Raw genomic sequence first — 71,837 nt, 5'->3', positions numbered from 1 at the left:
TGAGCTCTCAGTCATCCTCCCAGTCCTGACCACCTTTCATCTCTCTCTGCCTTGCTCGTCTCCCTGAGATCCCCAGGCAGAGCCCTCAGCCCTGCTGCGCTGTGCAGAGGAGCTGCTCCTGGGCAGAGCTGTCTCTCTGCAGCGCTGCCGCTTGCCAGGAGCTCCCTCTGTCCCAGGAGCCCAACGCAGCTCAGCAGCACAGGAGCAGCCCAAGGCGCTTTAATGACCCCTCTGGTGGCTTTGGTGCAGAGTCCATGGACCTCAGGCCCTGGAAGAAGATGATGAAACCTCTCAAGAAGTCAAACTCAGATCTAAGCTTCAAAGTTTCTTGTAATATTGATGGGTCCCACTGAGGGACACAACTGAGAAAGCATCCCCAGGGTCAGTTACAGAAGAAAACTGGAGGCAGTGATAACAGATCAGGAAGAGCAAAGTAAAGATGGCTCTGACGCTGAGTAAACCTGGATGTGTTTCATTAATCAAAGGGCCAAGCCCTGACTTCGTACCATGGGAAGTCAGATCCTGTCCCTCCCACATTGCCCCGGGCCCTTCCTGGACAGTGTGATGTGGGGCTGTGCAAGGCCAAGGGCAGTACTATGGTCCCACAGCTCCCAGGTTCCTGGCTGGGGACAAGGAGGCCATGAGGCCCCTGTGCTGGAAGGACAAGGTGTCTCCTCACAGGCATCAGAGGTGCAGACAACAGCCATAGCCAAGGGGAGAAGGAGCTCATGTCTGGTAGGGGCTTTCAGCCTCTTTACATCCCTTGATCATCTCCACCACAGCGTGTCCTGTGCTGTGGCATCCCCTGCACCTCTTTCCCTGCAGGCTGCAGACATCCCCCCTGCTGCCCCACCTTGCTCTTGTCTGAGCATCTTCCTTCCTTTGCTGAGATCTCTGCATCCTCCCCAGCTGTCCCTTGAAGCACAAAGCCTTGGGCTGATGCAGACTCCCTCTGCTGACCTGCTGCACCACAGCACTGCCCTTCCAGTCACATTCCTTTCTGCTCATGTCCAGCCTGGACCTCCCCAGCTGCACTTTGTGCCATTATTTCTTTCTCATGCTCTTTCCCACTATGCAGAAAACCTCCACCACCTCTGAAACCACCCTTCAAGCACTCTCAGGCGACTCCTGCACTGCTGCAGCCTCCCCAGCGCTGCTGGGCCAAAGCAGCCCAGGTCCCTCAGGATCCCACACCATGTGCATACGGTGCTGAACCTGCCTTGGCAGAGCCCTGCACTCTCCAGTTCCTCCCTGCTTCTCCAAACTGGGAAGCCCCACACTGGCACACCCCCGTGTGTGTGGGGTCACAGCAGTGCTGAACCGAATGGGATGAGAACTCCAGGTGTCTGGGTCCCCACGCTCCTCCTCATGCAGCCCCGTGTGCAGCTGCCTTGTTCATGGTGAGCGTGCACCACGGGCTGGTGTGGGGACCTTGGAGTGCCCAGGCCCTTCTCCTCAGGGTCACTGCTCAGCGTGTCAGATCCTGCCATGTCCTGATGGATGGGGTTATTGTCCCACCCTGACACAGAACTGGTCAGTTCTCCTTTTAAAACTTAGGAGATTCCTTATGGTGGAACACCCAATTTCCTAAAGGTCTGGACCCTCCCTGGACTGAAGCTCCATTTGTTCAGCTGTTAATATTTGTACGCAGATGGTTTATACTGATGAGTGTGTCTTTCCCAAAATAACAGTGTGAGGAGTTACAGAACACTACAAATACAACCTCCTAGAGAAATATGGGGTCTTGGGAGTCTGCTACTCATAATGTTATGTTTGGATTCCAAGGAGAATGTGTCCTTTATGTCAGAGAGCAGCAGGAATATGTGGAGCTCTGCCTGTGGACAGACAATGTGAGCTGAGAGCTGAGGAGTCAGCATGAGAGGGCAGAACAACATGGGAAATGTTGTGGTCACTGAACATCAGCTACAGACTCACTGATGAGGAAGAAGAATTAGATGAGGCCTCCTTCAGACAAATGCAAGAAGCCTCATGTTTCCAGGACCCTGTACCCGTGGAAGGCCAGAGATATCCCAGTATCTGCAAGGTACCAGCCATCCAGGAGGGGCTGGAGCTCATTGACAACATCTTCCTGACACGGGTGACTGAGGAGTCAGTGAGGTGAGGTGCCCTGTGGGACTTCACACTTACAAACCAGAAAGAGTTGGTCAGGATGGAACAGTCAGGGATGGGAAAGTGGAGCTGAGGCTCCTGGGAGGTGATCACAAGGCAAAGAGCAGGATTTCAGGAGAGCAAGCTTTGGCCTGCTGAGGGACCTGCTTGGGTCCTATGGGATATGACCTTGGTGTCTGCAGTGCTTTTCTCTCACATCTCCTCCCTCCTCTCTCCCACCTGCTCTTGTGCAGTGTTTTTTACCCTTTCTCAAATACAATATCCCAGAGGTGCTGCCACCATCACTGAGTGGCTCAGATTTGGCAGGAGTGTGTCCATCTTGGAGCCAGCTGAAATCGGCTCTGTCTGACGTTGGTCAAACTCCTGTTGTCTTCTCAGAGAGGTGACAACTGTAACACAGCCACACTCACCCCCAGTTCCAAGACTTTGCCATGTAAATCCAGTTAGATGTTACAAACTACTTGATCATGGAGAAGAAATGGAAAAGATCTTCTGTCAGCAACCTTAGGATGTCTCCAGTCAATGAGCATGTTCCTATGGGGAACTGTAATTGCCCTGACATTACCTGGCCAGGCAAAGCTGCAGGTGCGAGCAGTCCAAACGATCTTGGGCCAACTTCTTAACATATCTGCCTGGTGGGCCAATGAGGGTGATGCTCACCTGGATCTGGTACTGATGAAGAATGAAGAGCTGGTGAGGGATGTGAACATGAGTGTCCACCTTGGCTGTTGCAACCAGGAAACAGTGGGGTCCCAGACCCCGGAGGGGAGGGAGGAAGGCCAGCAGCAGAGCACAGCCTGGTGGGCTCCAGAGGAGAAGACTTTGACATACTGGGGGATGGTGGGCAAAGTAGGAAGTAGGTCTGGAAGTAGGAAGTAGGTCTGAAGGGTGAAGGAGCTCAGGAAATCTGATCAGCCTTACAGGGCAGCCTGCTCCAAGCAAAGAATTCTCTCTCCAAGCACCCATGAACAGAAGCATTTATCTCATTGAGGGTGCTTGTCTGAACTGATGGAGCTCCAGGGCAAAAAGGTAGCACAGATGAGGTGGGAGCAGGGGAAGCTGCAAAAGAAGACATTTATAACATGGATGTAGGGATGATGGCAAAGATAGCCTGGGCTTGATCCTTGAATGCGATTCTGAGGGCAGGAAGACGAGCTGACATTGCTTCATTTGCAGTAAAAGAACAGACAGCCTGTCTAGATCATGGGTCTGCTGCTGAACTTCGTAAGAGTAGAATCAGACAGGACTGAGGTTCTTCATGGCTTCTTTGCCTCCATCTTTCCCAGCAAGGTTTCCTGGGACTTTAATCCTAAAGGAGAACACCCAGCAGTAGATGGGGCTCAAGTCAGGGGTGACCTGAGCAGACTCAGACACCATTACAGAACAGGGATGAGTCATTTGACCAGGTCCTTGAACATAAGTATCTCTGTGCTGTGGTCCCTGAGATTCCCAGGAACACCTTCTGGTCCAGAGGAGTGTGACTCCTCTTGCGGTGTCCTGGCCTGTCTCCTCACTTACATGGTGATTTAGGCTTTTCCATTATATTCAGTCTTTATCAGGACACGCTCCAGAACAATACGAAAACGAAACTGCTGAGATGAACTGCTCTGGAAAGGAAGGGAAGGGTGAGCAGGGAAGGAAACAGAAGAAATACTGATTTCTTGCTGTTTATTATGGAAATGCTTTCTGTTTGGCTATTCCTGAAATCTCTCTAATCATCCACACCAGACTTGAAGCTTTTAGGAAAATGCTGCACAGAGCCTTGGCTTGTTAGAGCATTTTCGATGTTAATGAGCCCTCTGCTGCCATGATCCTGAACTGCAGGTACTGAAACCACGAACAAACCTCTGATGAAGTGAAAGGCAGAAGCAAACCCCAAGTTTCTGATGGTGTTTAGGACCCCATGAAGGGCCATCACTGACACAGCTGTGAAGGAAACAACCAGTGCAGGTCCCTGTCCCTGCAGGCTGGTGAAGGAAAGACTTGGAGACACTGGTTACAGGTGGTGAGGGCCATGGGGAGGTGGCTCTGATGCCATGTCAGCCCTTGGTGCTTGTTCATCTCCAGAATGGCTGAGACCTGATCCCTGGGACCTGGTAGATCTTTCTCAAATATTTATCAAGGTTTTTCCTGTGGACAGTCTGTTTTGTGTTTTGGGAGCTGGTTTTATGTGAACTGCTGTTGCTTTAACTGCAAGGCTGTGGTTTTCTGTGGAGCTGCAAATGCCTGTGAGTTCCTCATAACTCATCCAGCTTCTTTCATACACCTGGCAATGGTCACCAATCACCTCAATGTCCCAGTCCCAAACTTGCTTGAATCCTCTATTTGGATCCATACCCATCACTCCAAGAGGTCCATGCATCCACCAGGCTCATGGATGATTCCTGAGGTCCATCCAAGTGTGGGCAGTGTGAGAGAGGAGCAGAACAGGGTCAGCTCATGGGCCATGGCTGAGCACAAACACCCCAGCAGCAGCCATTCCCCATCTCCCAGGCACAGTCATGCCCACAGCATGCAAATGGCACTGTCATACATGATTAGCCCAAGAGAGGCCTTTCTTCCTTCCATATTCCCAGGAAAATCTTCCTCCTATTCCTCCTCCACCTGCAGACATCAACTGCTTTCCATTTCTGGGCTCAGACATGGCTGGAAGGGTTCACTGAAGCCATCAGCCATCTCACTGCTTCTCCCTGACATGCCCTGACCCTCTCCCACACCTACACATGGACAATCACGGCTGCTCAGGGCCTCCCGCTCTTCAGAAGAGGCCTTGAGCTTCTTGGTTCTTCATGGTGCTTATTATAATCTTCTTTGCTCTCTCCAGAGTTCATGATGAGCTTTCTTGTCCATAACAGCCCCCTATGGCCATGTCTTACTTAATGGTTGTGTTTTTATGATCATTTGTGCAGAAAGGGCAGTCACAGGACAGCACCCATTATGTCAAAACTGATGCCGAGTGAAATGCCGTAAAGACCTGGTGAGTTACCCCTGTGTCTAGATAAGTTACGCAAACATTTGAAGGACTTCTCATGCCTTTTAACCTGATTATCCTCAGAAGGCCACCAGCTTTGCATCTCAGGAAATGGGATGCCAGAGTTCAAGGGCAGGATGGTTTGGGCTCTGTCCTGGGATCTGGAAACTGAAACGTGCTCCCATCTCCCAACCCCCTGCCATCCTCAGTGAGGGTGTGAGACATTCTGCCAGCGAGGGCTGAACTCACAGTCATGACCAGTATCTTATGTCCAACTGCAGCCAATGGTGTCCTGCCAGCTCAGGAGTGGCGCTTCCATTACTGGAGGTATTTAGAATTGGAGATGTGGCACTGAGGGATATGGTTTAGTGGTGATCTTGGCACTGTTTGATTTACAGTTGGACTCCATGTTCTTAAGGGTCTTTTCCAGCCTCAATGATTCTATGATTCTATGATTATGGTTGGAACCATTTCAATTCCATCACCTCCAGCTTCCCTCAGAGGCTGCTGTTGTGTGGCACAACTGCCCTGGCTCTCCAGGCAGGTTGAGCACTGGTTTGGTATCTGCATTGGCAGTTTTCCCCTTCCCGGGATAAAAGGCTGTTGTGAAGAGACAGGCTGAGCTTTGGAGCCCAGGAAAAATGGAGATGCTCTGAAGGATGTTTTTGAACAGTGGTACTGTCACTAGTAACAGAAACAGGGAACTCCTTATTCTCACTGATGATGATGATAAACTGAAGCTCTTTAATTTCATTCCTAGCAGTCATTCTTGCTTTTCTAAAAAGCTACTACACCTCAGTAGTTGTGTCTTGAAAGACGTTCTTAGAATAATGTTTTTTCTCCTTTTTTTTTTTTTTTTTAATAATTTAAAAAATACACCTCCTGGACAGAATTATCCCAAAATCATCCGTGTTTGAGGTTGAGGTGGCATAGGAGAATATTGCCTTTTTGAGAGCAAGGTGGCCAAGGAACAGATCCCAGGTCAGTGCAAAGGCACAAAGGAAGCCAGAATCTTTATGTGGTGTGCACTGACACACACTGTCACCTGCATTTCCAGTCTCTGCAGTCCCAGCTGTGCAGCAGAGTCTGGAGTTCTGAGCTCCCTTCATCTGCCCTGTGTGACACGTGGAAAATGGAACTAACCCAGTCAAATGGCTGGTTTTGATTGTCTTCACAGCCTGAAGCACCACATGGCTCAGGAGACAAGCCAGGATACCCAATGAGGACTCACATGCTCTGCATTTACAGTTTAGGTGTTCACTGGAATCTCAGCAGACACGTCACGCTGATATCTGGGTTGAAGGAGTTGATCAAGAGCCTCTTCTCCATTTCTCTAATGATGGCTTTGCTGCCTGGCAGATGTGCAGACTCTGTACACGGATGCTGACACCTCTTGAACAACCTGCTCTGAATGGGTTAACAACATGGGCTGTTCTTCCTGGAAGGGCATTAGGACAGCAAACAAGAAGACCCTGGGCAAATGAAAAGGGATGCAAAAGTTGTGGTGAGGACTGTTCGGGGACACTTGTAAAACATCCTGGCACCTTATGTGAATTATTTATGTGGTCAGGGAGAACCTGAGCATGAAGGGTTATGAAGCACAGCGTCATTCAGGCTCAAAGGGACCTCAGCAGGTGTCTTGACCAACCTCCTGCTCAAAGCAGGGTCAGACCAGATTACTCAGGGCTTTATCCAAACACATCCTGGTCACGTTCTGAGACAGACTGAGTGTGCACTCGTGGGAAACAGCTTCCAGTGCTTGACTGTCCTCATGACTGGAAAGTTTCTCCCTTTCTACAGCACCTTTCTAAGCCCAACCATCCAGATTGTTTTTACCCATCTATTTACACACTGACACAGATCATAGTATCCCACCTTGGACACAAGAATGTTGTGGGGGATGATGCTGAATGCCTTGCTGACTTCCAGGTAACAGACCATCAATGCTCTCCCCACGTCCACAACCCTGTCCTTTCCTCACAGAAAGCGAAGAGGATGTACAGGCACAACGTGCCCGGGGTAAACCCTGTCACCTTCTCTTCCAGAAATGGGGTCCCAGTGGACATGTTCTGGGGCACAGCCCTTAGTTCCCCTGCTCACCCATTGGCCATTTTGAAAAGTGCACACACTGTGTGAGAGCTGCCAGTGGTCAGGGAGTCTCCCCAGTCTCCATGAGCTTTCCAAGATGGTGGAGAGTGGCCTCCCTGTGACATCGTCCTGCTGTCTCAGCTCCTGGGATGCTGCCCCTCCTGTCCCATAGACTGTCCCATAGTTCTGGTGACCCTGACTTGATCCCCATCCTCTGCTGGTTGTTCTACAGATTCCTGTCTCAAGTCACAGAGGCCTGGGACACATTGCTGGTGAAGATGGAAGACAAGAGGACACAGGGATTCTCACCTCTTTCCCTTATTAAATTCATCAATGGCCACACACTGTTTTTGTTTCTCCTTCAACTGTCCCTGCAGCAGTAACAGCTCATTATGGGCCATTGAATTGCTTTACGGGTCTGGACTGAGTTCTGATCTGGGCTGTTCTGTGCTTGGAGGCTGCTGTCCTTGCAGACCAGATGAACTCACTTCTGCCACCCTGCCTGGCAGTTCATTCCATCCATGTCACAGCTCTGTCTGCAGCACTGACAGCTCCAGCTCCCCAGTCAGGTCCCTGGCTGAGGCCATTGCCTCACATCTGGGCTGAACCACCCCAGCTGTGGCACCAGCCCAGCTCTGACCTGCCACAAGAAACCTGGTACCAAGTGTCCAAGAGCCCATGTGTGCAAAGGCTTTGCTTCAGAGCACAGACATGACATGGACAAAGACTGGTGACTGTCTCTCTAGACCTAGGAGTATAAAACCAGAATAAAATGCCTGAATTCATTCAACTGAAGATATTCCTCTCTCAGTTTGCAGGACGTAGATCCTTTGCTGTAACATTCCCAGTGTCCTGTCTAATGATGGGGTAAGAAAATATGATTTTCATACCGATTCATTTTCTAATAGGAAAAATACAATGCTGGCAACAAGTGTCTCTACAGAGGAGGGAGAATCAGCATCACTGATTACTTCAGGTTGTTTCAAAGGATGTGCCCCTGGAGCCCCAGGGGCACCTGGATGAAGCCCAGAGGGGACAGAGAAAGGGACATCATGGGCTGCTCCCATGCTGCTGAGCTGGGCTGGGCTCCTGGGACAGAGGGAGCTCCTGGCAAGCGGCAGCGCTGCAGAGAGACAGCTCTGCCCAGGAGCAGCTCCTCTGCACAGCGCAGCAGGGCTGAGGGCTCTGCCTGCAGCACCAAAGGCACCAGAGCCAGGCACAGAGAAGGGAAAGGCAATGTAGGTTGTTGGTTGCTGAGCACTCACTGAGAAACAAATCTTCACAGGTCTAACACGGTAAGTCTCTGCCTGTAGGACAATACAGCTGCATTTCCTGGAGGGAGACCCTGAAGATGATATATCCCACAATTTACAGCATCTGTCAGGTCTCTCTCACAGTATCTCTGTTGTAGAGAAGAACACACTCCAGAGCAGGGCTTCCCTGTGGCACCATCAATGGGAAAGGGCATCATGGCACCTTCTGCTGAGAGTGACTGCAGGGGGAGCTCCCAGGGGTGCCCAGGCTGTCCTGCAGAGCAGGATCCCTGCAGCCCAGGGCTGTGCCGGGGCAGGGACTTTGCCGCCTGCCAGGGTCAGCGCTCAGCCTGCCCGGGGAGATCCCAACAACACTGAGGGGAGAAGCTGTCGCATGAAGGAGCAAACCCTATAGGGCAGGAAATGTGCTTCTGCTGTGGAGAGGGTGCTGTGTGGGTCAGGGCTGCTCACAGCTCCAGATCACTCCCAGCATTTTTCCAAGGGGATGTCTCAAGGACAAGATCAGTGCAAGGATTACCAGAGAGATAAGGAGCTTTCCTGAGCCTGTATTTTCAGTTTCCTCTCTCAAGGGGTGGGGGGTACAGGAAAGGATAATATTAAAATGAGCTCTCATGCTTAAACAAGTCACTGAGACTCCTGAGCTACAACTCTGAGTGATCAGTACATCTGCCAGAAGGCTCATAACATCCCTTCACCACCCCTCTGCCTGTGCACAGCACCTGCATCACCTTGGCTGGACCCCTCAGCCTTGTCTGACCTGTCCTGTTTTCCAACCTGCAAACAGGAAGATGCCCCCAGGCAGTGCCCTGTGAACAGTCAGGATCTGTAGGGCCAGGGGGAGGGCACAGAGGGTGGGATGGGGTCTGTGAGCACTGACAGGGAAGAGACATGGACAGGGAAACACCTCCCAGGGGGAGAATCTCCAGGCAGCAGGGAAATGATCAGAAATGAGAGGAAACTGAACCCAGAATTGTTATGAGAGGGATAACAGAGAAGAGTCCCTGTGATCCCCTGCAGTGCAGATCCCTCCTGTGAGCAGCCCCCTGGCCTCCTGTCCCACCCAGCAAAGCCTCTGCCCTCAGGGCCGGGGGCTCCAAGGCATGAAGCAGCTCCTGTGCAGCCAGAGCTCCAGTTCCTCTGCAGAGCACAGGGGCTGAGAGCAGCTGCCCGGCAATGTTGGTGTCTGGGAGGTGGCTGCACCGCTGGGGAAGGGTGACGCTGTCTGAGTGCCTGGCTGCCTCTGCCCTGGCCTCTCTCACACCCACCCTCACCATCTCTGTTCCTTATCATTGGGAAAGTAAGTCTTCATGGCCCTTCTGTGTTAGCAGAACCAGGACAGGCCCCACTGCAGAGCTGGGCTGATTTATCGAGAACCCATGGGCAGAGGCCCTGCTCTTGGTTGCACGTTTGGCTAGCACTAAGCAGGGCTCCAGCCACAGTGCTGGAGAAAGTTGTCCTAGAAAAAGAGTGTCTGTGTGTGACAGGGGAGTGTCTGTGGGAGTTGGTTTGACGTTTGTCAGAGAACTCTTCCCTGGCTTCTCACTGTGCTTTTTTCTCATGACAGTGTGGCATACTCAGGAAAAGCAAATGTCCAACATCAGCTGCATCACCCAGTTCCTCCTCCTGGCATTCACAGACACACGGGAGCTGCAGCTCTTGCACTTCTGGCTCTTCCTGGGCATCCAAGGGGTTTCTCAGCATCAGAGCTGAAGAGGACTAAAAGGAGACCTCATGGTGGCTACAACTTCCTCACGAGGGGAGAAGAAAGGGAAGGTACTGATCTCTTCTCTCTGGTGACCAATGACAGAACCCAAGGGAATGGCAGAAGATGTGCCAGGGGAGGTTTAGGTTGGACATGAGGAAAAGGTTCTTCACCCAGAGGTGCTGGACACTGAACAGGCTCCCAGGGAGGTGTCACGGCCCCAACCTGACAGTGTTCAAGAAGAGACTGGACAACGTCCTCAGACACACGGGGTGACCTGTCGGGTGTCCTGCGCACGGACAGGAGTTGGATTCAATGATACTTGTGCGTCCCTTCCAACTCAGGACATTCTACAATTCTATGAAATACTAGGTCAAAAGTCCATGTTTCCATTGTACAGATGAGTTGTAACCATACACATCATGTGCATGTCCACTGTGTGCATGTGGTGAGATGAACCCAAGGGAGCACAAATAAACCTTGGGGTGCCATGAAGGTCAGTGGGACAGAGATGATGTTCAGGGGTCTCTTCCAACCTGCGTTACTGTAGGATTCCATGAATGTTTTCCTTGGAGAGCTCTATCAAGAGAGATATAAAATGCCCCAGAGTAAATACAGCAGCTCCTCTGAGGAATGTTTCTCCACTCAAACCCTTGATAGGAAATCTATTGGATACATTTGATGAAAGCAGCTCAGTTTGATCTGCTCACACACTGGACCACAAGGAGGGTGATGGCTGGGTACAATGCCATGTGGTCAGTTGTGTCTCAGGAACTCATGGTCCAGTAGGAAGCCAATGACTGTGGAGGGCACTGTGAGGTCACTTCTGCCTCTGCAGGGGATAGGCCAACAGCAGGAACATGGCTGGGAAAGGACTGTGAGGTCACACATACGAGACGACCAATCGGACCCAATCAGCACGGCTTTGTGAAAGGCAGGTCCTGCTTGACCAGCCTGATCTCCTTCTATGACAAGGTGACCGGCTGAGCAGATGAGGGAAAGTCTGTGGTGGGGAGTGAATCCGCCACACAGGCTGTGGGTGTTGTGTCCTTAGACTGCAGTAAAGCCTTTGACACCGTATCCCACAGCATCTCCTGGAGAAGATGCAGCTCATGGCCTGGATGGTGTAGCTGTGATGGGTAAAGAACTGGCTGGAGGGCTGGGCCCAAAGAGTTGTGGTGAATGGAGCCAAACCGAGTTGGTGGCCAGTCAGGAGTCGTATCCCCAGGACTCAGTATCGGGGACAGTTCTGTTTAATCTCTTTATCAATTATCTGAATGAGGTGATCAAGGGCAATCTCAGTAAGTTTGTAGATGACACCAAGCTGGGCTGGAATGTTAGTCTGTGGAGGTTGGGAAGGCCATACAGAGGGATCCTGGCTGACTGAGGCCAGTTGTCTGAGTTTCTATGAGGCCAAGTGCTGGGTCAGGCAGATGGGTCATAACAACCTCCTGGAACAGTACAGGCTTGGAGAAGAGCGGCTGGAAAGCTGCTGTCAGAAAAAGACGTGGGGGTGTTGATTGACAGAGCCACTTCTGAAGAGCAGGAGGCCTGAGCAGCGGTGATTGGACATGTGTAGGTGTGGGAGAGGGTCAGGGCTGACCCTGCTCTGCTCTGTTCCTCTCTCACACTGCCCACGCTTGGATGGACCTCAGATATCATCCATGAACCTTGTGGTTGCATGAACCTCCTGGAGTGATGGGTATGGATCCAAATAGAGGATTCAAGCAAGTGTGGGACTGGGACATCAAGGAGATTGGTGACCATTGCCAGGTGTATGAAAGAAGCTGGATGAGTTGTGAGGAACTCACAGGCATTTGCAGCTCCACAGAAAACCAGAGCCTTGCTGTTAAAGCAACAGCACTCGACATAAAACCCACCCCCAAAGCATGAAACACTCACACTGACCACAGGAGAACCCTTGTAAAACATTTGAGAAAAATTTACCAGGTCCCAGGGGTCAGGGCTCAGCCATTCTGGTGATGAACAAGCATCAAGGGCTGACATGGCATCAGAGCCACCTCCACATGGCCCTCACCACCTGTAATCAGTGTCTCCAAGTCTTTCCTTCACCAGCCTCCAGGGACAGGGACCTACACTGGTTGTTTCCTTCACAGCTGTGTCAGTGATGGCCCTTCATGGGGTCCTAAACACCCTCAGAAACTTGGGGTTTGCTTCTGCCTTTCACTTCATCAGAGGTTTGTTCATTCTTTCAGTAGCTGCAGTTCAGGATCGTGGCAGCAGAGGGCTCATTAACATTGAAAATACTCTTACAAGGCAAGGCTCTGTGCATCATTTTCCTATAGGCTTCAAGTCTTGTGTGGATGATTAGGGAGATTTCAGTAACAGCCAAGCAGAGAGCATTTCCACAAGAAACAACAATAAAGCCAAATTTCTTCTATTTCCTTCCCTGCTCTCCCTTCCCTCCCTTTCCAGAACAGGTGGCATCGACAGCTTCCTGTTCATATTGATGTGGAACGTCTCAGGATAAGACTGAATGTATTGGAAACATGGGTGCCTAAATCACCATGTGAGTGAGGAGATAGGCCAGGACACCTCAAGAGGAATCACACAACTCTGGACCAATACATGGAAGTTCTTGGGAATCTCAGGTGCCACAGCACAGCGATACTTGTGTTCAGGGAGCTGGTCAAGTGACCCATCTCCTGTTCTGTAATGGTGTCTGAGTTTGCTCAGGTCATCCCTGACTTGAGCCCCATCCACTGCTGGGTGTTCTCCAGACTCCTGCCTTCAGGAACAAAGTGCCAGGAGACCTTGCTGGTGAAGGTGGAGGTAAAGAAGCCATGAAGAACCTCAGTCCTGTCTGATTCTACTCTTAAGAAGTGCAGCAGCAGGCCCACAATCACCCTCTCTATTTAACTGCAAATGAAGCTATATAAGGTCATCTTCCTGCCCTCAGCCTCCCTGCAGGTATCAAATCCAGGGCAGCTTTGGCATCATCCCCACATCCATGGACAAGGTTTCTAAATTCCTCCTTTGCAGCTTCCCCTGCTTCCACCTCCTGTGTGCTGCCTTTTTGCTCTGGAGCTCCAACAGTTCAAATGGGCAGCCTCACGAGATAAATGCTTCTTTTCATGGGAACTCAGATCATTCTTGTGCTTGGAGCAGGCTGTCCTGTAAGGCTGATCAGATTTCCTGAGCTCCTTCACACTTCAGATCTACTTCTATGTACCCACCTCTATCGGCCGCTGTCCCCCGGTATGTGAAAGTCTGGAGCCCACCAGCGTGAGCTCTGCTGCTGTCCTTCCTCCCTCCCCTCTGGTGCCTGGGACCCCACTGTTTCCTGGTCGCAACAGCCAAGGTGGACACTGATGTTCACATCTCTCACCAGCTCTTCTTTGTTTCCCACTTCTAGATCCAGGTGCGAATCACCTTTGTTGCTCACCAAGCAGACATGTTAAGAAGTTGTCACAAGATCCTCTGGACTGTTGGCACCTGCCACTTTGCCAGACCAGTGAATGTCAGGGCAATTACAGTTCCCCATAGGAAACTGCTCATTGACTGGTGACTTCTTCAGGTTGCTGACAGAAGATCTTTTCCATGATCCAGCAGTTTGTAAAACCCAACGCGCTGTCACCCTGTACTGGGTTTACATGGCAAAGTCTTGGAACTGGGGGTGGGTGTGGTTGTGCTACACTTGTCACCTCTCTGAGAAGACAACAGGTGTTCGACTGACATCAGACAGCTGATTTCAGCTGGCTCCAAATGGACCCACTCCTTGCCAAATCTGAGCCACTCAGTGATGCTGGCAGCACCTCTGGGATATTGTATTTGAGAAAGGGTAAAAAACACTGCACAAGAGCAGGTGGGAGAGAGGAGGGAGGAGATGTGAGAGAAAAGCACTGCAGACACCAAGGTCATATCCCATTGGACCCAAGCAGGTCCCTCAGCAGGCCAAAGCTTGCTCTCCTGAAATCCTGCTCTTTGCCTTGTTATCATCTCCTAGGAGCCTCAGCTTCACTTTCCCATCCCTGACTGTTCCATCCTGACCAACTCTTCCTGGTTTGTAAGTGTGAAGTCCCACAGGGGACCTCACCTCACTGACTCCTCAGTCACCCGTGTCAGGAAGATGTTGTCAATGAGCTCCAGCCCCTCCTGGATGGCTGGTTCCTTGCAGATATTGGGATATCTCAGGTCTGCCACGAGGACACCGCCCTGGAAACATGAGGCTTCTTTCATTTGTCTGAAGGAGGCCTCATCTAATTCCTCTGCCTGATCAGTGAGTCTGTAGCTGATGTCCAGTGACCACAACATTGCCCATGTTGTTCTGCCCTCTCTTGCTGACTCCTCAACCTTCAGCTGACATTGTCTGTCCCCAGGCAGAGCTCCACACATTCCTGCTGCTTTTCCACCTGAAGAAAAACTACCCCTTTGAATCCAGACCTCTGGTATTATAAGTACCAGACCCCCAATAGCCCACACTTTCTCCAGGAGATGGTGTTTCTAGTGCCCTGCAGCTTCTTATCCTGTTGTCTTGGGAGAGACACCCTAATCAGGTTAAACCATCTGCATGAAAACATCAATAGCTGAGTAAATGGAGCTTCAGTCCAGGGAGAGCAGCAACTTTGAGAAAATCTGGTGTTCACTCAGGTTCGGGTTTGATAAGAAGAAGTGACCAGTTCTATCCAGGGGCAGGAGAACAAACCCATCCATCAGGACAGAGCAGGACCTGACACGCTGAGCAGTGACCATGAGGAGAAGGGCCTGGGCACTCCAAGGTCCCCACACCAGCCCGTGGTGCACGCTCACCATGAACAAGGCAGCTGCACACGGGGCTGCATGAGGAGGAGCGTGGGGACCCAGACACCTGGAGTTCTCATCCCATTCGGTTCAGCACTGCTGTGACCCCACACACACGGGGGTGTGCCAGTGTGCGGCTTCCCAGTTTGGAGAAGCAAGGAGGAACTGGAGAGTGCAGGGCTGTGCCAAGGCAGGTTCAGCACCTTGTTCACATGGTGTGGGATGCTGAGGGACCTGGGCTGCTTTGGCCCAGCAGCGCAGGGGAGGCTGCAGCAGTGCAGGAGTAGCCTGAGAATGCTTGAAGCGTGGTTTCAGAGGTGGTGGAGGTTTTCTGCATAGTGGGAAAGAGCATGAGAAAGAAATAATGACCCAAAGTGCAGCTGGGGAGGTCCAGACTGAACATGAGCAGAAAGGAATGTGACTGGAAGGGCAGTGCTGTGGTGGAGCAGGTCAGCAGAGGGAGTCTGCATCAGGCCAAGGCTTTGTGCTTCAAGGAACAGCTGGGGAGGATGCAGAGATCTTAGCAAAGGAAGGAAGATGCTCAGACAAGAGCAAGGTGGGGCAGCAGGGGGGATGTCTGCAGCCTGCAGGGAAAGAGGTGCAGGGGATGCCACAGCACAGGACAGGCTGTGGTGGAGATGATCAAGGGATGTAAAGAGGCTGAAAGCCCCTACCAGACATGAGCTCCTTCTCCCCTTGGCTATGGCTGTTGTCTGCACCTCTGATGCCTGTGAGGAGACACCTTGTCCTTCCAGCACAGGGGCCTCATGGCCTCCTTGTCTCCAGCCAGGAACCTGGGAGGTGTGGGACCATAGTCCTGTCCTTGGCCTTGCACAGCCCCACATCACACTGTCCAGGAAGGGCCCTGGGCAACGTGGGAGGGACAGGATCTGACTTCCCAGGGCTGGGGGTCAGGGCTTGGCCTTTTTGTTAATGAAACATTCAGGTTTACTCAGCATCAGAACTATCTTTACTTTGGTTTTCCTGACCTCCAGTTTTCTTCACTAACCATACCTGATACTGTTTCTCAGTAGGTTCCCTCACTGGGACCCATTAACAGTACAAGGAACTTTGGAGTTTGAATCTGACTTTGACTTCTTGAGAAGTTTCTTCAGCTTCCCCTCAGGGTCTGATGTCCATGGACTCAGCACCAACGCCACCAGAGGGGTTATTAAAGCACCTTGGGCTGCTCCTGTGCTGCTGAGCTGGGCTGGGCTCCTGGGACAGAGGGAGCTCCTGGCAAGCGGCAGTGCTGCAGAGAGACAGCTCTGCCCAGGAGCAGCTCCTCTGCACAGCACAGCAGGGCTGAGGGCTCTGCCTGGGGATCTCAGGGAGACGAGCAAGGCAGAGAGAGATTAAAGGTGGTCAGGACTGGGAGGATGACTGAGAGCTCACTGGAGGAGAAACCTTTGCAGCCCTTGCCATGGTAAGTCTCTGGGTGCAGGCCAATGTATCTGTGGCTTCTGGAGTCATCTGCTAAAGTTAGTCAGGCACAGCTGGTGGGATCTGTAAGGAGGGGGCTCTTGTCAGGCAATGTTGAACAGCTGTGAAGCCGGGTGAGCACCCAGGGGTGCCCAGGGCTGTCCTGCAGAGCAGGGTCCCTGCACCCCAGGGCTGTGCCGGGACAGGGACTCTGCCACCTGCCAGGGTCAGCGCTCAGCCTCCCCGGGGAGATCCCATGGCAGCAGCTGTGGGTGGAAGGAGCGACCCCCGGCAGGGCAGGCAGGGAGCTTGTGGAGTTGGAGGGTGCTGTGTGGGTCAGGGCTGCTCAGAGCTCCAGATCACCGCCATAGACATGGCAGAGGGTCCTTCTGAACAAGGACATCAAGACAGAAACAGCTGCAACGGAAGGAGTCTGTGCTTTCAGTTTTCCACTCTTGGTTGTCTGGGTGTGCAGTGGGAGATGTGAATTTATTTCTCTCTGTGCAGAAGACACTGAGACCCCAGTTCTCGTTAGGAGTTGTCTGAGCTGCTCCTGAGCCCCTGCACACACAGAGCTGCCCCTGGGCAGTCCCAGAAGGTGTGAGCAGGACAGAGCTGAGCACACAGCAGGTGGGACGGGGTCTGTGACACTGACAGGGAGCAGACCCAGGGACAGAGACAGAGCTGCAGGCAGCACAGACATGGGCAGGGAGAGGGAGATGGACCAGAAATGCTGGGGAGGGGATTCAGGAACCCCCTGCAGTGCAGACACATTTCCCAGTGCAACACCCTGATCTCCTCTCCTCCCCAGCGGAGCCTCTGCCCCAAAGCCATGGGATCCAGGTCCTCAGTCTCCACCTCAGCAGCTGGACCTCCAGGGGAAGGGTTCCTAGGAACGTGGAACACAAGACAGGTGCTAAAAGTACTTGCTCTACAGTGTCATTATGTGACTGGCAGCAGTACAGCCGGGTAACGAGAAGGTTCCACAGCATGCCTGTCTGCCTTTCTGTCCTTGCTTTATTTTCTGGTAGCACTGCAGTGTCCTTCCCTGTTTCTACACCTGTCCCTGGAGCTCTTGCTCTCTGGGGTTGGGATGGGAGTGTGGGTCAGTTTTTGTTCTGACACCAGTTCAGTGGATCTTGCCTCACAGGTGTGTCCATGGAAACTAGATGTCCAAGCTGCATTTTAAACTGTGATGAACTGTTTTTCTCAGCTGGTAGAAAGAGAGAATGAGGGGAAACATCTCTTCATCAGGGAGGGGGTTTTCCATGAGAAACAACACATTTAATTTCCAGAGATTTCTCCCGTAACTCGTCACTGTCTTTCCTCCTTGCACAGGTCCTCATGCCCACAGGCAGCAAATGTCCAACAGCAGCTTCATCACCCAGTTCCTCCTCCTGCCGTTCACAGACACACGGGAGCTACAGCTCTTGCACTTCTGGCTCTTCCTGGGCATCTACCTGGCTGCCCTCCTGGGCAACGGCCTCATCATCACCACCATAGCCTGGGACCAGCACCTCCACACCCCCATGTACTTCTTCCTGCTAAACCTCGCCCTCCTTGACCTGGGCTGCATCTCCACCACTGTCCCCAAATCCATGGCCAACTCTCTGTGGGATTCCACAGTCATTTCCTATGCAGGATGTGCTGCCCAGGTCTTCTTTGTATTTTTCCTGTTTGGTGCAGAGTATTTTCTTCTCACCATCATGTCCTACGACCGCTACGTTGCCATCTGCAAACCCCTGCACTACGGGACCCTCCTGGGCAGCAGAGCTTGTGTCCACATGGCAGCAGCTGCCTGGGCCACTGGGTTTCTCAATGCTCTGCTGCACACGGCCAATACATTTTCACTGCCACTGTGCGAGGGAAATGCCCTGGACCAGTTCTTCTGTGAAATCCCCCAGATCCTCAAGCTCTCCTGCTCACACTCCTACCTCAGGGAACTTGGGCTTATTGTGTCTAGTCTATTCATAGGATTTGGGTGTTTTCTCTTCATTGTGGTGTCCTATGTGCAGATCTTCAGGGCCGTGCTGAGGATCCCCTCTGAGCAGGGACGGCACAAAGCCTTTTCCACCTGTCTCCCTCACCTGGCCGTGGTCTCCCTGTTTATCAGCACTTCCATGTTCGCCTACCTGAAGCCCCCCTCCATCTCCTCTCCTTCCCTGGATCTGGTGGTGTCTGTTCTGTACTCGGTGGTGCCTCCAGCAGTGAACCCCCTCATCTACAGCATGAGGAACCAGGAGCTCAAGGATGCCCTGAGGAAACAGATGACTGGATTATTTCTGAAGCTATAAACTGGCTCTATCTTGTTCTATATAAGAGTTATAGTCTAACTCATTGTAGATTCATCCTGTCTGCAGTATTTTTTGTTTCTCCTTGTGTTTGTTTATTATGAAAATATTTTAATTCCCTTTGCAATTCGCTGCCTGCTTTTCTTTTCTCACTGAGTGGCTGTGTCAGTGAGGAATTCGTGTTCTCTGTGTTTAAGTAAAATAAACAACCTTCAACAATTTTTTTTCTACTGGCATCTTAACTTCAAGACCGTTCTGGAGCTGCAGGGACAGTTCCCGTGTGAATGGGTGGAAGGGAAAAGAGCTCTCTCATGGCAGCAGAGCCAGGGAGAACCAGTACTTGGCCTTCCAGAGCTGTTCTGGTTCCACTCCCATACTCTCCTTCTCATCCCTTGTGTTGATGCAAGGCCTGAGTGCTCTGACAGCTTGGTCCCGTCCTGCTGTGTGTCAGTGCTGTGAGCGCAGGCAGGGACACACAATGGGCACTGCTGTGACAGAGCTGGACTCACAACAGCCTTTCCAGATAGAAAGGTGATTTCCTATGGGCAGGGCTTCAAGGTTTAGGTCTTCTTACAAAGATTCTCTCAAGAACATGCCCAAGAAAGTGACCTACATATGAAACACCACTGCTCAGCTGATCAGTGTGTGCGTGCAGGGCTGGCACTCAGCAGTGTCCTCTCACAGCCAGGCCTTCTGCCAGAGACCTGCAGGACCAGCAGAACAGGGGCTGGGCTGTGCCCCTGTGCACTGGACACCCCACAGAATCTGCCCCAGGGCATCGTCATGGTCTGGCCCCGCACTACCAGCCCTGGCCTCTCTCCCCAGCTCACAGACATTGCTCTCCCCTCCATGGATGGACACTGAATGAGTAGGTCAGAAATCCATGTCTGCATTGTAGAGATGAGATGTGAGCATGCACATCATGTACGAGAGGTGAGATGAATCCAGGTGAACACTAACGACAGCAGCTCTTCCTGGGGGTTCCATGAAGGCCTGTGGCACAGACAGTGTCTCAAGGTCACTTCACATTGGGAGTAACAGCCCAGGGGAAACAACCCACTGGGATCTTCTTCCTTGAACTGATGTCCCCGTGTCCATTCCTCATGATGTAGGACACCTCAGATGAGTGCAGAGCAGGTGGCACAGCACAGGGCTGAGGTTTCTCACATCCCTTTGGAGTGGCAACAGGAGGCCAGAAAGAAACTGAGACTACGGCCTCTATGTGCAAAAGGGTCAGACTCTGTCTGTGAGCATCCCTGGGTGCAGAAGGAGTCCTGAGACCAACTCAGATATGGATGCCTGTTGGAACCATGGCATTTCTGTGTGTGATTCCAGGAACAAACCTCAGTGGCCCAGTGAGATTCATCTCAGCTGCTGGGACAGGCTCATTTCAAGTGCTCTGTCGCCCTTGCCCATGATTCTGGATTGTGCTACCAAGACTGACAGCAGAATCAGAGAAGTTCTGAGGTCCTCAGGAAAGGAAGATGTCAAATCCATCTTCAAGAAGGGCAGGATGGAGAATTTGAAGAATGAAGGGGTGGCCAGCATACCTCTGTCCCTGGAAAGGGGATAGGCCATGTCTTCCTGCACCAGTTTCCAGGAACCTGAAGGACAAGAAAGGGATTGCTGATCAGAAATGAGCGGAAAACCCAATGAGTCCCAAGAAATGCTCTGGACCCATTCCAGAGCTTGAGACCCCCAGGAAAGAGCTCAGTGACAGTGCAGCCCATCCAGCTGCATCTGTGTCCCTCACTGAGCAGCACAACCAGTGTGCAGTCACCCCATGGTTCTGCAACCAACCTGCTCTGCAGAGCATCAGTGCTGGTTTTGGGCCCTGTGGGGAGAACAGGATGGGACCAGGAGCACCAGAGCAGATCAGAGGAGGGATGGGGGAGATCACACAGGAGCTGACCTGGGCTGGAAATTTCCTTGGAGAGAAAAATGCTGGTGTTCACCTGCCCCAGATTATACCCAGAGTTTAGGGTACAGGGCCAGAAGTTCTTGCTGTCCTGGTGCTTCACCAGGCTTGGGAAGTAGCTGGAGAAGGACTGGTGTCCCCCACTTGCCATCTCTTAGTGCATCATCCCTCATGAAGGGTGGCATGGAAAGCAAGTCTGAGACCCTGTGTCAGGACTTGCACTGAAGAAAGTATTCACCCAGAAGCCACATCATTTTGCTCTGGTACTTCAGTCCTGGTGCTCATCACATGTCCTGAAGACAAACTTATGCACCCCTCTTGTCAACTTTACTCCAAAAGTCACCCCTAGACAAGGCTCCTGAGCTGTGGCTGAGCAGGAGAACTGGGGTCCAGCTGTGACCAGAGGAAGGACAAGGCCTGTCCTGGGTCCTCCAAAGGGCTGGCAGCCTCTGCGATCTCCACCAGAAAAGGCAGCATGCAAGAAACCGTAGACCATCCCCATGCCCTTTGGAGGCCCCTAGGAAGTATTCCTGTCTCTAAATATCCAGCCCAGTTTGTCACTGCGTGAACAACCACGAGAAACTGCCCCAGGACCCTCATTCCAGACCCCATCTCCTCCACCCCACACAGGTAGTGCTCTCTCCCTTGTCACTGAGGTGGTTCCATGGACCCAAGTGACACTTGTAGGAGGAGAGGCTGGAGAGGGATATGGTGTCCTTTAGTGCTTCTCATGGTACCTTCTGCTGAGCTTTGTGCCACTGCTCACAACCCTCTGAGCCTGGATGTTCAGCCAGTTCTCAGTGCTGCTAAACAGGAATATGCCCATGAGCACACTGGGCTGCACTGGGAGGAGCGTGGCCACCCAGACAAGGGCAGTTATTGTCCATCGTGACTCAGCACCGGTGTGGTCACATCTGGAGCGGTGTGTCCCAGTGTGAGGTTCCCCATTCTGGAGGAAAGGGGAGGAGCTGCCCTGTGGCCAGAGAAAGTCTGGGTCACATGTGGAGATGTTGAGAGACCCGAACTTCTTCAGCCTGGTGAAGGGGAGGCTGAGGAAATGTGCTGTTTTTACTGAAATTGAGTTAATATCATTCATGCATTTTGAACCTCTCTCCTTCACATCCAGTACAGTTTTTTGTTTAGATTTACTATGTGAATAGTGAGATAACGCTGTTTCTTCCCTGGGACAGAGTTCATTTTTTTCTTTTAGCAGCTTCACAGTGTTTGCCATTTGCTGTAAAGGAATGTCAGAACTCACTGAGATCTTGGCTGTTGTCAGGGAAACCAAGGACTTCTTTGGCCATCCAACTGCAGATGCAGATTGGCAGGAGGGGACACAGATAGCACAGTACCTGGATTGACATGTAAGCTGAACAATGAAATATTCCCCATGATTAGCGTCATGCTCAGTCTAAAGCTGGAGCCGGCTTTTAGAGCTTGTTACATCCGTTACTCTGGGTTTTCCAGCTGGTTTGGTTGTTCCATTCAGAAGTTTCATTCTGTCAGGAGTTCGATGTCAGTTCGGCCTTTTGCCGTTCTGCCATTCTGCAGTTGGCCTTTGGGCCTTTCTGCCTGTTGCCCTTTTGCTCTCTCTTGCTGGGATGGGCTGGTCAGGACCAAGGTGCTCCTTTCTGCAGGACTGGCTGTTCTGTGTGACTGGAGTTACATGGGGGATAGCACTGCGTATATTTTCTTAATTTAATTTATCTATTTCTATTTAATTTACCTGGATTATTGTCAGTGAAACCAAGGACTTCTCTGGAGTCCAGCTGCAGGTGCAAATTGGCAGGAGGGGGCACAGACAGGACAGCACCTTGACTGACATCCAGGTCAATCAATGAGCTATTCTTTACCATTGGTGTCATGCTCACTATACAGCTGGAGCTGCCTTTTCCAGCCAGTTAGTTTTGGCTTGCCGGCTACTTTGGTTGGCTCTGTTTGGAAGTTCCATTCTATTGGGAGTTTAGTGTTAGTTCAGTTTTATGATGTTTTTCTGCTTTTCAGTTGGCCCTTGGGCCTCTCTGCCTTTTGCACTTGTACTTTCTCTTGCTGGGATCAGCTGTTCAGGACCAGGGTGCTCTCTTCTTTTGGGCTGTCTGTTCAGCACAACTGGAGTTACATGGGGGATTGCACTGAGAATCATATATTTTACTTTATGTATATTTTAGTATATTATTAGTAGTAGTGTTTTCAGTGTTTTCTTTCTTTTTTGTTATTTTTTTTTTTTTTTTCTAAACTCACAAGTTTCTTCCCTCCTTTTCAGTTCTCTTCCTTATCCCACTTGGGGACTGGGAGCAGAATGTGAGCAGCTCTCATGGTCTTGGTTGGTGGTTGTGGTAAAACCATGACAAGAAAGGGTAGTAGTAGCTTCAGAAATCTTGAAAATCTCTTTACAAGATGGTAGAGGAAAACAGCATGAGAAAGGAAAACCATCAGAAACTGCAGCTCTGGAGGCCCAGAGCGGAGCTCAGGATAAAGAAATGTCATTCTGAGCACAGTGCTGTGGTCATTCAGAAGGACTCTGGATCAGCCATGGCTTTGTGTTTCCAGGAACAGCTGGTGAGGATGGAGAGACAGCAGCACAGGTGGGGACACAGTGGGGTGAGAACAAGGTGGGGAAGCACATGGGGTGTCTGCAGCCTGTGGGGAAACAGCCACAGGCCTGGGACAGTGTAGGATGGACTGTGGTGGACATTTTCAAGGGCATTGGCAAGGCTGGATGTCCCTACAGGAGCCAAGGTCTTTCTCCTCTTAGCTGTGACTGATGTCCCTGCCAGTGAGGCCTAAGAGGAGACACATGGTTGTCATGGCCATGGCACCCATTGCCTCCTTGCACCCCCAGGGAGTGTCACACCATTGTCCTGCACTGGGCATCACACTCCCCACACCCCAAGAAGAGCCCTGAGCCACACGTGAGGGACAGGATCTCCCTTCCTAGGGGCAGGGGCTCAAGGCTTGGCCATTGTCCTTCATCAAACAAACCAAGGGTTTTCTCAGCATCAGAGCTGCTGCACTTCGCCTTTGCCTGATGCAATCACAGCCTCCAATTATCTGCTCTAACGAGTCCCCGGGGAGGCTTTGTCAGTAACAGCCCTCAGTGGGGCCCATTAATGCGTGAAGATACTTTGGAGTTTGCTTCTGACTTGGACTTCTTGAGCAGATTCTTCAGTCTGTGCTTGGTATCTGTGGTTTATGGACTCAGCACCAAATACGCCATGGGGCTCATTAAAACACAGAAAGCCCTAACGAGCAATGTTTCTTTCCCTTATTTTCTTCAAATCTTCTAGACTTGTAGAACTAACTGGAGAGGTTTCAATGGGACACTTGCTGATGAAGATTTCAAAGAAGATTTAATGAAGGAGGTTTTTTCTTTTCAGGGTATTTTCTGTCATTTTTCAGTGTATAAGAGAAGTGACAGCAGCATTCTACACTGGACATTGATCTCCTGAAGACATCTGGACAGGCAGGAGAACAGTCCCTTGAGGCTGGACACTGTATGGACAACCTCGCTCCTCACCCCCCACCCCCAGTCTGCCGGTTCCCTCATTGGCCACCAGAGACTTGCACCACTTTTCCTCGCATCAGACTTCTCCACTGAGCTCTGCAGGAGATGCTGCAGCTCCTGTGCACCAGCTCCACCTGCTCTCCTGTGCAAACACTGCACAGTTTAACAAACAGTAAAACACTTTCCTCAGCTGTGTGTGTAAGCTGGATCTGATGAGGTCCATCATCCACTAGGGACATCCACACAAGAACTGGTTTACACAGAGAGATAGGAGAGGATAGAAATAAACACAACGAACGTGTTGACTGTCATGTTAATTAGAGCTCTGAAGAATGGGGCAAGTTCGTAACTCCCTGAAGCTCAAAGCAAGAACCAGACAGTTGAGAGGAACTGAATGACCAAAGAGCAAGTGGAGGAGAAACCTGAGAGCACTGGGAAGGGCAAACGTCCAGACAGTGCTGGAAAGTTGTCCTTTGACATGGACATTGAATCAGGAGAGGTGGGAACTCCTGAATGACGAGGGAGGTGAAATAATAGAGTGTTGGTAATAGAAGTACAGGGGAAGACCGTTATCTCTTCTCCTGCTCTTAGTACACTTCCCATGAATTCACTTTTTGGCTCTTTTTTTTCTTTCTTTGTTTTAATATGTAAAACATCCAAAACCAAAACCAAAAATCACACCAAAAAAACACACACAAAAAGCCAACACAAAAAACATAAAAAAAAAAAAGAGAAACAAAAACCGAACCCACACAAACAAACAAACCCCCCAAAAAACCATTGAAAACCAAAAAAGAACAACAAAGAAGTGCACCTTTCAATGCAGACATCAGTCATCAGTTGTCCCACCATAAACAACCAGTGCTGTTTTAGGGGCCCCAATGTACCTGAGGTGCCTGCCTGGGATTGGCATCTATCACACAGGACCTGGGGAGACCAGAGCACCTTGCAATGCAGGTGGAACCTGGGCAGGGGTTCCCGGGGCATCTACACTGGCACCAGGTGTTTGTGTCCCTGGAGGTGAAGAAATCTGTGTCCTAAATCCATGCCCAGTTCTGGAAAACTCTTTCAAAGAAAAGTAACCCTCCTAGAAAGACAAACAAACAAACAAACAAACAAATAAATAAATAGCAAATAAATAAATAAATAAATAAGTAAATAAGTAAAGAAATAAATAAATAAACAAATAAGAGGTATGTTGACACCTTCCTTTGCTTTGGATCTTTGTCTTCAGTTCTTCTTATTTTAATTTTCATTGACATTAGCTGACATACAATGAGCTTACAGGCAAGAAACCAAGATCATTTTGTGTCTTCCATAGCACCCCATGCTCTCTAAACCTTCCCTGCCCTGGACTCCTCACACTTTGCCCAGAGCGAGTCACACTGAGGTGTTGGCTGGTTCCCTGGCTGAGATGTTGGTTTAGATGGTCACCTACAGCACAGGTGGATCCTGCCCCATCATTGTCTGCTCTGCTCCAGTTAGAAACAGAACCCAACATCACCATGGGATCATAAGAGAACTGAGGTTGAAGGGACCTCAGGAGTCTGCAGTCCAACCTGTCAGAAACTGGGTCACACCAAGGTGTTCAAGCCTTGATCCAATCCGAGTTTTAGCAGGACTAGAGAAGTGATCATCCCTTTGTAGTGGGCACTGGTGAGGCTGCACCTTGAATCCTGGGGTCAGTTTTAGGCCCCTCATGGCAAGGAAGACATTGAGGTGCTGGAGAGAGTTCAGAGGAGGGTGACAAGGCTGGTGAAGGGTCTGGAGCACCAGTCTTATGAGGAGCGGTTGAGGGAGTTGGGGCTGTTCAGCCTTGAGAAAAGGAGGCTGAGGGGAGACCTTGTCACTGTCTACAACTGCCTGAAAGGAGGTTTTATCATGGTGGGTGTTGGTCTCTTCTCCCAAATAACAAGTGATAGGACAAGAGGAAATGGCCTCAAGTTTCACACAGGGAGGTTTAGATTGGATATTAATTAAAAATTCTTCAGGGAAAGGGTTTAGAAGCAACAGAACAGACTGCCCAGTGAGGTTGTGGAGTTCCCATCACTGAAGGTGTTTAAAAGACAGATATATGGGGCTCTTAGGGACATGGTTTAGTGCCAGATTTAGGTTATGGTTGAACTCGATGATCTTAAGGGTCTCTTCCAACCACAATTATTCTATGATTCTATGATAAGTCATTTTTGATATTTTCTTTCTCAGAGGACCATGCAACCTCCCTGAGAGCCAGGACTTTTCTGAGGTGTTCGAGAGATGTCTCACGGTCACACCAGCCAGTTCCACCAGCTCCTGTCTGTCCCTTCCCTTCCCAGACCAAACCTTTTCTCCATAACCCAACATTACAGGCGAATTTCTGGGACACAGCAAATGCTGTCCAGGTCCTCTGGGCCTGTTCGGAAGAGAGCAGCAGGCCAACATGTTGATGGGTTCCCTGTGCACTTCAAAGCTTTCCTGACCATTTTTCTCACTATCCCACTTGCATCCAACCTTTATGGTCCTTAAGCTGTGGATGAGGGGATTGAGCAGGGATGTGGGCATGATGCAAAAAAAAAGCTTTGTCAAACTGCCTCAGGAGGGCTGTTCTGGGCATCCCACAGCCAAGGACGAGGGTGCTGGCACAGGTGAGGTGAGAGGTCCAGGTGGAGAAGGCCTTGTGCTTGTCTACACTGGGGTAGAGAGCAGTGATGCATTCATCTGATTCCCCATGTGAACAGGAAGCGGACCAGTGGCTTTAAAATGCCTTCGAGCCAGTTCTTTACCCATCGCAGATACACCATCCAGGCCATGAGCTGCAGCTTCTCCAGGACATGCTGTGGGATACGGTGTCAAAGGCTTTACTGCAGTCTAAGGACACAACACCCACAGCCTGTGTGGCGGATTCACTCCCCACCACAGACTTTCCCTCATCTGCTCAGCCGGTCACCTTGTCATAGAAGGAGATCAGGCTGGTCAAGCAGGACCTGCCTTTCACAAAGCCATGCTGATTGGGCCCGATTGCTCGTCTGGTATGGGTGACCTCACAGTCCTTTCCCAGCCATGTTCCTGCTGCTGGCCTATCCCCTGCAGAGGCAGAAGTGACCCCACAGTGCCCTGCACAGCCATTGGCTTCCTACTGGACTATGAGTTCCTGAGACACAAGTGACCACATGGCATCGTACCCAGCCATCACCCTCCTTGTGGTCCAGTGTGTGAGCAGATCAAACTGAGCTGCTTTCATCAAATGTATCCAATAGATTTCCTATCAAGGGTTTGAGTGGAGAAACGTTCCTCAGAGGAGCTGCTGTATTTACACTGGGGCATTTTATATCTCTGCTTCTGCCTTTTTTTCTTCTTCCTCTGTCTATTCTGTCTTGAAAGAGCTCTCCAGGAAAAGATTCATGGAATCCTACAATAAGGCAGGTTTGAAGAGACCCCTGAACAGCATCTGTGTCCCACTGACCTTTATGGCACCCCAAGGAATAGCTGACAGCATTTGTGCTCCCTTGGGTTCATCTCACCACATGCACACAGTGGACATGCACATGGTGTATATGTTTACATCTCATCTGAACAATGAAAACATGGACTTTTGACCTAGTATTTCATAGAATCATAGAATGTCCTGAGTTGGAATTGACTCACAAGGCTCATGGAGTCCAACTCCTGTCCCTGCACAGGACACCCCACAGGTCACCCCGTGTGTCTGAGGACGTTGTCCAGTCTCTTCTTGAACACTGTCAGGTTGGGGCCGTGACACCTCCCTGGGAGTCTGTTCAGTGTCCAGCACCTCCGGGTGAAGAACCTTTTCCTCATGTCCAACTGACCCTCCCCTGGCACATCTTCCTGCCATTCCCTTGAGTTCTGTCATTGGTCACCACAGAGAAGAGATCTGTACCTTCCCTTCCTTCTCCCATTGTGAGGAAGCTGTAGCCACCATGAGGTCTCCTTTTAGTCTTCTCTTTAGCTCTGATGCTCAGAAACCCCTTGGTTTGCTTTCTGAAGCAGAACGGAGAAGCCATGACCTGCAGGCAATGGGAAGGGGGATCCTGTCCCTCACACACAGCTCAGGGCTCTTCCTGGGACCATGGGATGTGGGTGTGCAAGGCCCAGGGAAGGACAACACTGGGACAACAACTTCCAGCTTCCCCATGGGGCTGCAAGGAGGCACCGAGACCCCAGTGCCATGAGGACAACATGGCTTCTCCTGGGCCTCAGTGGCAGAGACAACTGCCATGGCCAAGGGGACAGACACCTGGGTTCTGTGGGTCCCTTCCAGCCTTGCCAGCGCCCTTTGCCATCTCCACCACAGGCTGTTCTACACGGTCCTACCCCTGCCCCTCTTTCCCTGCAGGCTGCAGACACCCATCTCGCTTCCCCACCTGCTCTCACCCCAGCATTTCTGCACCTTCACTGCTGTGTCTGCACCCTCACTGGCTGCTCTTGGAACTCAAACCATGGGCTGATCCAGCTCCCTCTGGGTGACCTCTTGCACCACAGCACTGCCCTTCCACTGACATTTTTTACTCCTCATATCCAATCCTCACCTTCCAAATTGCACTTTGCATTTTTTTTTTTCTCTCTTCTGCTTTTTCCAACTACCATGGAAAGCTCAGCCACTTCATAAACTGCCCTTCATGCAGGGAACCCAACCCATTAGGTTTCTTGTGGTCTTTTACCTGACCTCACCATGATTTTCTAAATCCCATGACTGCTACGGGCCGCTCAGCTTCTCTGACAGACACGACCATGTTCCTGCTGCTGTCCCGTCATGTTCTCAGATGGGATGGACATGATGACACATCTCTAAGGCATCTCCTACCCATCTCCTGGGTAGGGCCTGTGGGCACCTAGGCAGACGTTCTTTCCCCGCCATGTCCCTGCTGCTGGGCTGTCACCTCCAGAGACAGAACTGACCTCACTGCCCCTTCACAGCCACAGGATTCTGATTGGATTATGAGTGTCTGAAACACAACTGAACTCATAATAGCACACTCATCCATCCTCCTCCTTAGCACCCAGGACCTCCCAAGACTGAAGCGTGTTCTACGCAGTCCTATACCTGCCCCTCTTTCCCACAGGCTGCAGACACCCATCTCGCTTCCTCACCTTGTTCAAATTTGTCAAATATATTTCCCACTAACACTGTGATTGAAAAGCACTCCTCACTGGAACTGCTGTTATGTTAACACCTTCTAGATCTCCTCTACAGCCTTATTTTTCATTCATTTATTTATTATTATTATTATTATTATTCTACCTATTCCCTCTCCAGAAACCTCTCCAAGGCAAAAATTCTGTGACATCACAGAATAACTCAGGTTTGCAGAGAGCCCTTGTCTCACTCATCTTGTCTCACTCATCTTGTCTCACTCTCCTGCTCAGGGCAGGGTGAACCAGATGAGGTTGCTCAAGGACTCCATCATCCTCAAAGGCACTGAAAGTTCACTCCGTTACATCATAGGAGGGGAGAATAAAGATGTTCAACAGTGTTCCCCAAGTGCTGGACACTGAGAGATGACACCAGTAACTGGCTGCATGGAGGACTTTGTACTACTGATGGTATTTGGGCTTGACGGTTCAGCCAACTTCCCATCCAGCATTCACTTCCTGAGCCCCATCAGCACCACTCTGGCCAGAAGGAGACCATGTCTGAGGCCTTGCAAACGCCCTGTACACAACATGCCTTTCTTTCCCCTGTCCATTTGGGCTCAGCAGTCCCTTCCTTGTCCTTCACATTCCTGGCAGTGGCTGCAAGAGGATGCGTTCCAACCCCTTCCCAGGGAGGGAGGTAGGGTGGCCAGCCTGTAGTTATCCCAGTTCTTGTTTGTGCTCTTCTTGAAGATGAGTTTGAGATCTGTGTTTTCTAAGGAACCCAGAACCATTCTGGTTTCTATGGCACTTTTGAGAGCACAGTCCGTAATCAGGAGCAAGGGTAACAGCAGATTGGAGCACTTGCAATGAGCCTGACCAAGGCAGCTGAGATGTATCTCACTGGGGCAGTGAGGTTTGTTCTTGGAGTCACACACAGAAATGTCAGGGTTCTGTCAGGTGTCCACATCCGAGCTGGCCTCATGGACTCCTTATGCACCCAGGGATGCTAAGAGACAGAGTCTGTCCCTTTTACACACAGAGGCAGGAGTCACAGTGTCCCTCTGGCCTCCTGTTGCCACTTCCAAAGGATGGGAGACACCTCATCCCTTTGGTGTGTAACCTCCTCTGGACTCATCTGGGATGTCCTGCGTCATGAGGAATGGACATGGGGACCTCATTTCAAAGAAGAAGATCCCAGTGGGTGATTTCCCATGGGCTGTTGCTCCCAACGTTAAGTGACCTCAAGCCCATGTCTGTGCCACAGGCCTTCATGGAACCCCCAGGAATAGCTGATGGTGTTTGTGCTCACTCGTGTTCATCTCACCTCACATACATAATGTACATACTCACATCTCATCTCTACAGCGGAAACACTGGACTGCTGACCTACTCATTCATTGTCCATCCGTGGAGGGAAGAACAGCCTCTGTGGGTGAGAGACCCATTTTTGAAATGGTGGTTGTGAGGGGCCAGTCCATGGTGATTGCCCTGAGGCTCCTTCCGTGGGGTGTCCAGTGCACAGGGGCACAGCCCAGCCCCTGCTCTGCTGGTCCTGCAGGTCTCTGGCAGGAGGCCTGGCTGTGAGAGGACACTGCTGTACCAGTCCTGCACACACACTGATCAGCTGTACAATGGTGTTTGAATCTGTGGGACATTTTCGTAGACATATACTTGAAGATATAAACCATCATGCACTGCCATGAGGAGATCATCTTACTCTCTGGAAAGGCCGTTGTGAGGCCAGTTCTGTCACAGCAGTGCCCATTGCCTGTCCCTGCCTGCGCTCACAGCACTGACACACAGCAGGACGGGGACCAAGCTGCCAGAGCACTCAGGCCTTGCACCAACACAAAGAATGAGAAGGAGACTGTGGGAGTGGAACCTGAACAGCTCTGGAAGACCAAGCGCTGGTGCTCCCTGGCAGGGCTGCCATGCTGGATTCTTATCCCCTCCTCCCATGCACAGGAACTGTCCCTGAAGATCCAAAAAGTCCTCACAGGAAGGATATAGTGAAAAACAAGTCACTACAGGAATATTTATTCTGTTTAGAGACAAGGAGAGCACTGTTCCTCATTTACACAGCCAGTAGTTATAAAAGAAAAGCTGACAGAGGATTAGAAAAAGATTGAAAACATCATCACATTAAGAAAAAAACTAATAACAACAGAAAATCCAGACTACAGGTTGAGCCTGTAATTAGCTACATTAAAACTCCTATGTAGAAGCAGACGAGCAGTTTATTGCTTCAGAAAACACTAAGATATGAGTTTCCACAGGGCATCCTTGACCTCCTGATTCCTCATGCTGTAGATGAGGTGGTTCACTGCTGGAGCCACCATCGAGTACAGAACAGACACCAACAGATCCAGGCTTGGGGAGGAGATGGAGGGGGGTTTCAGGTTGGCAAATGAAGCAGTGCTGAGGAACACAGAGACCACAACCAGGTGAGGGAGGCAGGTGGAAAAGGCTTTGTGCTGTCCCTGCTCAGAGGGGATCCTCAGCATGGCCCTGAAGATCTGAACATAGGACAGCACAATGAACACAAAACACCCAAATGCTAAACAGACACTGATCACAAGAAGCCCAAGTTCCCTGAAGTAGGAGTGTGAGCAGGAAAGCTTGAGAATCTGGGGGATTTCACAGAAGAACTGGCCCAGGGCATTGCCCTTGCACAGGGGCAGTGAAAATGTATTGGCCGTGTGCAGCAGAGCATTGAGAAACCCAGTGGCCCAGGCAGCTGCTGCCATGTGGACACAAGCTCTGCTGCCCAGGAGGGTCCCATAGTGCAGGGGTTTGCAGATGGCAACGTAGCGGTTGTAGGACATGATGGTGAGAAGAGAATACTCTGCACCAAACAAGAAACAAAAAAAGAAGACCTGTGCAGCACATCCTGCATAGGAAATGACCTTGGAATCCCACAGAGTGTTGGCCATGGACTTGCGGACAGTGATGGAGATGGAGCCCAGGTCAAGCAGGGCGAGGCTGAGCAGGAAGAAGTACATGGGGGTGTGGAGATGCTGGTCACAGGTTATGGTGGTGATGATGAGGCCATTGCCCAGGAGGGCAGCCAGGTAGATGCCCAGGAAGAGCCAGAAGTGCAAGAGCTGCAGCTCCCGTGTGTCTGTGAACGGCAGGAGGAGGAACTGGGTGATGGAGCTGCTGTTGGACATTTGCTGCCTGTAGTCATGAGGACCTGTGCAAGGAGGAAAAGACAGTGATGGTTTAGATGAGACTTCTGTGGGAGAAACCAAAGCCATTTCCCACGGACCCTCCCACAAAGAGACACTTTTTGTTTTCCAGGAGACTGTCCTGGCTGGAGCCCTTATCGGTGCTTGATGAGTGTGCAATGAAGAGCAGGGTCTCTGCCCAGGGGCTCTTGAGCAGTCAGCCTGACCCTGTGTGATTGGGTGGGGCAGGGGCCAGTCCTGGGGTTCAGCTGTGTCAGCTGGAACCGCTCCTGGTGCAGAAGGGACTGTCAGCATCTGTACCCCCAGGCCTGAGAAACTGAGTTGGTGAGGTTTGGTGTTTCTACAGCTCCTTCTGCCCTCCCACCCTGGGGAGTGTTCTTGGGTGTCAGAAACTCTCAGCATTTCTGCTGCACTCAGGGAGAACAGAGTGAGTCCTGCGAGACCAGAGGATGCCTGTGGGTCAGTGCAGAGTGAGGGCAGCTGCTCTGTCCCTCTGTCTTGCTCCAGCTGCCCTAGGCTGGCACCTTTCTGAGATGGAGCCTGATCACACTCCCGTGTTACCCTGAAAAGCCACCAGGCACTGCTGAGAGCAGACAGACCCACCTCAGACCAGGACATGTCTCACCTTTTCCTAAGGTCTCAGCACCCCACGTTTAGCCCAGAAAACGCGCATCTCATAAACCAAACATCGTTTTCTCGGTTGCACATCTCTGTGCTTCTCCATGAGGCTTTCAGATAACACACAGATGCTGGAGGACAGGTTTGCATCCTCGAGGGTAGTACAGAGCTTCTAACAAAACCCCAAGGAGATATACAAGTGTCCTGAAGACGGCATTAGATTAAGGGAGACTCAGCTCATTCCCAGCCCCACAGACTGCATTGCCCACAGCCCACGGGGCAGAGCAAAGCTGGACACGTGTTCCCATGGACACACCTGCAGGAAAGGACCCACAAGCTCAGGCTGTGACTCTGCAGCTGAAACTGCCATCCCCAGAGAGCCTGACAGCAAGAACAAGATCCCAACAGCAGTGACCCAGAGCAGGGGAGCAAGAAGGACAATGCAGTGAGGGTGGGTGTGAGAGAGGCCAGGGCAGAGGCAGCCGGGCACTCAGACAGTGTCACCCTTCCCCAGCTGTGCAGCCACCTCCCAGACACCACCATTGCCAGGCAGCTGCTCTCAGCCCCTGTGCTCTGCAGAGGAACTGGAGCTCTGGCTGCACAGGAGCTGCTCCATGCCTTGGAGCCCCCAACCCTGAGGGCAGAGGCTTTGCTGGGTGGCAGAGGAGGCCAGGGGGCTGCTCACAGGAGGGATCTGCACTGCAGGGGATCATTCAGACATTTCTGAATTCGCCCACCCATAACAATTCTGGGTTTGATTTCATCCCATTTCTGGTCATTTCCCTGCTGCCTGGAGATTCTCCCCCTGGGAGGTGTTTCGCTGTCCATGTCTCTTCCCTGTCAGTGCTCACAGACCCCATCCCACCCTCTGTGCCCTCCCCCTGGCCCTACAGATCCTGCCTGTTCACAGGGCACTGCCTGGGGGCATCTTCCTGTTTGCAGGCTGGAAAACAGGACAGGTCAGACTGAGGCTGACGGGTCCAGCAAAGACGATGCAGTTGCTGTGCACAGGCAGAGGGGTGGTGAAGGGATGTTATGAACCTTCTGGCAGATGTACTGATCACTCAGAGTTGCAGTTCAGGAGTCTGTGACTTGTTTAAGCATGAGAGCTCATTTTCATTTTATCCTTTCCTGCACCCCCCACCCCTTGGGAGAGGAAACTGAAAAGACAGGCTCAGGAAAGCTCCTTAACTGTCTGGTAATCCATAGCCAAGGGGAGAAGGAGCTCATTTCTGGTGGGAGCTTTCAGCCTCTTTACATCCCTTGATCATCTCCACCACAGCCTGTCCTGTGCTGTGGCATCCCCTGCACCTCTTTCCCTGCAGGCTGCAGACATCCCCCCTGCTGCCCCACCTTGCTCTTGTCTGAGCATCTTCCTTCCTTTGCTGAGATCTCTGCATCCTCCCCAGCTGTTCCTTGAAGCACAAAGCCTTGAGCTGATGCAGACTCCCTCTGCTGACCTGCTCCACCACAGCACTGCCCTTCCAGTCAAATTCCTTTCTGCTCATGTCCAGCCTGGACATCCCCAGCTGCACTTTATGCATTATTTGTTTCTCAAGCTCTTTCCCAATTTGTCCTTGAGGCATCCCCTTGGAAAAATGCTGGGGGTAATCTGGATCTGTGAGCAGCTCTGACCCTTACAGCACCCTCTCCAGAGCAGAAGCACCTTTCCTGCCCTGATAGGGGTCACTACTTTCCCCCACAGCTTCTCTACACAGACATGTAGGGATCTTCTTGGCAGGGACCCTGCTCTGCAGGACAGCCCTGGGCACCCCTGGGTGCAGAAAAAGCTTCACACACCTGGACTCCTCCTCAGCATAACGCAGCTGCCTCTGATGGTTTATGGATGAATTCCCTGCTCTGCTGCATGTCCTCCTTAGCTATAGAAGAAAGTTTCTTATAGTTTTACTTACGTATCTCATTTCTTGTACCAGCGTCAGGAAATCCCACCATGATTTGCAGATGCAATGATGTGCAGCCACAGACTTAATGTGTGTGAAGATTTCTCTCCTTGTGAACTCACAGCAAACCTCCCACGCAGACTGCATTTCCCCTCTCTCTGCCTTTCTCGTCTCCTGTTGTAGGTAGAGCCCTCAGCCCTGCTGCGCTGTGCAGAGGAGCTGCTCCTGGGCAGAGCTGTCTCTCTGCAGCGCTGCCGCTTGCCAGGAGCTCCCTCTGTCCCAGGAGCCCAGCCCAGCTCAGCAGCACAGGAGCAGCCCAAGGTGCTTTAATGACCCCTCTGGTGGGTTTGATGCTGAGTCCATGAACCTCAGACCCTGAGGGCAAGTTGAAGAAGTCAAACTCAGATCTAAACCACAAAGTTTCTTGTAATGTTAATGAATCCCACTGAGGGACACAACTGAGAAACCATCCCCAGGGGCAGTTGGGACAGAAAACTTGAAGCAGAACAAAGGGTAAGCAAGTGAAAGGTGGCTCTGATGCTGAGTAAACTTGGATGTGTTTCATTAACCAATAGCCAAGCCCTGAGATAAAGCCCTGGGAAGGCAGATCCTCCACCTCCCACGTTGCCCAGGCCCCTTCCTGCGACAGTGTGATGTGGGGCTGTGCAAGGCCAAGGGCAGGACTACGGTCCCACACCTCCCAGGTTCCTGGCTGGGGACAAGGAGGCCATGAGGCCCCTGTGCTGGAAGGACAAGGTGTCTCCTCACAGGCATCAGAGGTGTAGACAACAGCCATAGCCAAGGGGAGAAGGAGCTCATGTCTGTTGGGGGCTTTCAGCCTCTTTACATCCCTTGATCATCTCCACCACAGCCTGTCCTGTGCTGTGGCATCCCCTGCACCTCTTTCCCTGCAGGCTGCAGACATTCCCCCTGCTGCCCCACCTTGCTCTTGTCTGAGCATCTTCCTTCCTTTGCTGAGATCTCTCCATCCTCCCCAACTGTTCCTTGAAGCACAAAGCCCTGGGCTGATGCAGACTCCCTCTGCTGACCTGCTCCACCACAGCACTGCCCTTCCAGTCACATTCCTTCCTGCTCATGTCCAGCCTGGACCTCCCCAGCTGCGCTTTGGGCCATTATTTCTTTCTCATGCTCCTTCCCACTAGGAAGAAATCCTCCACCATTTCTGAAACCACCCTTCAAGCACTCTCAGGCTACTCCTGCACTGCTGCAGCCTCCCCAGCACTGCTGGGCCAAAGTAGCCCAGGTCCCTCAGCATCCCACACCATGTGCACAAGGTGCTGAACCTGCCTTGGCAGAGCCCTGCACTCTCCAGTTCCTCCCTGCTTCTCCAAACTGGGAAGCCGCACACCGGCACACCCCCGTGTGTGTGGGGTCACAGCAGTGCTGAACCGAATGGGATGAGAACTCCAGGTGTCTGGGTCCCCACGCTCCTCCTCATGCAGCCCCGTGTGCAGCTGCCTTGTTCATGGTGAGCGTGCACCACGGGCTGGTGTGGGGACCTTGTAGTGCCCAGGCCCTTCTCTTCAGGGTCACTGCGTGTCAGGTCCTGTTCTGTCCTCATGGATGGGTTTGTTCTCCTGCCCCTGGATAGAACTGGTCACTTCCTCTTATCAAACCCGAACCTGAGTGAACACCAGATTTTCTCAGAGTTGCTGCTCTCCCTGGACTGAAGCTCCATTTGCTCAGCTATTGATGTTTTCATGCAGATGGTTTAACCTGATTAGGGTGTCTCTCCCAAGACAACAGGATAAGGAGCTGCAGGGCACTACAAACACCATCTCCTGGAGAAAGTGTGGGCTATTGGGGGTCTGGTACTTATAATACCAGAGGTCTGGATTCAAGGGGGTAGTATTTCTTCATGTGGGAAAGCAGCAGGAATGTGTGGAGCTCTGCCTGGGGACAGACAATGTCAGCTGAAGGTTGAGGAGTCAGCAAGAGAGGGCAGAACAACATGGGCAGTGTTGTGGTGCCTGGATATCAGCTATAGACTCACTGATCAGGCAGCGGAATTAGATGAGGCCTCCTTCAGACAAATGAAAGAAGCCTCATGTTTCCATGGCAGTGTTCTCGTGGAGACCGGAGATATCCCAATATCTGCAAGGAACCAGCCATCCAGGAGGGGCTGGGGCTCATTGACAACATCTTCCTGACACGGGTGACTGAGGAGTCAGTGGGGTGAGGTCCCCTGTGGGGCTTCACACTTACAAACCAGGAAGAGTTGGTCAGGATGGAACAGTCAGGGATGGGAAAGTGGAGCTGAGGCTCCTGGGAGATGATGACAAGGCAAAGAGCAGGATTTCAGGAGAGCAAGCTTTGGCCTGCTGAGGGACCTGCTTGGGTCCTATGGGATATGACCTTGGTGTCTGCAGTGCTTTTCTCGCACATTTCTTCCCTCCTCTCTCCCACCTGCTGTTGTGCAGCGTTTTTGACCCTTTCTCAAACACAATATCCCAGAGGTGCTGCCAGCATCACTGAGTGGCTCACATTTGGCAAGGAGTGGGTCCATCTTGGAGCCAGCTGAAATCAGCTCGGTCTCATGTCAGTCGAACACCTGTTGTCTTCTCAGAGAGGTGACAACTGTAGCACAACCACACTCACCCCCAGTTCCAAGACTTTGCCATGTAAATCCAGTACAGGGTGACAGTGCGTTGGGTTTTGCAAACTGCTGCATCATGGAAAAGATCTTCTGTCAGCAACCTGAAGAAGTCACCAGTCAATGAGCAGTTTCCTATGGGGAACTGTAATTGCCCTGACATTCACTGGCTAGGCAAAGTGGCAGGTGCCAACAGTCCAGAGAATCTTGTGACAACTTCTTAACATGTCTGCTCGATGAGCAACAAAGCTGATTCGCACCTGGATCCGGAAGTGGGAAACAAAGAAGAGCTGGTGAGAGATGTGAACATCAGTGTCCACCTTGGCTGTTGCGACCAGGAAACAGTGGGGTCCCAGGCACCAGAGGGGAGGGAGGAAGGCCAGCAGCAGAGCTCACGCTGGTGGGCTCCAGACTTTCACGTACCGGTGGACAGCGGCCGATAGAGGTGGGGACATAGAAGTAGGTCTGAAGTGTGAAGGAGCTCAGGAAATCTGATCAGCCTTACAGGACAGCCTGCTCCAAGCACAGGAATGATCTCTCTGAGTTCCCATGAAAAGAAGCATTTATCTCGTGAGGCTGCCCATTTGAACTGTTGGAGCTCCAGAGCAAAAAGGCAGCACACAGGAGGTGGAAGCAGGGTAGCTGCAAAGGAGGAATTTAGAAACCTTGGCCATGGATGTGGGGATGATGCCAAAGCTGCCCTGGATTTGATACCTGCGGGGAGGCTGAGGGCAGGAAGATGACCTGATATAGCTTCATTTGCAGTTAAATAGAGAGGGTGATTGTGGGCCTGCTGCTGCACTTCTTAAGAGTAGAATCAGACAGGACTGAGGTTCTTCATGGCTTCTTTGCCTCCATCTTCACCACCAAGGTCTCCTGGGACTCTGTTCCTGAAGGCAGGAGTCTGGAGAACACCCAGCAGTGGATGGGGCTCAAGTCAGGGATGACCTGAGCAAACTCAGACACCATTACAGAACAGGAGATGGGTCACTTGACCAGCTCCCTGAACACAAGTATCGCTGTGCTGTGGCACCTGAGATTCCCAAGAACTTCCACGTATTGGTCCAGAGTTGTGTGATTCCCCTTGAGGTGTCCTGGCCCATCTCCTCACTCACATGGTGATTTAGGCACCCACGTTTCCAATACATTCAGTCTTATCCTGAGACGCTCCACATCAATATGAACAGGAGGCTGTCGATGCCACCTGTTCTGGAAAGGGAGGGAAGGGCGAGCAGGGAAGAAAACAGAAAAAATTTGGCTTTATTGCTGTTTCTTGTGGAAATGCTCTCTGCTTGGCTGTTCCTGAAATCTCCCTAATCATCCACACCAGACTCGAAGCCTTTAAGAAAATGATGCACAGAGCCTTGGCTTGTAAGAGGATTTTCAATGTTAATGAGCCCTCTGCTGCCATGATCCTGAACTGCAGTTACTGAAACAACGAACAAACCTCTCATGAAGTGAAAAGCAGAAGCAAACCCCGAGTTTCTGAGGGTGTTTAGGACCCCATGGAGGCCATCGCTGACACAGCTGTGAAGGAAACAACCAGTGCAGGTCCCTGTCCCTGGAGGCTGGTGAAGGAAAGACTTGGAGACACTGGTTACAGGTGGTGAGGGCCATGTGGAGGTGGCTCTGATGCCATGTCAGCCCTTGATGCTTGTTCATCTCCAGAATGGCTGAGACCTGACCCCTGGGACCTGGCAGATCTTTCTCAAATATTTGTCAAGGTTTTTCCTGTCGACAGTGTGTTTTGTATTTTGGGAGTTGGTTTTATGTGAACTGCTGTTGCTTTAACTGCAAGGCTCTGGTTTTCTGTGGAGCTGCAAATGCCTGTGAGTTCCTCACAACTCACCCAGCTTCTTTCATACTGCTGGCAATGGTCACCAATCACCTCAAGGTCCCAGTCCCACACTTGCTTGAATCCTCTATTTGGATCCATACCCATCACTCCAGGAGGTTCATGCATCCACCAGGCTCACGGATGATTCCTGAGGACCATCCAAGTGTGGGCAGTGTAAGAGAGGAGCAGAGCAGGGTCAGCTCATGGGCCATGACTGAGCACAAACACCCCAGCAGCAGCCATTCCCCATCTCCCAGGCACAGCCATGCCCACAGGATGGAAATGGCATTGCCATATATGAGTAGCCCAAGAGAGGTCTTTCTTCCTTCCATATTCCCAGGAAAATCTTTCTCCTATTCCTCCTCCACCTGCAGACATCAACTGCTTTCCCTTTCTGGGCTCAGACATGGCTGGAAGGGTTCACAAAAGCCAACAGCCATTTCATTGCTTCTCCCTGACATGCCCTGACCCTCTCCCACACCTACACATGGCCAATCACGGCTGCTCAGGGCCTCCCGCTCTTCAGAAGAGGCCTTGAGCTTCTTGGTTCTTCCTGGTGCTTGTTATAAACTTCCTCGCTCTCTCCAGAGTTCATTATGAGCTTTCTTGTCCATAACAGCCCCTTTTATGACCATGTCTTACTAAATGGTTGTCTTTGTATGATCATTTGTGCAGAAAGGGCAGTCACAGGACAGCACCCAATGTGTCATAACTGATGCTGAGTGAAATGCCGTAAAGACCTGATGAGTTACTCCTGTGTCTGTGTCTCTCCTGGAAGGAGTCTGTCCCGAGAAGGGGATCCAGCCTCTGCCACTCTCTGCAGAGGCACATGAGCAGTGTCCATGCACCTGGGGACACAAAGGTGACGTTTGCCAGACCATCCTGCATCTGAACCCCTTAGATGTGTGCCTGTGGATGAGGTTTGAAGTCTTATAGTGCAAATACCTATTTAATTGTTATTGCCAGAGGGGCTACCACAGATGGAGGGTACTATTTTACAAATATTTAAATATAAGCATATTAAACTTTTATTTTTCTTTAAAACCTGTCATTCCTTGACAAATTACACAAACACTGAAGGATTATTCATGCCTTTTAACATGATTATCCACAGAAGGCCACCAGTTTTGCATCTCAGGAAATGGGATGCCAGAGTTCAAGGGCAGGATGGTTTGGGCTCTGTCCTGGGATCTGGAAACTGAAACGTGCTCCCATCTCCCAACCCCCTGCCATCCTCAGTGAGGGTGTGAGACATTCTGCCAGCGAGGGCTGAACTCACAGTCATGACCAGTATCTTATGTCCAACTGCAGCCAGTGGTGTCCTGACAGCTCAGGAGTGGAGATTCCATTGCTGGAGGTATTTAGAAGATGTGGAGATGTGGCACTTTGGGATATGGTTTAGTGGTGAGCTTGACAGTGTTTGATTTACGGTTGGACTCCATGTTCCTAAGGGTCTTTTCCAGCCTAAATTATTCTATGATGCTATGATTTGGGTTGAAACCATTTCAATTCCATCACCTCCAGCTTCCCTCAGAGGCTGCTGTTGTATGGCACAACTGTCCTGGCTCTCCAGGCAGGTTGGGCACTGGTTTGGTGCCTGCATTGGGAGTTTTCCCCTTTCTGGGGTAAAAGGCTGTTGAGGAAAGACAGCTGTAGAGATTTAGGTCACAGGGATTTGAAGGAATCCGTTTAAAATCTGAGCAGGCTGGGCTTTGGTACAAAGGCACAAAGGACGCCAGAATCTTTATGTGGTGTGCACTGACACACACTGTCACCTGCATTTCCAGTCTCTGCAGTCCCAGCTGTGCAGCAGAGTCTGGAGTTCTGAGCTCCCTTCATCTGCCCTGTGTGACAGGGCAGATGGAACTACCCATGTCAAATGGCTGGTTTTGATTGTCTTCACAGCCTGAAGCACCACACGGGTCAGCAGACAAGCCAGGATATCCAAAAAATCCTCACATATCCTTCACTTACAGTTTGGGTGTTTGCTGGCATCTCAGCAGACATGGCATTCGGATTCCTGGGTTCAAGGAGCTGGTCAAGTGCCTTTGGTGGCTTTGTTGCCTGGCTGATGTGCAGACTCTGTACATGGATGCTGACACCTCTTGAACAACCTGTTCTGAAAGGATGAACAAGGTGGGCATGAGGACAGCAAAAAAGAAGAACCTGGGTGGGGGTAAATGAAAAGGGATGTACAAGTTGTGGTCGGGGCTGTTTGGTGGCACTTGTAAAGCAGCCCTGGACCTTCTCTGAATTATTCCTGTGGTCAGAGAGAACCTGAAAGCTGTCTCTAAATTGAAAACACGAGGGGGATGAAAGGACATTGACATTCAGGCTGGATGGAACGTCAGCAGGTTTCTCGACCAACCTCCTGCTCAAAGCAGGGTAAGACCAGATTACTCAGGGCTTGATCCAAACACATCTTGATCACTTTCTGGGGTAGAGTGAATGCACACACCTGGGACACAGCTTCCAGTGCTTGACTGTCCTCAGGAATGGAAAGTTTCTCACTGTCTATCGCAACTTTTCAAGCCCAAACATTCAGATTGTTTTTTCCTGTCTTGTTACACACTAACACAGACCATAATAGACTGCCTTGGGCACAGGAATATTGTGGGGGATGACGCTGAATGCCTTGCTGACTTCCAGGTAACAGACCATCAATGTTCTCCCCATGTCCACAACCCTGTCCTTTCCTCACAGGAAGCAAAGAGGATGGACAGACACAACCTGCCCTGGGTAAACCCCGTCACCTTCTCTTCCAGACACCCAGAAATGGGGTCCCAGTGGACATGTTCTGGGGCACAGCCCTTAGTTCCCCTGCTCACCCATTGGCCATTTTGAAAAGTGCACACACTGTGTGAGAGCTGCCAGTGGTCAGGGAGTCGCCCCCAGTCTCCATGAGCTTTCCAAGATGGTGGAGAGTGGCCTCCCCGTGACACCGTCCTGCTGTCTCAGCTCCTGGGATGCTGCCCCTGCTGTCCCATAGACTGGAAAGGGTTGTGTTAGTTCCAGTGGCCCCTGACTTGATCCCCATCCTATGCTGCTTGTTCTCCAGATTCCTGTCTCCAGTCACAGAGGCCTGGGACACATGCGGGTGAAGATGGAGGACAAGAAGACACAGGGATTCTCACCTCTTTCCCTTATTAAATTCATCAATGGCCACGCAGTGTCTTTGTTTCTCCTTTAACTGTTCCTGCAGTAGTAACAGCTCATTATGGGCCCTTGAATTGCCTTAGATGTCTAGACTGAGTTCTGACCTGGCCTGTTGCTGTGCTTGGAGGCTGCTGTCCTTGCAGACCAGATGAACTCACTTCTGCCACCCTGCCTGGCAGTTCATTCCACCCGTGTCACAGCTCTGTGTGCAGCACTGACAGCTCCAGCTCCCCCAGTCAGGTTCCCATCTGAGGCCATTGCCTCACATCGGGCTGGACCACCCCAGCTGTGGCACCAGCCCAGCTCTGACCTGCCACAAGAAACCTGGTACCAAGTGTCCAAGAGCCCACGTGTGCGAAGGATTTGCCTCAGAGCACAGACATGACATGGCCAAAGACTGATGAATGTCCCTTTGCACCTAAGAGTATAAAAGCAGAACAAAATGCCTAAGTTAATTCAACTGAAGATATTTCTCCCCCAGTTTGCAGAAATTTGCTGTAGCATTCCTCGTGTCCTGTGTAAGGATGGGACAAGAAAATATGATTCTCATAGTGATTTATTTTTTTAAAACTAAGTGTACAGTGCTGGAAAGAAGTGTCTCTGAAGAGGAGAGAGAATCAACATCACTGATTACTTCAACTTTGAAGATGTGGCCCTGGAGCCCCAGGGGCACCTGGAGGGAGCCCAGAGGGGACAGAGAAAGGGACATCATGGGCTGCTCCTGTGCTACTGAGCTGGGCTGGGCTCCTGGGACAGAGGGAGCTCCTGGCAAGCGGCAGCGCTGCAGAGAGACAGCTCTGCCCAGGAGCAGCTCCTCTGCACAGCGCAGCAGGGCTGAGGGCTCTGCCTGGAGATGCTGACAGGAGAGCAACCAGGCAGAGAGAGATTAAAGGCAATGTGGGGTGGTAGGTTGCTGAGGATTCAATGAGACAAATCTTCACAGTTCTAACATGGTAAGTGTCTGGCTGTAGGACAATGCAGCTCCATTTCCTGGAGGGAGACCCTAACCTGGTACATCCCACAATTTACAGAATCTGTCAGGTCTCTCTCACAGTATCTCTGTTGTAGAGGAGAAGAACACACTCCAGAGCAGGGCTCCCCTGCTGCACTGTCAGAGAGAAAGGGAATGACGACAACTTCTTCTGAGAGTGAGTGCAGGGCAAGCACTCAGGGGTGCCCAGGGCTCTCCTGCAGAGCAGGGTCCCAGCAGCCCAGGGCTGTGCTGGAGCAGGGACTCTGCCGCCTGCCAGGGTCAGCGCTCAGTCTGCCCGGGGAGATCCCCACGGTGCTCTGAGTAGAAGTGAGAGTGGAAGGAGTGACCCCCAAAATGCCAGGGTCCTTCTGCTGTGGAGAGGGTGCTGTGTGGGTCAGGGCTGCTCACAGCTCCTGATCACTCCCAGAATATTTACAACAAGAGGTTTCAAGATGAAAATCAAGACAAGGAACTTTCCTGAGTCTTTGTTTTCAGTCTCCCGCTCTTGGGGAATGGGTGGGAATAGATGTAAAACGAGTTCTACATTTTAAAAAAATGTTTGCATACTACAACTGTGTGATCAGTAGGTCTTCAAGAGAATCCCGATACGCCTTCAGCCACAACTCTGCCTATGCAGCAACAGCATCACTTTTGCTGGACACATTACACTTAATCTAACCCGTCGTGTTTTCCAACCTGCGTACAGGAAGATGCCCCCAGGCAGTGCCCTGTGAACAGGCAGGATCTGTAGGGCCAGGGGGAGGGCACAGAGGGTGGGATGGGGTCTGTCAGCACTGACAGGGAAGAGACATGGACAGGGAAACACCTCCCAGGGGGAGAATCTCCAGGCAGCAGGGAAATGATCAGAAATGAGAGGAAACTAAACCCGGAATTGTTATGGGAGGGAGAACAGAGAAAAGTCCCTGTGATCCCCTGCAGTGCAGATCCCTCCTGTGAGCAGCCCCCTGGCCTCCTGTCCCACCCAGCAAAGCCTCCGCCCTCAGGGCCGGGGGCTCCAAGGCATGAAGCAGCTCCTGTGCAGCCAGAGCTCCAGTTCCTCTGCAGAGCACAGGGGCTGAGAGCAGCTGCCCGGCAATGTTGGTGTCTGGGAGGTGGCTGCACAGCTGGGGAAGGGTGACGCTGTCTGAGTGCCTGGCTGCCTCTGCCCTGGCCTCTCTCACCCCCACCCTCACCGCATTGTCCTTCTTGCTCCCCTGCTCTGGGTCACTGCTGTTGGGATCTTGTTCTTGCTGTCAGGCTCTCTGGGGATGGCAGTTTCAGCTGCAGAGTCACAGCCTGATCTTGTGGGTCCTTTCCTGCAGGTGTGTCCATGGGAACACGTGTCCCAGCTTTGCTCTGACCTGTGGCGTGTGGGCAATGCAGTCTGTGGGGCTGGGGAATGAGGTGAGTCTCCCTGAATCAAATGCCATCCTTAGAATTCTTGACTGTCTCGTTCAGATTTCCTTCCTAGCTGTGAGGTTTCCTCCTAGAATGCAAACCTGTCCTACAGCATCCTTGTGTTATCTGAAAGCCCCATGGAAATGCACAGAGATGCTACAACAGCAAAAATGTTGTTGAGTTTGTGAAATGAGCCGTGTGTCCAGGGCTAAATGTGGAGTGCCGAGACGTTGGGAAAGGGTGAGCCATGTCATGGTCTGAGTTGGCTCCCTCTGCTCTCAGCAGTGCCTGTTGGCTTTTCAGGGTAACATGGGAGTGTGATCAGGCTCCATCTCAGAAAGGTGCCAGCCCAGGGCAGCTGGAGCAAGACAGAGGGACAGACCAGCTGCCCTCACTCTGCACTGACCCACAGGCATCCTCTGGTCTCACAGGACTCGCTCTGTTCTCCCTGAGTGCAGCAGAAATGCTGAGGGTTTCTGACACCCAAGAACACTCCCCAGGGTGGGAGGGGAGAAGGAGCTGTAGAAACACCAAACCTCTCCAACTCAGTTTCTCAGGCCTGGGGGTACAGATGCTGACAGTCCCTTCTGCACCAGGAGCGGTTCCAGCTGACAAAGCTGAACCCCAGGACTGGCCCCTGCCCCACTCAATCACACAGGGTCAGTCTGACTCCTCAAGAGCCCCTGGGCAGAGACCCTGCTCTTCATTGCACACTCATCAAGCACCGACGAGGGCTCCAGTCAGGACGTTCTCCTGGAAAAGAAAAGTGTCTCTATATGTGATGGGGTAGGGGGGTCTATAGGAAATGGCTGTGGTTTTTCTCAGAGAAGTCTCCTCTAACTTGTCACAATCTTTTCCTCCTTGCACAGGTCCTCATGCCCACAGGCAGAAAATGTCCAACAGCAGCTCCATCACCCAGTTCCTCCTCCTGGCGTTCACAGACACACGGGAGCTGCAGCTCTTGCACTTCTGGCTCTTCCTAGGCATCTACCTGGCTGCCCTCCTGGGCAACGGCCTCATCATCACCACCATAGCCTGGGACCAGCACCTCCACACCCCCATGTACTTCTTCCTGCTCAACCTCTCCCTCCTCGACCTGGGCTCCATCTCCACCATTGTCCCTAAATCCATGGCAAATTCCCTTTGGGACACCAGGGTTATTTCCTACAGAGGATGTGCTGCCCAACTCTTTTTGTTTTTCTTTTTCATTTCAGCAGAATTTTTTCTTCTCACCATCATGTGCTACGACCGCTACGTTGCCATCTGCAAACCCCTGCACTACGGGACCCTCCTGGGCAGCAGAGCTTGTGTCCACATGGCAGCAGCTGCCTGGGCCACTGGGTTTCTCAATGCTCTGCTGCATACGGCCAATACATTTTCACTGCCCCTGTGCAAGGGCAATGCCCTGGGCCAGTTCTTCTGTGAAATCCCCCACATCCTCAAGCTCTCCTGCTCACACTCCTACCTCAGAGAACTTGGGCTTCTTGTGGTCAGTGCCTGTTTAGCATTTTCATGTTTTGTTTTCATTCTTTTCTCCTATGTGCACATCTTCATGGCCGTGCTGAGGATCCCCTCTGAGTAGGGACGGCACAAAGCCTTTTCCACCTGCCTCCCTCACCTGGCCGTGGTCTCACTGTTGGTCAGCACTGTCATGTTTGCCTACCTGAAACCCCCCTCCATCTCTTCCTCATCCCTGGATCTGGTGGTGTCTGTTCTGTACTCGGTGGTGCCTCCAGCCGTGAACCCCCTCATCTACAGCATGAGGAACCAGGAGATCAAGGATGTCCTGTGCAAACTGATGACTGATATTTTCCTGAAGCAAGTCTTCTCGTCAGCTTCTGCATAGCAGTTATAGAACAATTCATTGTATTACATCTTCTCTTTTTGTGTGGTTTGTTTGTTTCTTTGTTTGTGGTTTGTTTTTCTACTTTAATTTTGCTTTTTTTTTTTTTTTTTTTTGTGATGGTGGTTTAGTTTTAGTCACTAGAATATTGTCATCGCCTTTGTAATTCACTCTCTTATGTGCCATTCTGTCTGAGTGGATTTTTAAATAAAGAGTTGGTTTTATGTGTTTAACCGTAACAACGGCCACCACAAATATTTGGGAATATTTCCTGAAATCCTTACTCCAAGGTACTTTTGGAGCTGCAGGGACAGTTTGTGCGTTTGTACGGAAGGAAATGAAGTCCAGGTACAGCAGTGTCACTGGGGAGCACCGTCTCTGGATCTTCAGGTGCTGGTTTTTTTTCCACTTCCACAGTTTCCTTCCCACCCCTTGTGTTGGTTCAAGGCTTGAGTGCTCTGGCAGCTTGGTCACCATCCTGCTGTGTGTGAGACCTGTAACCGCAGGCAAGGACAGGCAATGGGCACTGCTGTGACAGAGCTGGCATGCATAATGAAGGGTGATCTCCTCAGGACAGTGCCTGTATGTTTATGTGTTTTTACAGAGTTTCTCTCAAGAAAAGCCCAAGAAAGTTGCGCACAGATGCAAACCCCATTGTACAGCTGAGCAGTGTGTGTGTGCAGGGCTGGCACACAGCAGTGTCCCCTCACAGCCAGGCCTCCTGCCAGAGACCTGCAGGACCAGCAGAGCAGGGTACGACTGGTGCCCGTGTGCACTGGACACCCCTTTGGAAGGAGCCTCAGGTCAATCATCATGCACTGGCCCCTCAGGACTACCATTTCTAACCCTGGCCTCCCACCTTAGCTCAGAGAGATTGTTCTTTCCATGAAGATACATTGAATGAATAGGTCTGAAGTCCGTGTTGCACTGTACAGGTGAGTTGTAAACATGCACATCATGTATGTGAGGTGAGACGAACCCAAGTGAGCACAAATGACATCAGCTGTTCCGTGAGGGTACCATGAAGGCCTGCTTCCTTGAACTGGGATCTTCTTACTTGAATCAAGGACCATGTGTCCATTCCTCATGATGTGGGAAATCTGAGATGAGTACAGAGTATGTGACACACCAAAGGGATGAGATACTTCCCATCCTTTGAGTGTCGTACCAGGAGGCCAGAGGGACACTGTGACTCCTGCCTCTGTGTGAAAAAGGGACAGACTCAGTCTCTGAACATCCCTGGGTGCATAAGGAGTCCAGGAGGGCAGCTCAGATGCGGATGCTTGATGGAACCCTGATATTTCTGTTTGTGACTCGAGGAACAAACCCCGTTGGATCAATGAGATTCATCTCAGCTGCCTTGGACAGGATCATTGCAAGTGCTCCAGTGTGCTATGTCACCCTTAACCGTGATTCCTGATTGTGCTCTCAAATGTGTCATAGAAACCAGAATGGTTCTGGGGTCTTCAGAAAATGCAGACCCATCTTGAAGTAGAGCAGGAATAGGAACTCGGAGAATTACAGGCTGGCCACCCTACCTCCCTCCCTGGGAAGGGGATGGGACAGGTGGTCCTGAAGCCATTTCCAGGAATGTGAAGGACAAGGAAGTGACTGCTGAACCCAAATGGACAGGGGAAAGAAAGGCATGTTGTGTACAGGGTGTTTGCAAAGCTCAGCCATGGTCTCCTTCTGGCCAGAGTGGTGCTGATGGGGCTCAAGAAGTGGATGCTGGGTGGGATGTTGGCTGGGTGGGAAGCTGGCACAAATATCATCAGTGGTACAAAGTCCTCCATGCAGCCAGTTACTGGTGTCATCACTCAGTGATCAGCACTTGGACAACACTGTTGAACATCTTTATTCTCCCCTTCTATGATATGTCATAGAAGATGACACAGAGCATGAGAAATCACCCAGAAGGAGCAGGAGATCAGTCCATCTCCTTGTGTTTCAAGGAACAGAGCATGAGAGTGGAGACACATCAGTCAATGTATGGAAATACCGGGGTGAGAGCAAGGGGAGGAAGCAAGATGGGTGTTTACAGCCCGCAGGGAAACAGAAGCAGCTGTGGGACAGTGTAGGACAACCTGTGGTGGAGATGGCAAAGGGCACTGGCAAGGCTGGATGTCACCAAGAGAACCCAAGTCTTTGTCCCCTTGGCTATGGCCATCGCCTCTGCCACCAAGGCCTGTGAGGAGACATGTTGTCCTGCGGCACTGGGGCACCTCATGGCCTCCTTGCACACCCCCAGGAAGGCTGGGAACTGTCACACCATTGTCCTTCACTCAGCATCACACAGCCCACATCCCCCTGCCCCAGGAAGAGCCCTGAGCAATGTGTGAGGGACAGGATCTGCCTTCCCAGGGGCTGGGGGTCAGGCCTTGGCCTCTCCGCTTCACCCAACAAAACCAGGCTTTTCTCAGCACCTCAGCTGCCTGCACATTTCCCTTTGTTTTTCTGCCACCATGGCCTCCAATCCTCTGCTCTAACGAGTCCCTGGGAGGCTCTGCTGGTACTTGTCCTCAGTGGAACTCATTAATACTTCAAGGTACTTAGTACTTTTTTCTTCTGACTTTGTCTCTTTGTGTAATTTCCTTTTAACCTTGTACAGTTAATTAAAGAGTTTTCCTAGTCTAGTTACAGAGGATGATTTCAAAAGCCTTCTAATAAAATTATTTTTCTTTTCTAGTAAAGTGTATAGTTTATTATTTTTCAGTGTGGAGAAGAGGTGATTGCAGCATTGATGCTGATCTAGGGTCTCTCCTATGTTCTAGAGTCTTCTCCTGCAGCCTCACCTGGAGCACTGTTTGCAGGGCTGGGTGCCACAGTATTAAAAAGATATTACGTGCTAGAGAGTGTCCAGAAGAGGCTATGAACTTATTGCAGGGTTTGGAGGGGAAGCTGTATGAGAAGTGGCTGAAGTCACTTCTTTTTTTCAGCCTGGAAAAAACTGAGAGTTGAGCTCATCATGGTCTACAGCTTCCTCACAAGGGGAGGAAGAAGGGCAGGCATTGAACTCTTGTCTTTAGTGACCAGTGACAGGACCTGAGGGAATGGCAGAAGATGATCTGGGAGAGGTTAAGGTTGGACATGAGGAAAAGGTTCTTCACCCAGAGGTGCTGCACACTGAACAGGCTCCCAGGGAGGTGTCACGGCCCCAACCTGACAGTGTTCAAGAAGAGACTGGACAACATCCTCAGACACACGGGGTGACCTGTGGGGTGTCCTGTGCAGGGACAGGAGTTGGACTCGATGAGGGTGGTCAGCAGAATTGCTACTTTGGCCTTCCGAAAGGCAGACTTTGATCTGTTCAGAAGGCTGGTTGGCAGAGTCCCTTGGGAGGCAGTCCAGAAAGACAACGGAGTCCAGGAAGGCTGTTCTCTCTTCAGGAAGGTGATCTCAGAGGTGCAGGAGCGGCTGTGCCCTTGTGCCAAAAGGCGAGCTCTCAGGGAGGAAGTTCTGGCCCGGCTGAAGAGAGCTGTGGCTGGAACTTGGGAATAAAAGGAGAATGTATAACTTTTGGAAGAACTGGCAGGAGACTCAAGGGGACTACAGGGATGCTTTAGCTGGGCCCAAAGAGTTGTGTTGAATGAAGTCAAATCCAGTTGGTGACCGATTATGAGTGGTGTCCTCAGGGCTCAGTATTGGCGTCAGTTGTGTTTAATCTCTTTATCAATGGTCTGGATGAGAGGATCGAGTGCACCCTCAGTAAGTTTGCAAATGACACAAAATTGGGTGGGAGTGTTGATCTGCTGGACGGTAGGAAGGCTCTGTAGAGGGATCCGACTGGCTGGAGGGTTGGGCTGAGGCCGCTTGTATGAGGTTCAACAAGGCCAAGTGCCGCATCCTGCACTTGGGTCAGAACAACCACAGGCAACGCTACAGTCTCAGGGAGAGTGATTGGAAAGCTACCTGGAAGGGAGGGACCTGGGGTGTTGATTGACAGCAGCTGAACATTAGCCAGTGTGTGCCCAGGTGGCCACCAGCCTCCTGACTTCTTTCAGCAATAGTGTTGCCAGCAGGACTAGAGGAGTGATCATTCCCTCGTACTCGGCACTGGTGAGGTCGCACCTTAAATGACAAGGAAGACATCGACGTGCAGGAGAGAGATCAGAGGAGGGTGACAACACTGGTAGAGGGACTGGAGCACAAGTGTGATGGGGAGCAGTTGAGGGACCTTGGGGGATTGAGTCTGGAGAAAAGAAGGCTGAGGAGAGACCTTATCACTCTCTACAGCTATCTGAAAGGAGGTTGGAGCATGGAGGGTGTCTTCTGCCAAGTATCAAGTGACAGGACAAGAGGAAATGGCCTCAGGACGTTCAGATTGGATAGTGGGAAACATTTATTCACCGAGAGGTTTGGAAGCAATGGAACAGACTGCTCAGAGAGGTGGTGGAGTCACCATCCCTGTAGGTGTCTAAAAGACAGATATATGAGGTTCTTAGGAACACGGTTTAATGCCAGATTTAGGTTATGGTTGGACTCGATGATCTTAAGGGTCTCTTCCAACCACAATTATTCTATGATTCTATGATAAGTCATTTTGGATATTTTCTTTCTCAGAGGACCATGCAACCTCCCTGAGAGCCAGGACTTTTCTGAGATGTTGGAGAGATGTCTCACGGTCACACCAGCCAGTTCCACCAGCACCTGTCTGTCCCTTCCCGCACCAAAAGTTTTCTCTATATTTCAACCTTCCAGGCGAGTTTCTGGGACACAGCAAATCCTGTCCAGGTCCTCTGGGCCTGTTCAGAAGAGAGCAGCAGGCCAACATGTTGATGGGCTCTCTGTGCACCTCAAACCTTTCCTGACCATTTTTCTCAATGCCTCACTTGTACTCAACCTTTCTGGTCCTTAAGCTGTGGATGAGGGGATTGAGCAGGGATGTGGGGATGGTGTAGAAAAAAACCTGTGTCAAACTGTTATGTGAGGGCTGTTCTGGGCATCCCACAGTCAAGGATGAGAGTGCTGTAGAAAACAGTGGCACTGGTGAGGTTAGAGGAGCTGGTGGAGAAGACCTTGTGCCTGTCTACACTGGGATAGAGAGCAATGATGCACTCATGCGATGCCCATGTGAACAGGGAGGGGACAAATGGCTCTAAAATGCAAACAGTACATGCGAGAGTTGCAGGAAATAATCCTAACATGTCTGTGAGCAGAGATGGTGCCGCTGTCAGTCACAAAACTGGGCAGCAGCTGGGTCTGGGTGGTGGAGCTGTATCGGGTCTCCAGGGAGGTCACACTGACCTTGGTTCAAGGAAGCACATTGCAGTACTGCATTCAGGTGGTTTCTTGGGGAAGTCAGTTTCAACATGAAGTAACATTGATACACCACCCCACAGGCCTCCATGGCCCCCACACAAATAGCTGATGGCATTTGTGCTCATTTGGGTTCATTTCTCCCCACACAGGATGTGGATGCTCACATGTCCCCTCAGTGCACACCTGGACTTCTGACCTAGTCATCTGCTGTCCTTCCATGGGGGGAAGAACAAGCTCTCTGAGCTGTGGTGAGAGGACAGTGATCAAAATGGTGGCTGCAAGAGGCAACAGCCCCAAGCTGGCACCTGGCAGTATGACAGACTGTTTGCATGTCTCTCTTGCACACATACTGTGTCCTGCTCTTCACCTGGGACATCCCATCTCCCCACAAAGCCTTTGCCCAAGGAGAATACACCTGCACTGGCCTGGCTGCCATTCCTGCCCCCTGTCCCCATGCTCCCCACAGCCCCGAGCTGGGGGTTTTGCTCTGTAGATCTAGTGGGCTGTGGTGCCCGGGCTGTGATGACTCTGCGAGGCCATACTGGTCAGGCTGGGAGGCAGCCCCAGCTGATGGTGGTCACTGCCACTAACAACCTCCCACACAAACTCTTGGGTGGCCATGGAGGGTGCTCAGAGGGACCCTGCCTTATTCACCATCTGTGTGGGTGCTGGCCACCAACAAGCAACATCTGAAAAAACAGCTTGAAGTCCCTCAAAAGCCACACTGGGACCCTGACCCCACCACACTGAGTCCACAGAGAAACAAGCAAAGCAACGAGCATCTTCAGAGTCTATTCCTCAGGCATGTTCTTTAAAGCAGCTCTGGAAGAAGATCTAAACCTTCAGGCACTGTGCTAAGGAGATCCCCTTGCTGATGGAGATGCTGTTCTGAGGCCAGCTCTGTCACAGCAGTGCCCATCGCCTGTCCTGGTCACAGCACTGACACACAGCAGGACGGTGACCAAGCCTTGGGAGCGCTCGGGCCTTGCACCAACACAAGGGCTGAAAAGGAGAGTGTGGGAGTGGAAAGAGAAGGATTCTGGAAAGAACAAGGCTGGTGCTGCCTGGCAGAGCTGCTCTGCTGGAACTGTTTGCTCCATCTTTCCACACAGAAGAAAGATCTCAGACAAACATTTCAATGCAGGGTCATTTATTTTGAGAGAATCCAGTGATCAGTTTGTTCAGGGCATCCTTGAGTTCCTGGTTCCTGATGCTGTAGATGAGGGGGTTAACTGCTGGAGGCACCACCGAGTACAGAACAGACACCACCAGATCCACAGAAGGAGAAGAGATGGAGTTGGGCTTCAGGTGCACAAACATGGCAGTGCTGACAAACAGGGAGACCACGGCCAGGTGAGGGAGGCAGGTGGAAAAGGCTTTGTGCTGTCCCTGCTCAGAGGGGATCCTCAGCACGGCCCTCAAGATCTGCACATAGGACAACACAATGAACACAAAACACGAAAATGCTAAATAGGCACTGACCACAAGAAGCCAAACTTCCCTAAGATAGGAGTGTGAGCAGGAGAGCTTGAGGATCTGGGGGATTTCACAGAAGAACTGGCCCAGGGCATTGCCCTTGCACAGTGGCAGTGAAAATGTATTGGCCGTGTGCAGCAGAGCATTGAGAAACCCAGTGGCCCAGGCAGCTGCTGCCATGTGGACACAAGCTCTGCTGCCCAGGAGGGTCCCGTAGTGCAGGGGTTTGCAGATGGCAACGTAGCGGTCGTAGGACATGATGGTTAGCATATAATACTCTCCTGCAATGAAAAGGAGAAACATAAAGACTTGTACAGCACATCCCAAAACCGAGATGGCTCTGGTATTCCAGAGGGAGTTGGTCAAGGACTTGGGGAGAATAGTAGAGATGCAGCCCAGGTCAAGGAGGGTGAGGTTGAGGAGGAAGAAGTACATGGGGGTGTGGAGGTGCTGGTCCCAGGCTATGGTGGTGATGATGAGGCCGTTGTCCAGGAGGGAAGCCAGGTAGATGCCCAGGAAGAGCCAGAAGTGCAAGAGCTGCAGCTCCCGTGTGTCTGTGAACAGCAGGAGGACGAACTGGGTGATGGAGCTGCTGTTGGACATCTGCTGCCTGTGGGTATGTGACCTGTCATAGGAGGAAAGACAGTGATGGTTTAGATGAGACTTCTCTGGGAAAAACCAAAGCCGCTTTCGAAACACCCTCCCAGAAAGAGACACTTTTATTTTTCAGGAAAAAGTCCTGGCTGGAGCACTCGTCGGTGCTTGATGAGTGTGCAATGAAGAGCAGGGTCTCTGCCCAGGGGCTCTTGAGGAGTCAGACTGACCCTATGTGATTGGGTGGGCAGGGGCCAGTCCTGGGGTTCAGCTGTGTCAGCTGGAACCGCTCCTGGTGCAGAAGGGACTGTCAGCATCTGTACCCCCAGGCCTGAGAAACTGAGTTGGAGAGGTTTGGTGTTTCTACAGCTCCTTCTGCCCTCCCACCCTGGGGAGTGTTCTTGGGTGTCAGAAACGCGCAGCATTTCTGGTGCACTCAGGGAGAACAGAGCGAGTCCTGCGAGACCGGAGGATGCCTGTGGGTCAGTGCAGAGTGAGAGCAGCTGCTCTGTCCCTCTGTCCTGCTCCAGCTGCCCTGGGCTGGCACCTTTCTGAAATGGAGACTGATCACACTCCCATGTTACCCTGAAAAGCCACCAGGCATTGCTGAGAGCACAGGGATCCACCTCAGAGAGCAACATGCCCAACCTTTCCTAAGGTCTCAGCACCCCACGTTTAGCCCAAGACACACATGGCTCATTCCCCAGCCCCACAGACTGCATTACCCACAGCTCCACAGAGCAGAGCAAAGCTGGGACACGTGTTCCCATGGACACACCTGCAGGAAAGGACCCACAAGATCAGGCTGTGACTCTCCAGCTGAAACTGCCATCCCCAGAGAGCCTGACAGCAAGAACAAGATCCCAACAGCAGTGACCCAGAGCAGGGGAGCAAGAAGGACAATGCGGTGAGGGTGGGTGTGAGAGAGGCTAGGGCAGAGGCAGCCGGGCACTCAGACAGTGTCACCCTTCCCCAGCTGTGCAGCCACCTCCCAGACACCAACATTGCCGGGCAGCTGCTCTCAGCCCCTGTGCTCTGCAGAGGAACTGGAGCTCTGGCTGCACAGGAGCTGCTTCATGCCTTGGAGCCCCTGGCCCTGAGGGCAGAGGCTTTGCTGGGGGGGAGAGGAGGCCAGGGGGCTGCTCACAGGAGGGATCTGCACTGCAGGGGATCACAGGCACTTTTCTCTGTTCTCCCTCCCATAACAATTCCGGGTTTAGTTTCCTCTCATTTCTGATCATTTCCCTGCAGCCTGGAGATTCTCCCCCTGGGAGGTGTTTCCCTGTCCATGTCTCTTCCCTGTCAGTGCTCACAGACCCCTTCCCACCCTCTGTGCCCTCCCCCTGGCCCTACAGATCCTGCCTGTTCACAGGGCACTGCATGGGGGCATCTTCCTGTTTGCAGGTTGGAAAACAGGACGGGTCAGACTAGGCTGACGGGTCCAGCCAAGGTGATGCAGGTGCTGTGCACAGGCAGAGGGGCGGTGAAGGGATGTTATGAGCCTTCTGGCAGATGTGCTGATCCCTCAGAGTTGCAGTTCAGGAGTCTCAGTGACTTGTTTATGCATGAGAGCTCATTTTCATTTTATGTTTTCCTGCACCCCCCACCCCTTGATAGAGGAAAATGAAAAGACAGGCTCAGGAAAGCTCCTTATCTGTCTGGTAATCCTTGCATTGCTCTTCTCCTTGAGTCATCCCCTTGGAAAGACGCTGGGGTTGTTCTGGATCTGTGAGCAGCCCTGACCCACACAGCACTGCAGCATAAAAGCATTTCCTGCCCTATAGAGTTTACTCCTTTCACCCACATTTTCTCTCCTCAGTATTGTTGGGATCTCCCTGGGCAGGCTGAGCGCTGACCCTGGCAGGCGGCAGAGTAGCTGTCCTGGCACAACCCTGGGGTGCAGGGACCCTGCTCTGCAGGACAGCCCTGGGCACCCCTGGGTGCTCACCCGGCTTCACAGATGTTCAACACTGCCTGACAAGAGCCCCCTCCTTACAGATCCCACCAGCTGTGCCTGTACCAGTTTTAGGAGATGGCTCCAGGAGCTACAGCTGCATTGCCCTGCACCCAGAGACTTACCATGGCAAGGGCTGCAAAGGTTTCTCCTCCAGTGAGCTCTCAGTCATCCTCCCAATCCTGACCACCTTTCATCTCTCTCTGCCTTGCTCGTCTCCCTGAGATCCCCAGGCAGAGCCCTCAGCCCTGCTGCCCTGTGCAGAGGAGCTGCTCCTGGGCGGAGCTGTCTCTCTGCAGCACTGCCGCTTGCCAGGAGCTCCCTCTGTCCCAGGAGCCCAGCCCAGCTCAGCAGCACAGGAGCAGCCCAAGGCACTTTAATGACCCCTCTGGTGTGTTTGGTGCTGAGTCCATGGACCTAGGACCCTGAGGTGGATTTGACGCAACTTCTCAAGAAGTCAAATTCAGATTCAAACTCCAAAGTTTCTTGTAATGCTAATGGGTCCCCCTGAGGGGAACAACTGAGAAACCATCCCCAGGGTCTGGTTAGAGCAGAAAAATGGAGGCAGAGATGACAGCTCAGGAAAAGCAAAGTAAAGGTCTCTCTAATGCTGAGTAAACCTGGGTTTGTTTCATTAACCAACGGGCCAAGCCTTGACCCCCAGCCCTGGGAAGGCAGATCCTGTACCTCCCACGTTGCCCAGGACCCCTCCTGGAACAGTGTGATGTGGGGCTGTGCAGGACCAAGGGCAGGACTCGGGTCCCACACCTCCCAGGTTCCTGGCTGGGGACAAGGAGGCCATGAGGCCCCTGTGCTAGAAGGACAAGGTGTCTCCTCACAGGCATCAGAGGTGGAGACTCCCTTCTTGTGAGAGAACAGCAGGTATGCATGAAGTTCAGCCTGGGGACAGACAATGTCAGCTGAACGTTGAGGAGTCAGCATGAGAGGGCAGAACAACATGGGCAATGTTGTGGTGACTGGACATCAGCTACTGACTCACTGATGAGGAAGAGGAATTAGATGAGGTCTCCTTCAGACAAATGAAAGAAGCCTCATGTTTCCAGGGCCGTGTCCTTGTGGCAGACCCGAGATATCCCGATATCTGCAAGGCACCATCATCCAGGAGGGTTTGGAGTTTAATGACACGGGTGACTGAGGAGTCAGTGGGTGAGGTGCCCTGTGGGACTTCACACTTACAAACCACAAAGAGTTGGTCAGGATGGAACAGTCAGGGATGGGAAAGTGGAGCTGAGGCTCCTGGGAGATGATCACAAGGCCAAGAGCAGGATTTCAGGAGAGCAAGCTTTGGCCTGCTGAGGGACCTGCTTGGGTCCTATGGGATATGACCTTGGTGTCTGCAGTGCTTTTCTCTCACATCTCCTCCCTCCTCTCTCCCACCTGCTGTTGTGCAGCATTTTTTACCCTTTCTCAAATACAATATCACAGGGGTGCTGCCAGCATCACTGAGTGGCTCAGATTTGTCAAGGACTGGGTCCATCTTGGAGCCAACTGAAATCGGCTCTGTCTGACATTTTCAGTCTCCTGTTGTCTTCTCAGAGAGGTGACAACTGTAGCACAACCACACCCACCCCCCGTTCCAAGACTTTGCCATAAACCCAGCACAGGGTGACAGTGCGTTGGATGTTACAAAATAATTGATCGTGAAGAAGAAATTGTAAAGATCTTCTTTCAGCAACGCATGAAAGTCTCCAGTCAATGAGCAGGTTCCTATGGGGAACTGTAATTGCCATGGCAGTCACTGGCTGCAGGTGCCAACAGTCCAAAGGATCTTGGGCCAAATGCTTAAGAGAGCTGCCTGATGGGCCAACAAGGGTGATGCTCACCTGGATCTGGTACCAACGAAGAAGGAAGAGCTGGTGAGGGATGTGAACATGAGTGTCCACCTTGGCTGTTGTGACCAGGACACAGTGGGGTCCCAGGCACCAGAGGGGAGGGAGGAAGGACAGCAGCAGAGCACAGGCTGGTGGGCTCCAGAGGAGAAGACTTTGACATACTGGGGTATGGCAGGTAGAGGTGGTGATGTGGCAAAGTCATGGAGGCTGAAGGAGCTCAGGAAATCTGATCAACCTTATAGGACAGGCTGCTCCAAGCACAAGAATGATCTCTCCGAGTACCCATGAAAAGAAGCATTTATCTTGTGAGGCTGATCCTCTGAAATGATGGAGCTGCAGAGCACAAAGGCAGCACACAGGAGGTGGAAGCAGGGGAAGCTGCAAAAGATGAATTTAGAAACCTTGGCCATGGATGCAGAGATGATTCCAGAGCTGCCCTGGACCTGATGCCTAAAGGGGAGGCTGAGGGCAGCAAGATGAGCTGATACAGCTTCCTTACAAAACAAAAAAAAAAGAATAGACAGGGCGATCATGGGCCTGCTGCTGGACTTCATATGAGTAGAATCAGACAGGACTGAGGTTCTTCATCGCTTCTTTGTCTCCACCTTCAGCAGCAAGGTCTCCTGTGTCTTTGTTCCTGAAGGCAGGAGTCTGGAGAACACCCAGCAGTGAATGGGGCTCAAGTCAGGGATTACTCAGACACCATTATAGAACAGGAGATGGGTCATTTGACCAGCTCCCTGAACACAAATATCGCTGTGTTATGGCACCTGAAATTCCCAGGTACAACCACCTCTTGGTCCAGAGGAGTATGATTCCTCTTGAGCTGTTCTGGCCTGTCTCCTGTCTCAAGTACTGCATCAGGTACTCACCTTACAGTCATATTGTTTTGTCTTCATCAGTAAATGCTCCAGATCAATAAAAATTGGAGATTGCTGATACCAACTCTTCCGGAAATGTGGCGGAGGGAGAGGGGGGAAGGAAATAGAAGAAATACTGCTTTATTGCTCTTTGTTATGGAAATGCTCTCTGTTTGGCTCTTCCTGAAATCTCTCTAATCATCCACACCAGACTCGAAGCCTCTAGGAAAATGCTGCACAGAGCCTTGGCTTCTAAGAGCACTTTTGATGTTAATGAGCCCTCTGCTGCCATGATCCTGAACTGCAGCTACAGAAACAATGAACAAACCCCTAATGAAGTGAAAGGCAGAAGCAAAACCCAATAGGGTGTTTGGGACCCCATGAAGGGACCCACCAGGATCATGGAGTTCAACTCCTGTCCCTGCACAGGACACCCCACAGGTCACACCGTGTGTCTGAGGACGTTGTCCAGTGTCTTCTTGAACACTGTCAGGTTGGAGCCGTGACACCCCCCTGGGAGCCTGTTCAGTGTCCAGCACCTCTGGGTGAAGAACCTTTTCCTCATGTACAACTGACCCTCCCCTGGCACGTCTCTCTTCCTTTCCCTTGGGTTCTGTCATTGGTCCCCTGAGTGAAGAGATCAGTACCTTCCCTTCCTTCTCCCCTCGTGAGGAATCTGTAGCCACCATGAGGTCACCTTTGAGTCTTTTCTTCAGCTCTGGATGCTGAGAAACCCCCTGGTTTGCTTTCTGAAGCAGAAAGGAGAAGCCATGACCTCCAGGCTCTTTCCCTGCAGACAGAAAACACCCATCTGGCTTCCCCACCTGCTCTCACCCCAGCATTTCTGCACCTTCACTGCTGTGTCTGCACCCTCACTGGCTGCTCTTTGGAACACAAAACATGGGCTGATCCAGCTCCCTCTGGGTGGCCTTTTGCACTGTAGCACTGCCCTTCCTCCTGATACCCAGTCCTCACCTTCCAAGTTGCACTTTCTGACTTTTTTTTCCCGTCTTCTGCTTTTTCCTATTATCAAGGAAAGCTCGACCATCTCATAAGTTTCCCTTCATGCAGGGAACCCAACCCATTAGGCTCCTTGAGGTCTTTTACTTGATGCAAGACAAGTAACCTCACCATGATCTTTTAAATCCCAGGATTGCTGCTGGCCTTTCAGCTTCTCTCATAGACACGACCGTGTCCCTGCTGCTGTCCCTTCATGTTCTCAGGCGGAATGGACATGACAACCCGTCTCCAAGGGCTCTTCCTGGGTAGGACCTGTGTGTACTCAGGCAGAGATACCTTCCCAGCTCTATTCCTCTTTCTGCGCTGTCACCTCCAGAGACAGAACTGATCTCACTGTCCCCTTCACAGTCAAAGTCCTCCAACTCAGTTATGAGTGTCAGAGACACAAGTGACCTCATAATCCCATACCCATCCATCACCCTCCTTATAACTCATGGCCTGACTAGATAAAAGTATGCTTGTTTTATCAAATTGATCAAATCTATTTCCTACTAAAGATCTGAGAGGAGAAGCATTCTTTACAGCAAGGTGAAATGTTGACAGCTTCTCTATGTCCTCCCATGCTTCTCTTACTTTTTTGGTTATTTTCCTCTTTCCTGGTTGCTACTTGTGAATTCGCTACCCAAAGTGCAAAGCCAATCCCACACCCAGAAATGAGATATTGTTTATTACAGAGTTCTGCAAGTCTGAATGCTGGAATAAAGACAGCACTAACAGATAGAGAACGCAGATCTATTATATACAAATATTATCCCTTCATTCAGAGCCTCCCAGCAGTCCTAAAGAATCAAGTGTTTACACATTGACATATTGGTTACATAATAATTTTATCACCACGCATGCTTGTTGAGGAAGGGTCCCGGGCTGAGCCTGGGGCTCCCATCCTAGGGATGTGTATTTTACTATTATAAGGAGCATATAAGGAACAAAGTTCAGCTAAAGGACCCTTTATGTAGCAGTCTTGAGACAGATGTTAAAACAAGATTCAACTAATTGTGCAGGCTCCAGAGTAGACAGTACTCTTTGCAGGTTCTGATTAGGTGTTTTAAAAGTCACTTTTACCTTTGTTACAGGAGCAGACTGACCAAAACTGAGAGGATTTACATTAGCAATTAGCAATTAGCAATTAGCAATTGCAGGCAGGGTTCATTCTTTTAACTGGTAAGGACTACATCTTCAGTCTTCAAATGCCTCTCCAAGGTAAAGATTCATTGAACTATAGAATAACTCAGGTTTGAAGAGAGCCCTGAACATCATCTTGTCTCACTCTCGTGCTCAAGGCAGGGTCCACCAGGTGATGTTGTTCTAGGCCTCTGCCCAGTTTTGCATCATCCACAAAGGAGCTGAAAATGTGCTCCATGACATGATGAAGTGGCAGAATAAAGACATTCAACAGTGTTGGCCCCAGTACTCATCACTGAGGGATGCCACTAGAAACTGACTAAACACAGGACTTTGTACCACTGATGATATTTGGGCTTGGTCATCCGGCCAACTTCCCACCCATCAGAACATCCGCATCTTTATCCCAGATCTCCCCAAGCTGCTCTAAGGCCACCACAGGAGACCATGTCTGGGGCCTTGCAAAACTCCATGTACACAATGTGCCTTTCTTTCCCCTGCCCATTTGGGTTCAGCAATCCCTTCCTTGTCCTACAACTGCCTGGACATGGCTGCAGGAGAATGTGACTCGTCACCCTCCCAGGGACAGACGTAGGCTGACCAGCATGTCATTCTCCCAGTTCTCCTTCCTGCCATTCCTGAAGATGGGTTTGACGTCTGCCTTTCTGAGGGACCTCTGATCCTCTCTGATTATTTTTGTACTTTTGAGAACACAATCCAGAATTTCCCAGAGAGAAAGAGGGGCAGGTGTAGGACTGTGTAGAACAGCATGGGATGAAGATGGCAAAGGTGATATAGCAATCAGGGACACTTGCAATGAGCCTGTCCAAGGCAGCTGAGATGAATCTCACTGTGCCACTGGGGTTTGTCCCTGGAATCACACACAGAAATATCAGGGTTCTGTCAGGTGTCCACATCTGAGCTGGCCTCACGGATTCTTAAAACATTGAGATATTCAGGGACAGACACTTTTCCTTTTACGCACAAAGGCAGGAGTCACAGTGTCTCTCTGCGCTCCTGTTCCTATTCCCAAAGGATGGGAGGCACCTCAGCCCTATGGTGTGCCACCATGTTCTACATTTATCTTTGATGTCCCTCATCATCAGGAATGGACATTGGTTCAAGGAAGCACATCCAAGTGCTGCATTCTGGTGGTTTCCTATGGGATATTAGTCCCAACACGATGTGACCTCAATAAACTCTGTCTCACAGGCCTTCATAGAACCACAAGGAATAGCTGATGGTGTTTGTACTGACTTGAGTTCATATCGCCTCACATAGATGATGTGCATGCTCACATCTCATCTGTACAATGCAAACATGGACCTCTGACCTATTCATTCAGCGTAATTCCATGGAGGGACAAAGAACTCTGACCAGGGGTGAGAGGCCAGTGCTGAATATGGTGGTTGTGAGGGGCCAGCCCATGGTGATTGCCTTGGGAGTCCAGTGCACAGGGGCACAGCCCAGCCCCTGCTCTGCTGGTCCTGCAGGTCTCTGGCAGGAGGCCTGGCTGTGAGAGGACACTGCTGTGTGCCGGCCCTGCACGCACACACTGTTCACCTGTGCCCTGGGGTTTGCATCTGTGGCCACTTTTGTGGGCATGTTCTTAGATAAACTTTGTAAGAAGACCTAAACCTTCAGGCCCTGCCCCGAGGAGATCACCTTTCTATCTGCAAACGCTGTTGTGAGGCCAGCTCTGTGACAGCAGTGCCCATTGCCTGTCCCTGCCTGCGCTCACAGCACTGACACACAGCAGGACGGGGACCAAGCTGCCAGAGTACTCAGGCCTTGCACCAACACAAGGAGTTAGAAGGACAGTGTTGAAGAGGAAAGAGAACAGCTCTGGAATATCAAGCACTGGTGCTCACTGTCGGTGCTGCCATGTGAAGACTCTTTTCCCTTCCACCCATGCACACAGAAACTGTCCCTGCAGCTCCAAAAAGCTGTGAAGGAAAGATGTCAGAAAAAAAAAAAAAAAAAAAAACTATCACTAAAGCGCCCTGTATTTTGCTTAGAGACAAAGAGTAGGGTTCCTCATTGACACAGCCACTCGGTGAGAAAATAAAAGCAGGCAATGCATTACAAAAGGAATTACAACATTATCACAATAAAAAAAAAAAAAACCACAGCTAGAGACAAAATTGCTGCAGAGAGGAAAAATCTGTGATGAGATAGACTATAACTTATATGTAGAAGAAGATAGCGACAGTTTATAGCTTCAGATGAAATCCAGTCATCTGTTTCCACAGGGCATCCTTGAGCTCCTGGTTCCTCATGCTGTAGATGAGGGGGTTCACTGCTGGAGGCACCACCGAGTACAGAACAGACACCACCAGATCCACTGAAGGGGAGGAAATGGAGGGGGGCTTCAGATAGGCAAAGGAACCTGTACTGATAAACAGTGAGACCACGGCCAGGTGAGGGAGGCAGGTGGAAAATGCTTTGTACCGTCCCTACTCAGAGGGGATCCTCAGCACGGCCCTGAAGATCTGCACATAGCACAGCACAATGAAAATGAAGCACATAAAAGCTAAACAGGAACTGACCACAATAAGCCCAAGTTCCCTGAGATAGGTGTCTGAGCAGGAGAGCTTGAGGATCTGGGGTATTCCACAGAAGAACTGGTCCAGGGCATTGCCCTTGCACAGTGGCAGTGAAAATGTATTGGCCGTGTGCAGCAGAGAATAGAGAAACCCAGTGGCCCAGGCAGCTGCTGCCATGTGGACACAAGCTCTGCTGCCCAGGAGGGTCCCGTAGTGCAGGGGTTTGCAGATGACAACATAGCAGTCGTAGCACATGATGGTGAGAAGAGAATACTCTGCTGTAGCACAGAAAAAGAAAAAAAAGATCTGGGCAGCACATCCTGTGTAGGAGATGGCCATGGTGTCCCACAGAGAGTTGGCCATGGACTTGGGGCCAATGGTGGAGATGAAGCCCAGGTCGAGGAGGGAGAGGTTGAGCAGGAAGATGTACATGGGGGTGTGGAGGTGCTGGTCCCAGGCTATGATGGTGATGATGAGGCCGTTGCCCAGGAGGGCAGCCAGGTAGATGCCCAGGAAGAGCCAGAAGTGCAAGAGCTGCAGCTCCCGTGTGTCTGTGAATGGCAGGAGGAGGAACTGGGTGATGGAGCTGCTGTTGGACATTTGCTGCATCGAAGCATAGGGCACTATAATAGAAGGAAAAGACAGTGAGAGGTTAGGGGAGGCTTCTCTGAGCAGAGTTGAATTCATTTCTCACACACACCCCCTTTGCTCCACACCCCCTTATCCTTTCCCAGACCTTCCTTCGGGTCCGTGTCTGAGCCCTGGGTGGTGCTGGCTGGAGGTTCCGTGAGGAGCAGGGCCTGTGCCCGCTGGCTGCCAAGGAGTCAGCCCTGCTCTGCAGCAGGGGGCATGGTAACGGGGGGCAGGGGACAGTCCTGGGGTTCAGCATTGCCATATGGAGCCATGACATCTCACCCTTTCATAAGATCTCAGCACCCCACATTTAGCCCAAGACAGACATGGCTCATTTCTCAAACCAAACAGCATTTTCAATGATGTAACATCTATGTGTTTCTCAGATAACACTAAGGTGCTATAGCACACGTTTGCATCCTGATGTGGAGCTTACAGCTTAGAAGGAAACCTCAAAGACATAGCAAAATGTCCTAATAATGTGATTTGATTCAGGGAGACTCAGCTCATTACCCTGCCCCAGACTGCACTGCCCACACCCCACAGGTCAGAGCAAAGCTGGGACACGTGTTCCCATGGACACAGCTGCAGGAAAGGACCCACAAGATCAGGCTGTGACTCTGCAGCTGAAACTGCCATCCCCAGAGAGCCTGAGAGCAAGAACAAGATCCCAACAGCAGTGACCCAGAGCAGGGGAGCAAGAAGGACAATGCGGTGAGGGTGAGTGTGAGAGAGGCCAGGGCAGAGGCAGCCGGGCACTCAGACAGCGTCACCCTTCCCAGCTGTGCAGCCACCTCCCAGACACCAACATTGCCGGGCAGCTGCTCTCAGCCCCTGTGCTCTGCAGAGGAACTGGAGCTCTGGCTGCACAGGAGCTGCTTCATGCCTTGGAGCCCCCGGCCCTGAGGGCAGAGGCTTTGCTGGGTGGGAGAGGAGCCAAGGAGGCTGCTCAGAGGATAAATCTGCACTGCAGGGGATCATACAGAGGTTTTTGAATTCTCTCCACAGCAGCATTATCTTTACGGTAATACCTGTATAGATCTTCTCTTTGAAACCTCCAATTGGAAGCGCTCTGCAGTGAGCTGGAGTTGTGAGCAGCCCTGACCCACAGAGAACCCAGCAGCAGAAGGACCCTGCCCTGCCCTGCTGGGGGTCGCTCCTTCCCCCCACAGCGTCTCCCCTCAGTGTTGTTGGGATCTCCCTGGGCAGGCTGAGCGCTGACCCTGGCAGGTGGCAGAGTCCCTGCCATGGCACAGCCCTGGGCTGCAGGGACCCTGCTCTGCAGGACAGCCCTTGGCACCCCTGCCTGCACATTTACATTTACACCCCACAGCCACCCTTGGGAGAACGCAGCATTCACGTCTTGTCACTCTGACAGTGCAGAAGGCAACCCCTGCTCGCAGCTCATCCTCTCCTCCGCATCAGAGAATCTCTGAGAGCTGTACTTACATCTCTCGTAGGCTCTGCAATGTGACAGCTTTCTGAGATCCTGCCAAGATTTGCAGATGCAATGCTCTGCAGCCACATGCTTAATATCCTAGAAGATTTCATTTCCAGTGATCTCTCAGCATCCTCCCACCCCAGACTGCATTTCCCTCTCTCTGCCTGGTTCCTCTGCCCTCGGTGCTGCAGGCAGAGCCCTCAGCCCTGCTGCGTGTGCAGAGGAGCTGCTCCTGGGCAGAGCTGTCTCTCTGCAGCACTGCCGCTGGCCATGAGCTCCCTCTGAACCAGGAGCCCAGCCCAGCTCAGCAGCACAGGAGCAGACCATGATGTCCCTTTCTCTGTCCCCTCTGGGTTCCCTCCAGGTGTCCCTCGGTCTCCAGGGACACATCCTTTGAAATAACCTCAAGTAATAAGTGATGTTGATTCTCTCTCCTCTGCAGCAACACTTCTTTCCAGCATTGTGTTCTTTGTATTAAACAATAAATTGGTATGAGAATCATCTTTTATTTTCCCATCATTAGACAGGACACCAGGAATGTTACAGCAAATGATTTGATTTCTCCAAGCTGAGGGAGGAATATCTTCAGTTGAAGGAATGTACGCATTTTGTTCTGGTTTTATACTCCCAGGTCTAGAGAGACATTCATCAATCTTTGGCCATGTCATGTCTGTGCTCTGAAGCAAAGCCTTTGCACACATGGGCTCTTGGACACTTGGTACCAGGTTTCTTGTGGCAGGTCAGAGCTGGGCTGGTGCCACAGCTGGGGTGGTTCAGCCCAGATGTGAGGCAATGGCCTCAGCCAGGGACCTGACTGGGGAGCTGGAGCTGTCAGTGCTGCAGACAGAGCTGTGACATGGGTGGAATGAACTGCCAGGCAGGGTGGCAGAAGTGAGTTCATCTGGTCTGCAAGGACAGCAGCCTCCAAGCACAGCAACAATCCAGATCAGAACTCAGTCCAGACCTGTAAGGCAATTCAAGGGCCCATAATGAGCTGCTACTACTGCAGGAACAGTTAAAGTAGAAACAAAGACATTGTGTGGCCACTGATGAACTTAATAAGAGGTGAGAATCCCTGTGTCCTCTTGTCCTCCCTGTTTACCAGATGGGGATCAAATGAGGGGTCACTGGAACTATCGCAATCTTGACCATTCTATGGGACAGGAGGGCAGCATCCCAGGAGCTGAGACAGCAGGACGATGTCACATTGAGGCCACTCTCCACCGTCTTGGAAAGCTCATGGAGACTGGGGGGACTCCCTGACCACTGGCAGCTCTCACACAGTGTGTGCACTTTTCAAAATGGCCAACGGGTGAGCAGGGGAACTAAGGGTTGTGCCCCAGAACATGTCCACTGAGAGCCCATTTCTGGGTGTCTGGAAGAGAAGGTGATGGGGTTTACCCAGGGCAGGTTGTGTCTGTCCATCCTCTTTGCTTTCTGTGAGGAAAGAACAGGATCTATGTGGGGAGAACATTGATGGTCTGTTACCTGGAAGTCAGCATGGAATCCTGCATCATTCCTTGCAATAGTCTTGTATCCAAGGTAGGATAAAGCCCTGAGTAATCTGGTCTGATCCTGCTTTAAGCAGGAGGTTGGTCAAGACACCTGCCAGGCTCCCTTTGAGCCTGAATGATGCTGTCCTTTCATCCCCTTCGTGTTTTCAATTTAGACAAAGCTCTCAGGTTCTCCCTGACCACAGGAACAATTCAGATGAGGTTCAGGGCTACTTTACAGGTACCCCTAAACAGTCCTGACCACAACTTTTGCACCCCTTTTCATTTGCCCCAACCCAGGGTCTTTTTTGCTATCATAATACCCTTCCAGAAAGAACTGCGCATATTGCTAACCCTTTCAGAGCAGGTTGTTCAAGAGGTGTCAGCATCCATGTACGGAGTCTGCACATCAGCCAGGCAGCAAAGTCACCATTCCAGAAATGGAGATGAGACACTTGACCAGCTCCTTGAACCCAGATATCAGCGTGACATGTCTGCTGAGATTCCCGGGAACACCTGAACTTTAAGTGCAGAGCATGTGAGTTCTCGTTGGGTATCGTGGCTCATCTCCTGACCCATGTGGTGCTTCAGGCTGTGAAGACAATCAAAACCAGCCATTTGACTGGGGTGGTTCCGTTTTACACGCGTCCCACAGGGCAGATGAAGGAAACTCAGAACTCCAGACTCTGCTGCACAGCTGGGACTGCAGAGACTGGAAATGCAGGTGACAGAGTGTGCCAGTGCACACCACATAAAGATTCTGGCTTCCTTTGTGCCTTTGCACTGACCTGGGATCTGTTCCTTGACCTTCTTTGTCTCAAAAAGAAAATATCCTCCTATGCCAACAACACCTCACACCAGGGAAAAAAAAGGGAAAAGTTATGAAAGAAGGATGATTTTGAGTAATTCTGTCCAAGAGGTGTACTCTTTAAATGATTAAAAAAAAAAAAAGGGGAGAGAAAAAGCATTTTTCTAAGAACTTATTTCAATACACAACTGCTGAGGTGTAGTAGATGTTTTGAAAAGTAAGAATGACTGTTAGGAATGAAATCGAAGAGGTTTAGTTCATCATGATCTGCAGTGAGAATAAGGAGTTCCCTGTTACTGTTATCAGTGACAGTACCACTGCTCAGAAACATCCTTCAGAGCATCTCCATTATCTCCATTTTTCTTGGGCTCCAAAGCTCATCCTGCTCAGATTTTGAAAGGATTGTTCCAAACCCCTGTGACCCAAATCTCTACAACTGTCTCTCCTCAACATCCTTTTACCCCAGGAAGGGGAAAACTCCCAATGCAGGCACCAAACCAGTGCCCAACCTGCCTGGAGAGCCAGGACAGTTGTGCCACACAACAGCAGCCTCTGAGGGAAGCTGGAGGTGGTGGAATTGAAATGGTTTCAACCCAAATCATAGAATCATAGCATCATAGAATAATTTAGGCTGGAAAAGACCCTTAAGAAGATGGAGTCCAACCGTAAATCAAACACTGCCAAGTCCACCACTAAACCATGTCCCAAAGTGCCACATCCCCACGTCTTTTAAACACCTCCAGCAATGGAAGCTCCAGTCCTGAGCAGGCAGGACACCATTGGCTGCAGTTGGACATAAGATACTGGTCATGACTGTGAGTTCAGCCCTCGCTGGCAGAATGTCTCACACCCTCACTGAGGAGGGCAGGGGGTTGGGAGATGGGAGAACGTTTCAGTTTCCAGATCCCAGGACAGAGCCCAAACCATCCTGCCCTTGAACTCTGGCATCCCATTTCCTGAGATGCAAAGCGGCTGGGCCTTCTGAGGATAATCATGTTAAAATGTATGAATTATCCTTCAAGTGTTTGTTGACCTTGCTCTGCTCCTCCTTACACTGCCCACATGAAATCATCCACGAACCTGGTGGATGCATGAACCTCCTAGAGTGATGGGGATTCAAGTAAATTTGGGACTGGGACATTGAGGTGACTAGTGACCATTGCCAGGTGTATGAAAAGAAGCTGGATGAGTTGTGAGGAGCTCACAGGCATTTCCAACTCACAGAAAACCAGAGCCTTGCAGTTAAAGCAACAGCAGTTGACATAAAACCCACCCTCAAAACACAAAACACTCACAGTGACCACAGGAAAAACCTTGGAAAACATTGGAGAAAAATCTACCAGGTCCCAGGGGTCAGGGCTCAGCCATTCTGGTGATGAACAAGCATCAAGGGCTGACATGGCATCAGAGCCACCTCCACATGGCCCTCACCACCTGTAACCAGTGTCTCCAAGTCTTTCCTCCACCAGCCCACAGGGACAGGGACCTGCACTGGTTGTTTCCTTCACAGCTGTGTCAGTGATGGCACTTCATGGGGTCCCAAACACCCTCAGAAACTTGGGGTTTGCTTCTGCCTTTCACTTCATCAGAGGTTTGTTCATTCTTTCAGTAGCTGCAGTTCAGGATCATGGCAGCAGAGGGTTCATTAACATTGAAAGTGCTCCTACAAGCCAAGGCTCTGTGCATCATTTACCCAAAGGCTTCAAGTCTGGTGTGGATGATTAGAGAGATTTCACGAACAGCCAAACAGAGAGCATTTCCATGGTGAATAGTGATAAAGTCACATTTCTTATATTTCCATCCCCCTACCAAAGCCTTCATTTCTAGAACAACTGATATCTACAACTTCCAGTAAGTTTTGATCTAGAGAATTCCTGATAAAGACTGAATGTATCAGAGTAGTGGGTGCTAAAGCATCATTTGAGCAAGGAGACAGGCCAGGACACCTCAAGAGGAATCGCACAACTCTGGACCAAGACATGGGAGTCCCTGGGAATCTTAGGTGCCACAGAGCAGTTATATTTGTGTTCAGGGAGCTGGTCAAGTGACCCATCTCCTGTTCTATAATGGTGTCTGAGTTTGCTCAGGTCACCCCTGACTTGAGCCCCATCCACTGCTGGGTGTTCTCCAGACTCCTGCCTTCAGGAACCAAGTCCCAGGAGACCTTGTTGGTGAAGATGGAGGCAAAGAAGCCATGAAGAACCTCAGTCCTGTCTGATTCTCCTCTGACGAATTGAGCAGCAGGCCCACGTTCACCCTGTCTATTCCTTTACTGCAAATGGAGCAGTGTCAGCTCATCTTGCTGCCCTCAACCTCCCCTGCAGCGATCAAGTCCAGGGGAATTTGGCATCACCTCTACATCCATGAACAAGGTTTCTAAATTCCTCCTTTGCAGCTTCCCCTGCTTCCACCTCCTGTGTGCTGCCTTTTTGCCCTGCAGTTCCATCAGTTTGGACAAACACCCTCATGAGATAAATGCTTTTTTTCATGTGTGCTTGGAGAGATCATTCCTGTGCTTGGAGCAGGCTGTCCTGTAAGGTTGATCAGATTTCCTGAGCTCCTTCACCCTTCAGACCGACTTCCATGTCACCACTTGTATTGTCCACCACCCCCCAGTATGTCAAAGTCTTCTCCTCTGGAGCCCACCAGCCTGTGCTCTGCTGCTGGCCTTCCTCCCTCCCCTCTGCTGCCTGGGACACCACAGTTTCCTGGTCACGACAGCCAAGGTGGACACTGATGTTCACATCCCTCACCAGCTCTTCCTTGTTTCCCAGTTCCCAATCCAGGTGAGCGTCACCGTTCTTGCCCCACCAGGCAGCCATGTTAATAAGTTGGCTCAACATCCTCTGGGCTGTTGGCACCTGCAGCTTTGCATGGCCAACGAATGTCAGGGCAATTACAGTTCCCCATAGGAACCCGCTCATTGTCTGGTGACTTCCTCAGGTATACTGACAGAAGATCTTTTCCAATCTTCTCCATGAGCAAGTTGTTTGTAACACCCAACAGGTTGTCATCCTGTACTGGGTTTACATGGCAAAGTCCTGGAACTGGGGGTGAGTGTGGGTGTGCTACAGTTGTCACCTCTCTGAGAAGACAACAAGAGTTTGACCAACGTCACACAGAGACAATTTCAGCTGCTCCAAGATGGACCCACTCCTTGCCAAATCTGAGCCACTCAGTGATGCTGGCAGCACCTCTGGGATATTGTATTTGAGAAAGGGTGAAAAACGCTGCACAACAGCAGGTGGGAGAGAGGAGGGAGGAAATGTGAGAGAAAAGCACTGCAGACACCAAGGTCATATCCCATAGCACCCAAGCAGGTCCCTCAGCAGGCCAAGGCTTGCTCTCCTGAAATCCTGCTCCTTGCCTTGTTATCATCTCCCAGGAGCCTCAGCTCCACTTTCCCATCCCTGACTGTTCCATCCTGACCAACTCTTTGTGGTTTGTAAGTGTGAAGTCCCACAGGACACCTCACCTTATCGACTCCTCAGTCACCCGTGTCAGGAAGATGTTGTCAATGGGCTCCAACCCCTCCTGGATGGCTGGTATCATGCAGATATTGGGATATCTCAGGTCTGCCATGAGGACACAGCCCTGGAAAAATGAGGCTTCTTTCATTTGTCTGAAGGAGGTCTCATCTAATTCCTCTTCCTGACCAGTGAGTCTGTACCTGATGTCCAGTGATCACAACATTGCCCTCCTCAATGTTCAGCTGACATTGTCTGTCCCCAGGCAGAGCTCCATGCATCTGTTATTTACCCATCAGATAACTCTGAATATTGACAAGATGAAGTGACCAGTGCTGCATCAGAGTGGGACAATAACCCCATCCATCAGGACATAGCAGGACCTGACACACTGAGCAGTGACCCTGAGGAGAAGGGCCTGGGCACTCCAAGGTCCCCACACCAGCCCGTGGTGCACGCTCACCATGAACAAGGCAGCTGCACACGGGGCTGCATGAGGAGGAGCGTGGGGACCCAGACACCTGGAGTTCTCATCCCATTCGGTTCAGCACTGGTGTGACCCCACACACACGGGGGTGTGCCAGTGTGCGGCTTCCCAGTTTGGAGAAGCAGGGAGGAACTGGAGAGAGCAGGGCTCTGCCAAGGCAG

The sequence above is a fragment of the Patagioenas fasciata genome, chromosome 12 (genome assembly GCF_037038585.1).
Source record: "Patagioenas fasciata isolate bPatFas1 chromosome 12, bPatFas1.hap1, whole genome shotgun sequence".
Classification (NCBI taxonomy): domain Eukaryota; kingdom Metazoa; phylum Chordata; class Aves; order Columbiformes; family Columbidae; genus Patagioenas; species Patagioenas fasciata.
The sequence above is the reverse complement of the archived record's forward strand: the minus strand, read 5'-3'. Positions refer to the sequence as shown.